This window comes from Equus caballus, chromosome 17 (assembly GCF_041296265.1).
Source record: "Equus caballus isolate H_3958 breed thoroughbred chromosome 17, TB-T2T, whole genome shotgun sequence".
NCBI classification, from domain to species: domain Eukaryota; kingdom Metazoa; phylum Chordata; class Mammalia; order Perissodactyla; family Equidae; genus Equus; species Equus caballus.
In genome coordinates, this window is record NC_091700.1 from 21,523,071 (window position 1) to 21,595,159 (window position 72,089).

At 40.2% G+C, this 72,089-nt stretch overlaps 1 long non-coding RNA gene across 2 annotated transcripts; it reads right to left on the minus strand.

Annotated features, from left to right (window-relative positions):
- Positions 1-19,136: 19,136 nt before the first annotated feature.
- LOC138918447 (uncharacterized) lies at positions 19,137-48,045 on the minus strand. Of its 2 annotated transcripts, none has more exons than XR_011427856.1 (3): positions 47,587-48,045; positions 26,632-26,717; positions 19,137-19,912 (listed from the first exon to the last, which is right to left on the minus strand). It is a non-coding gene; the product is annotated as an uncharacterized lncRNA (long non-coding RNA). The 2 variants fall into 2 exon arrangements; XR_011427857.1 differs by having other exon boundaries at positions 26,632-26,876; positions 47,587-48,038.
- Between the last annotated feature and the right edge of the window lie 24,044 nt (positions 48,046-72,089).

The following is a 72,089-nucleotide window of genomic DNA, read 5'->3' on the forward strand; positions in this document are numbered from 1 at the left end:
TCTGCAGTTTGGTGATGAGGATGGGATAAAATTTCACTGGCTGGCCACTGCTCACTCCTGGGCTGCTGCAGCTGAGTGATCCTGGACCCCTGACGAGAGCCGGCAAGAGGTAAGAATTCTTACCACATCAGTCCCAGATCTCTGCCTGTGGGGCCCAATGGAAGCAAGAGTGGTGCGTTATTTTGCTTTTCTAAATTTAGATTAGCAGGAGAAAATTTTGGTGAGGCTAGCTTCTTGGACTCAGCGACTCTAGGATTTGAGGAGAGTACTTACTGGTTGTAGATCCTTTCTCTCCCAAAGATAGTATTTTTCCTTGCCTCTGTCATTTTTCGTCATTTGTCATAAGACACAGGCATCTTTATAAGCCTGTTGTCTGGGAATATGCACATGAGTTTGAAGTTGTTGCAAAGGGCATCTTGGAAGCCAAAAAGGCTGCAACTTTGGTGGGCGCAGGTCAAGCAGTTAAGAGCCATTAGGGTGCTCGCCACCTTAAGAAGTCTCCTTTGGAAGGAGAAGTTGGTCACAGAGCGGGGTAGATGCCACAGGTCCCCTGCCAACTTCAAGAAAATGTCTCTGCAATGTTGACATACTCTGGAAATCACACACAACCCCCAACCCCATGGCACCTCCCTCCTAGCTATTATTCTGGCTCTCAGAGACCCAAGGCTTAGCTAAAGCTGTTAATGTGCATGTTAGATGAGGTTTTTCTTTCGTCTTGTTCTATGTCTTGAGAGCTTGGCTGTGTGACCTTTCTGGTCTCCACCATCTGGAGGATGCATGTACCAGCATGCATCTTGGCAGCCAGTTGAGTAGACTGGGGTTCCAGGATGCACTCTCTTTGTCCGGCTGTGTCAGCTCTCAGGGGAGTTTGTCATAAGGGGTCCCAATTCATGAGGGGCCTTTGTCGTCTCAACCATGATTGCTTGGTGTGCAATGAAGGCATTTACTTTCTTAGACTATTTTTGCCAGTGAACTTTCTGGATCTCTCTTGGGGATGCCTCTTGCATCCATGGTTAAGTTTATTGGTATGAGTCGCTATTAAGATCCTACTCATCAATATGGCCAGACGATGGATCATTTAAATTGGGAAAACTCTTAAATTTGGGGAAAAGTTTGTGAGTTCTCTCCTCATAATTTTTACTGGTACCTATGAAAAGGCCAAATTAAAAGGAAACACAAGAAAAAAAATGACTAGCCTTAAGACCCTGACTCAGGTTACAATTGAATCAAGAAAATATGAAAGTGTAAGTATTAATAAGATTACAAAGGTTGGAATGCTTGAGCTAGTTTTCTGTAAGGAGGGTATATCAACTTTGCCTGAGTATGTTTTAAAATGTTTGGCTGGGAATACTTCCCCTATCCAATATTTTAAGACCAAGACCTATTGATAAAGTCCTAATGAAAGCTGTGATTAGAGGTATAAGAGTTGATGGAATTCAGGTGAAATTTGTAGAAAATTGATATATTTCTAGGTTTTTTGTAAAGTGACTGTCTCTCTCTTTGTCTGATTGTATTATGGACTGTATTGTGCGGATAGACATTGTCTCACTGGGGAGCATTTCCCCCGCCTGATTGTAAGACTTTTAAACGTGTGATACATTGTCCTGAAAGTTTTAGAACGTACAAATCTTTGATTCACCTCCTAAGTTAAAAATTTCCCTGATATAAAGAAGCAATTGGAAGGGAGTAGCTGGAGGAGTAAGTCAGGCTCTTTTTTTGTCATTCAGGCTGTAATCCAGTTCTTTGGGGGAATTGGAAGCAACCATCTTTGTCTTGCAAATCTCTGCAAGGCTGGACGTGTGGCTCTAGAAGGCAGTTCAAAATTCAGCTGTCTTTTGCCAACCCCAGGGCCTCACCTGTTCCTTCAAAAATGCTCCTAGATATTGAGAAAAAGATTGAGACATTAGAAACATATAAGGCAAATATGTCCCTGAAACTCTATCTTAAAGAAAACTTGGCTGCTTTCTCGGTGTCTTTCTGATGTAAATTTTCTGCTCCCATCCTCTCTAGGACCTGAAAGCCATTCTCTGAAATGCAGATATTTCTCAGAAACTAGTGCATTTTGTATTGCACCTGATTCATAACAAAAATTTAACGTCTCTGTGTCTACCTGTGTGTTTAAGAGTGTCTATATGTATGTTGTATATGTGATATTCTACCCCTGGATGGTATGACCAAAATCAAGAGCTCTGTTTACTTAACTTAAAGTAAGCGCTCACATGTCTTTCAAGTTAACATATGAAATAATCTTTGGTAAATGAAAGCTTGTCTAAGTTTGTTGATTTGATTAAAATGGACATGTCCTCCAAGTTACCATTGTTGGATATGATGGAAACATGTAGCCTGGCTTTACCAGTTAAAAAAAAAGGCTCATGTTATCCCTGTTACAAATTTGTCAGCATCCTAACTTAGAATGATAGCTAATTTTGTCTAATGTCTCATGAAGGTCTTGTGGATAATATAAACATAATCTTGGGGAACGAATGATTTATATATAAATGATATAAGAGTTTATAGATAAACTTTTAGCAATAATTATAGTTTATCACATATGTATCTAAAATAACTTCCAAAATGTCTGTAGTAACTTGAAATTTGAAGTTTTGCTAGGTTAATTTAAATGATAAAATTCCTTGAGGATCTAGACCATTTCCAAATAAGATAAGATATTAGACATTAATTACTAAATGTAAGTTTATCTACTTTTGGCTTCTTATTGCAGGGAGGCTAAAAGCGTTTGGGTCTCTTAGAAAGCATGCATTGTGTTTTATTACTGTGAAGTGGCATGTTTCTAGAAATTATGAAGAATGTTTAGAATGCTGAGATAAAAGAGTTTACAATTGCTTACCTTTTTAGTTTTTACTAGGGTCTGTAAGGACTAAAATTCTAATTAACATATGTAATTAAAGCTACTAGAAATTAATAAGGAAAACTGCTCTGTATTCAAGGAAAGTAAAATGTATGTTTTCGGTAAAGAAGATATAAAGAATGGGAGTATTTTTGTTTGTTGGGTTAAGAAAGATAAATTTGTCCTAAAGTACTAGAAAGGAGGAAAACAAGCATGGGACAAATTCAGAATGTAAAAAGAAAGTTCTAGAAGGTTTGTGAAAGAGAAGATCTGAGAGAGTTTTATGCTGGTCAAGTTGACTAAGATTAAAGCAAACCCAATTAACTGAATGAATTTTAATGTTAAAAATAAGCTGGTGCAGAAATTAAAATTTGGTTTTCTCTCAAAGGATAATTTTCTTGAACTTTTGGCCTGCTCTAAGTCTACCTAAAAGACAGAAAATCTATGTTTTGCTAAAAGAATTTACTATATTCAGAAAGAAAGAGGTCTCTCAAGAGTTTTTCACTGTTTTAACTGCTCTTGACTGTTTCTGTTGTCAATTTGAATAGATACTTGAGCACTGTTTCACAGTGAGCATTGTTTCCTATCTGAAGAAGTGCTTTGAAAACTTTTGATATTTTTGACAAGCTCCCCCCAAAAATATCCAAGTCCTGAACAAAGGCTTGTTTTTTTACCTGAATGATGGAAGAGGATTTCTTTGAGGATTTTCAGAGGGCCCCCTAAGACTTCTCAAAGGAATTTGATCTCTCTTCCTATAAGGAGGAGAATACTAAACTAAGTAGGCTTATTTGGTATGTTAAATTACATAGGAAGCATTGTCAGATAAGCAATGATAAATGTTCTTAGGTGGTATTATGTGGGTGAATGCTATTGATATAGGTGTTTTAAAAATTATATAACATTCCTAAAATTCTGATCTGTCCTGGTTATCAGTCATAATTCTGCTTATTATTTTAAGGTGTTGTATGTCAAAAAAATAACCAAATTTCTTTGTCACTTTCCATTTTTGAGTCTTTTGTTGTTTACAGACAGTTACTGTTTTACTCTAATGCTTTTTGCTTTTGCAAATATGTTTTATCTTCAGAGAAATTCATGAAAAGGACTCTGGTGCTTACTTTACAGGTTTCTGATAAACTTTCAGATTATAGAACTGAACTGGGTGAGAAATTACAGAACTCTAACAGAGAAACTGATGACCTCGTAAATCTGCTAACAGAAGATCAAGATCAAGAATCGATTATACAGGACTGTATGAACTGATGAGGATGATTATAATTTTTTATGACTTTTGTTTGAAATAGCGTTGACTTTTTGATGTTTTGTTTTCTCAGATTTAAGGAAATCTTTTCTTCTTTCCTCTTATTCTAGCTATGACTTAGAGCAATTTGGTGAAATTATACCTTTGTGAGCAGAACTGAAACATTATCTTTTTCTCCCTACCTGATCCCTCCAGAATTTGGAAACTTAGTGAGTGAGTATTGTTGTTTTCATGGCAATATAGTTATTTGCATAAATTCAATAATAATCTGTTCTCCTTATAACAGGACACAATTGGAAACACTGGTTATCTTACCAAAGCTTTGACTGGAATGTCATATTTGAGAAAAACAGGCATAGACTCAGATATGACCAGATAGCTTTTGAGACTGGACTTTATGGAATGAAGCCACTTAGGAATATGGGCCTGGTACCTTGTTTACAGAGATTCCAGCAATCTTACCTAGTAAGGAAGGAAGCTTACTTATCTGGCAGGTGCAAGGAACCTTGAAATATTTTGGGGTACCTCGAAAAGAGAGGAATCCACCCAAATACAGGCAAAATCTCACGGCAAGTCCTTGGCTTGGCTTTCCTGGCCTTGAGAGGCCTTTAAAGTTCAATATGAGATTCCTTATAAAAAGTTCCAGCAAAGCAGATTTTAAAAAACCTTTATGATTAATGGCTATTCTTGCTGTACTTATGTAAATAATTGGGCCAAGTTTGTTGAAACTAAACTTATTTTTCCAGCCAATTAGTCTTAATTTGGCTGTCTTTGGTAAAAATGAGATTTATTCTAGAGAGAAAAATTATGTTTCAGTAAAAAACTATAATGCATTTGTGAATATTAGATCCTAGTTCTGTGAATTGTTTTGGGGGTTTTTTCTACCTGTGAACTGGACTGGATCCTGAATTCTTCTCCTGAAATATCTGGCTACAAATCTCCAAGCTAACATTTTCGATTTTTTCCCTCATTTTCATTTGGAATCATTGAGAATTGAACCTTTCCTTTTTCCTGAAGCCTTGCAAGCTGAAGCTGAACAATTTAATGTATACTTAAGAGAGATTCCTGTCTGTTGCTGTGTAAGCTGTAAGCCACTTAGCAAGCCACCTGAGTGCCCGATGACGTCATCAGAGACATTTCAAGCTGCAAAAGATGCTTTGACTCTGACATCTAGAAGTCTTCTTGGCTGGCTGCCTCCTGGACTCAGGAACTAGTTTATAATTTGCTCCAACCATTAACTTGTTCTTCTTTTTATTTCCAGAGAAATGCTTATTAAATAACTGATTGCTTGCTTCTACATATAGGACTAACTTTGGGAGTGCACCTGTATCACCACATTTTAAAATGAATTTAACTGGACTGACCTATTATCAGGACTAAGAAGTGTGTTCAGTGAGATGAAACAATCTACCCCTCAGCTTCTGGACTATGAAACTTCTTAAAGTTTCAAAGGACTGTGAAACTTAAGTTTCAATGGCAGGACTGTGGGGGACTGGATTGGCTACCCCCAGATACGTCTCTTGGGCAGGAGGATTATTTTGGGCTGGTTACTTTTAAAAACTGCAGACATGAGAGAAACTCTGAAAAGTAGAATTTACTTACCTGTTGTTAAGAGATATTTACATTTGTAAAGGAAATTTCCATCTGTAAAGGTGTCTCCCTTTCTGTACCAGGAAGAAGGAGGGATGACCTTATCTCTAGAAACTCTTATCAATGAGGAAGGCAAGGATGTAAATCTGTATAATAACCTTACTCTTGTTTACTGTGATTTTCTGGTAACCTCCCATAACTGACTCCCCCTACCCCCAACATCCTCCTTTGTCTTTAGCTGAGGAGGGTATTTAAGGGGAGAGCTTCCACCATTCTGGGGAGTTGCTCAGTTTGCCTGAGCCTCTCCCATGTATACCTGTTATAAAGCTTTGTTTAATTTTCCCCTGTTATTCTGTCTCGTGTGAATTTAATTCACCATCCAGCCAGAAGGACCCAGAGTATGTAGAGGAAATGTCTTCCTCTCCTGCAACAGTAAACACAAAAAATGTGAGCATGTAATATAATTTCTTTTCTTTTTTAAGATTTTATTTTTCCTTTTTCTCCCAAAGCCCCCGGTACATAGTTGTGTATTTTCAGTTGTGGGTCCTTCTAGTTGTGGCATGTGGGATGCCACCTCAGCATGGCTTGATGAGCGGTGCCATGTCCACGCCCAGGATTCGAACTGGCAAAACCCTGGGTCGCCGAAGCAGAGTGCACGAGCTTAACCACTCGGCCACAGGGCCGGCCCCCATAATTTCTATAATTGAGTATAAAACATGGCTCTGAGCTTCCTGGAGGCCAAGACAAAAGTGGAAACAAGATAAACATGTAATGTCATTAGCCGACAGAAGAAAAAGTATGGATTCTTCAAGACATTTTTCCCTAGAAACCAAACCTAAACACAACTGCTGTATGTAAGGATTCATATGCATGGCTTTAAGTGAAGAAATGATGGACAATGTCCTCCATAAGAGTTCTTGCACAAATTGAAGGGGATAAGAATTAATATTAAAGCATAACTCAGTAAAGTTACTCCTTTGAGCGGCTAGGCTGACATAAACAAACTTCTGCAGAAAAGCTTCGCACTCCAGCAAATAGAGGCATGGAATGAAGGAAGCCTATTCTAGCTGCACTATTGTGCCTGGGGCTCGGCAGCAAATGTTGAACACTGCTTGTTCCCATATAAACTCAAATGAGATTGTTCAAAACAGCAGTCTGCACGAATTCAGCAGCTCTGATTTGAAATTATGAATGATTTTCATCAGCCGTGTCTTTGGTCCCTTGGCAGGCATCCTGGGCATGGACACCAGGCTGTGTGGGCATGTCCTCGGGCAGGCTCAAGGCATGGACAGAGGAGCCCAAATTGCACATGTGCAGCACAGCCTTATTCCATCATTTCATTTCTGGATTGAATTTTGAGCAGATGTGCGTCCTCTTTTTTTAAGGTAAAAAGCAATGAAAAATGTTGTGGTTTTAAAATTAAGCGAGCACTTGAAAACTATCAGCTCTGTTTGGCTTCAGGTTTTGTTTTTTCCTATACTCTAAGGTTCTCTTCTTGGCAGCAAAATATTCAATTGAAAACTCAGCACGCCCACTGCCTCCCCACTCCTTCAAAAAACATCTGTGGAAAGTCTCCATGAACAGAAGGAGAGCTCTTCACAGTTTGGTTTTATTTTTAAATGATAGCCATTTACTTTATCGTTTGAGCATTGGTAATAAATTAACACCTGTGTATCAGTTCCTAATGAGCATAATACTGTGGTGGGCTATAAAAAATTATAATCTATTTCTTCTGTTCTCAAGAATATCCAGTCTCATTGGAGAGGAGAAACTAAAACACGCGGTACAGTGAGAGGACTAGTAAGTACTAGTACGTATCATATTCCCAAGTGCAAACTGAAGGAGGGGCTGTCGTGGGAAGGAGCAATCCGGGAACCATCCGTGGTCTTTACCTGACACAATCATTCTTCATGCCTAAGAGAATAAGCGAGAAGCCAAGTATCTTACTACTCTTGGCTCTTCTCCAGACTGAATAGTTATTCAGATCCATATTGTCTCCCCAAGTTTCACTGTGGCTCCTTCTTTCTTGTTAGGTCTTTTTTTTTTTAATCTTTGCTTAAAATGTTGAAGGCTGAATGAAGAGCAAGAAAATCTTGCGTGTGAATAAGACACTGGGAACTGCATAGACCATGTCAGCTCGCAAGCTCATCATCTCACGCACGGATTGCTGAGCACATTCTTGCATTCTTGCTTTTAATCCTCCCTTGGCGACCTTCCACTCACACATCATCTTTTGTGCAGAGAACCAGGCACGTTTCTCATCAACATTAATCCTGTTCTCAGCCAGGTGTGTAGCCACAGAGCACACAGCAATAGGAGGAGATGAGTACCCCAGGACGTGAATCTGTGCAGAGGAATTCCAGTCCAGGCTTCTTCCGCAGCTGGGACATTGGCCGTGTCACAGATGTACAACTTAATTATCTATGAGACTGTCTGCGAATTGTGGGTGTGTGTCTAAGTGCAGAAGCACATGTAAACTTTAACCCGTATGCACACACTGTTCACATACACAATGCATGATACTGGCTCAACACAAGGTTGACATAAGGGAAGCCATATTGTAGAAAAGAAACCATATTGTAACTTTAAATGACCTCTGACTCACTAGCCCAGACATGCTCCGTAGATTTTGTGGTCCCTCCCAGCTGCTTTAAGATGATAACTTTGTTCTTTCGAGTTCCTTAGGAATGTGATGACCCCCAGGCAGAGAGCCTATGCTGAAAGCCATCATGAGTGACAAACTGAAAGATCAGGGTGTAGTGCGGCTGCTCCATTCTCTGATGTATATCCAGTAAAACAAAGGACTATCAGGAACTGGGACCAGATGTCTGCCCCACCCAGAGACCAGCCCCATGTATAACTGGCCTGTAGTCTTTGTTCTGGGAGATGGTTCTTTTGGACATGAGTTGACCATCTTCCCTCTTGCTAGCAAGCTGTAATAAAGTCCTTTCTCTCCTACTACCTTACCTCTTGACTATTGGCACGTTTTGTGGTGAGCAGACGACCTCCCCTTGGGGTGTAACAGAATTATCCAAACAATTAGTTAATGGCACTGTGGCTGCCAGCTTCATCAGCCTCCCTGTTCCACTGAGAGCCGTTGACGATCAAGGAGGCAGAGACTGGGCAGCAGCAAAGATTGAATTTAATAGGTGAGACCTTGGGTTCAACAGACAGCTCTGCTCCAGTCCCTGATATCAGCTGATGAGGATTTTTAGGCTGCTTAATTTTAAAATGGCTTATGATGAGGATTTTTAGGCTGGTTAGTTTTAAAACTACAGATGAGATTCAGGCTCCAAGGAGTGGAATTTGTTTGCCTCTTTGTTGGGAAACATTTACATTTCTAAGGGAAACCTCTATCTGTGAAGATGCCTCCCTCTCTGTGCCAGGAAGAAGGGGGAATGGTCTTATCTCTAGAAGCTCTTAATGGGGAAGGCAAGAACTTAAGTTGGTTGCTGTCTGGCAATCTCACGTAACTGGTTTAGGGTGGTGGCGTCTAACCTTTCTAACCTTTACTTAATCCGATTTGATTCTTGTCTAAAAGTCATGGGATCACCCAATGACCAGACCCCACCCGCACTGATACCATTTTAACTTTTTTTCATGTTCTTTCCTTTGTCTTGTAAAGAGATGAATCATATACCTATGCCTTATAAAATTAGCCCTAACCCTCAACTGGGGGCAGCAGAAGCTCTGACTGCCCATGGGTCCTGTCCCCATGCTATTCCACACTATTCTCTAAATAAAAGAGCACTACTGCCAGATCTTGAGAGTCTAAGAAATCTTTCTTTCGACTCCTCGGCTCACCGACCCCGCATCATCAGCCACTGTCAGAAATTATAATGTCTTTGATTTTCTATGCTTCACATATTTCAAATACAAGAGGTCAAGACTGACAATGGTTAGCTTTCATTCGTTTGACAAACCTTTATTAAACACCACCAGCAGCCTTGTTCTAGGTGGTGTGGAGAGGATGAGTGGCCAATGGCCACTGACCTTTGGGCATCACTGTTTTATAGGGGAACTGGAGAGGCAGGCGGGAAGGGAGTGGCCTTTGAACCGAATCAGTCTTTAAGAATAAATTGGTCAACGGAGTTGGAGTGGGGGGGGAAAGAGGGTTTGGAAGATGGGCAGAAAAGCAAATAACTTGAGCAAAGGCCTGGGCACAAAAAAGCCGGAGGATTTGGAGAACTGTGAAAGATTTTGCATGACTAAGTGCAAGGAGCAGGAGAGGGCCTTTTGAGAAATACAGCTGGAGAGGTAATGAGCAGCCAGATCTTGTGTCACACAAAGGACCTCTTATGCCACACAAAGGAATTTCGATTTTTTTTCTTTTAGGCATAAGGAAGCCATTGAAGGGTTTTAAACAGACAGCAATGTAATCAGATTTACTCTTTAGAAATAAGACCTCCTGATTAGTTAATGAGCTCGTATTTCTTTTCTTGTATGTTAACCATTGTTTTATTGTTTGGTCTTTAGACTCTATTATTGATTGAAATAACAAAATGATAGGAGTTAAGAGGCGGTGCCACTTAACCTTCCAAAGGCTCCGTTTCATCTGCTTTTAAAATGGTGATTATGTTATCTGCTTTACCTTCCTCGTTGGGGTCAGATTAAAGTGAGCTGGAAGCTGAGAAGCTGCTTGTGCTACTGTTGGTGCGCCTGTGGACGCCCTCGGTGAGCTGGGAGCAGAGCATGAGGGTTACAGTGAGTCAGCATTGACAATTGGACCAAATATGGACAAAATCAGAAAACACCAGATCTAGCACAAACTTTATAAACCATTGAGTCTTTCATTTTATTTTGCATTTAAAAATGCTGATCTGTGGGTCCCAATGCAGAGATTCTGATTTCATTTATCAAGGATGTAGCCTGAGATTGAGGATTTTTAGAAACTCCAGGTAATTCGAATATGCAGTTGGGTTTGAAAACCACTATTCTAGTCTTATAAGGCTTTGCAGGTAGTTTTCTTTAAATTCTCCAGTAATGCATAATTCACACTCTACTCAGACACACAGAACAAATGAAGGGAGCTATTGAGTTCATTTTATGAAGCAAGAACTATCCTGATAACGAAAGATAAAAACCTAAAAAAATGTATCCGAAGACATTAAGCTGTAAATTAATCTTTTAGAAATCATAAATAAAAATATAGGTATAGAAATCATAAGCAAAATATTCTTTAAAATATTTAAACTGTCTATTAAAGGAACAGTCCAACTAGAATCTACTTCAGGAATTGAAGGGTGCTTTAATCTTTGGAAATTTGTTATTGTAATGTGTTACCATTTTAAGAATATTTATTGAGCATTATAAAGTATCAAGTACTGTGTGAGGCAATGGATATATAAGACAGGCATTGTCTCCACTCCACAGAATGTATCATCTAGTGAGAAAGATAAATATTGAATTAATTGTATACACCAAAATGCAAAATAAGAAAAAATTTAATAAATACCAAATAATACTGGATAAATTTAAGCACCAAAACATGTTTAGAACTAGGAATAGAAATATATATTTTTAGCATGATATTAAAATGAAATATATTTCCTGCTAGCAACCAACATCCTGTGAAAATCAGGAACAAAAAGATGCCTGCTGTTGTCATTATGATTTAACATTGTTCTGAAATTTCCAGCCAACAAGGAAAAAAAAAGGATACTAAGTAATAACTATTTAAAGAAACCCTGATTTTTTTGCACAGAAAAACAAGATGAATCATTTGAAAATTGATAAAATTAACTTTTAAGGCTTAGTAAAAAAGCTGAATAAATGATAAATATATAAATTCAATAACTCTCATATATGTATTTTAGGAATTAAGATTATTTCTTTCACTAACCTCTTCCTTTTTACTCCCACAACTGATTCTCACAAAACAGGGCATGCCCCTGTGACTCCTCCCTCACTCGACTGGACAGCTGGCCACATGACCCTGCCACCCCACACCCTAAAGTGACACATGATCCCTTTTAGTCTTCACAACTACATAGTGAAGTGGGTTACCCTGACACCCCTTTATACGTGAGAAATGGTGCAAGGTCACACAACCAGCAAGTGGAAGTGACAGGACTGAAGCCAGATCTGACTTAAAGCTCCAGTTTTGTGAGTTAGGTTACATAAATCCAATGGTAAACTTTTCAATCAACAAAAAGAAGAAAGATATAAGCTTTAAAAGAAAAGAGGAAAAAGATAAGCTTAAAAGCTATACAAGAAATCACAAAGTAAAACATCCATGCATTTGCTTACATAAACATTTTAAACATACACTTACTCTAAAATGGTATCAATTCTTCCAATTGATGAATGGCATCTACAAAAAGCCTACAGCTGACACCTCAGTTAATGGAGAAAGACTGACTGCTTTCCCCTGAGAATGGGAATAAGCTAATGCGTGTCTGCTCTCACCACTTTTACTTAGTCTTGTACTGAAGGCCCAGCTGGTGCAATAAGGCAAGAAAAAGGAAGTTAAGGGCATACGGATTGGAAATGAAGGAGTAAAACTGTGTCATACTTGCAGACAACATGATCTTCTACTTAGAAAATCCTAAGGAATCTCCAAAAAGCCTACTAGACCTAATAAGAAAGTTTAACAAGTTCATACAATCAATACTCAAAAATAAATTTATTTCTGTCCATATAGCAGCAAATGATATAAAATAAAATTGAGAAAAACAATTCTTTTCAACATACCATCAAAGAGAATAAAATATTTAGGAACCAATTTAAGGAAAGCGCAAGACCTGTACACTGAAAATTACAAAGTGAGAGACATTAAAGAAGACCTAGGGGCCGGCCCCATGGCCGAGTGGTTAAGTTCACATGCTCCGCTGCAGTGGCCTGGGGTTTTGCCAGTTTGGATTCTGGGCGCAGACATGGCACCACTCATCAGGCCGTGCTGAGGCAGCGTCCCATAAAGCAGGACTAGAAGGACCCACAACTAAAAATATACAACTATGTACTGGGGGGCTTTGGGGAGAAGACAAAGAAAACAAAAGAAAAGATTGGCAACAGATGTTAGTTCAGGTGCCAATCTTTAATGAAAAAAAAAAAAGAAGACCTAAATAAATACAGAAATATATCATAGTCATAACTTGGAAGACTCAGTATTTTCTTTCCCTATTTTATTTTTTATTGAGGTTATGATAGTTTACTACCTTGTGAAATTTCAGTTGTATGTTATTATTTGTCAGTCATATTGTAGGTGCCCCACTTCACCCTTGTGGCCACCCCTCAATGCCCCTTTCCCCTGGTAACCACTAATCTGTTCACTTTGTCCACATATTTAACTTCCATATATGAGTGGAGTCATATAGAGATTGTCTTTCTCTATCTGGCTTATTTCACCTAACATAATACCCTCAAGGTCCATCCCTGTTGTTGTGAATGGGACGATTTTATCCTTTTTTATGGCCAAGTAGTATTCCATTGTATAAATATACCACATCTTCTTTATCCAATCATTGGTCAATGGGCACTTGGGTTGCTTCCACATCTTGGCTATTGTGAATAATGCTGCAATTAACATAGGGGTGCATGGGTCTCTTTGCATTGCTGATTTCAAGTTCTTTGGATAGATACCCACTAGTGGGATGGCTGGGTCATATGGTATTTCTATTTTTAATGTTTTGAGAAATCTCCACAGTTTTCCACAGTGGCTGCACCAGTTTGCATTCCTACCAGCAGTGCATGAGGGTTCCTTTTTCTCCACAACCTCTTCAACATTTGTTATTTTTTGTTTTCATTATTTTAGCCATTCTAACAGGTGTAAGGTGGTATCTTAGTGTAGTTTTGATGTGCATTTCCCTGATGGTCACAGATGATGAGCATCTTTTCATGTGCCTTTTGGCCATCTGTATATCTTCTTTGGGGAAATGGGAAGACTCAGTATTTTTAAGATCATGGTTCTCCCCAAATTGATCTATAGATTCAATGTAATTTCTGTCTAAATCTCTGCTGACTATTTTATAGAAATTGACAAACTGATCCCAAAATCTATATGGGTAGGCAAAAGAAATAGAATAGCCAGGGGCTGGCCCAGTGGTGCAGCGGTTAAGTTCGCACGTTCCGCTTCGGTGGCCCACAGTTTGCCAGTTTGGATCCAGGTGCAGACATGGCACCACTCATCAAGCCATGCTGTGGCAGGTGTCCCACATATAAAGTAGAGGAAGATGGGCACGAATGTTAGCTCAGGGACAATCTTCCTCAGCAAAAAGAGAAGGATTGGCAGCAGATGTTAGCTCAGGACTGATCTTCCTCAAAATAAATAAATAAATTAGTTAATTAATTAATTAAAAATAGAATAGCCAAATAATTGTGAAAAAGAAGAACAAAGTTGGAGAACTTACACTATCTGATTTCAAAACTTACTAAATAGCTACAATAATCAAGACAATGTGGTGTTGGCATAAAAATGAATAGATAAATCAATGGAACAGAATAGAAAGATCGTAAAGAAACCCATAAATCTGTGGTCAATGGATGTTAACAGAGTGTCATAGTAGTTCAATGGGGAAAGGATAGTCTTTTTGTCACTGACTCGCTGCCCCAAGGAACTCAAAGGTGGGTTTGGAAGCACTTCAGTTTTTCCAAATTGTATTTTTTTCCCTTTTGTTATGTTAAGGAGATGCACTCACCAACCATCCTGAACTGGACCAGGCCTCACCACAAGAGCTACACCTGTGACTTTTGCTTATTTTTAATGCTAAGATCTCTCCAGGAGGAGCTTAGGCCTGATTACTGTAACCTGCAATGTATGTGGACGCATGGTTTCCAACTGAGCCTGTGCAAGAGGATGCCCACCTCTCCCTTTTGAATATTCATTCCCCATCTGAAATAAAAGGTCCCTGCTTCCCTTTGTTTGGGAACATCATGACTTTGAAATGATTCCACATGGTCTCCTACTTCCTGCAAATATACTTTACTTTGTGAGACAACTTACTTCCGGTGGAGAGTCTGATTTAACTCGCCAGGAGGGAACCCACTTTGGTTTCGGTAATATTTTCATTAACAAATGATGCTAGAACAATTGGATATTCACATGCAAAATATGTATGTGAAGTTACACCCTTACCCCACAAATACACAAATGTTAACTTAAAATTGATCAGAGGGGCTGGCCCACGGCTGAGTAGTTGAGTTCACGCCCTCCACTTCGGTGGCTCCGGGTTTCACTGGTTCCGTCTGATCCTGGGTGCGGACATGGCACTGCTCATCAGGCCATGCTGGGGCGGCGTCCCACATGCCACAACTAGAAGGAACCACAACTAAAAATATATAACTATGTACTGGGGGGCTTTGGGGAGAAAAAGGAAAAAAAAATCTTTAAAAAAAAAGGCAATGGCTAAAAAAAAATTGATCATAGACGTAAATGTTAAGTGCTAAATCTATGAAACTGTGAAAAGAAAACATAGGAGAAAATCATTGTGGCCTTGGATTAGGCAAAGATATCTTAGATATGACACCAAAACAAAATTAACAAAAGAGAAATTATAGGTTGAGTTTCATTAGCATTGAAAGTTCTTGCTCTTCAAAACACACCATTTAAAAACATGCAAGACAATCTCAGGCTAAGAAAAATATTTGCAAATTAGGTATGTGATAAAAGATTTGTATCTTGAACGAAGAACTCCATAACTCCACAGAGAACGTTATAGTTCTATAAAAAGAAGACAAACAATCCAATAAAAAATAGGCCAGAAATTTGGACAGTTTACCATAGAATATCTCATGGATGAAAAGCAAGCACACGAAAGCGGCTCAGTATTATTAGTGCTTAGAGAAATGCAAATTAAAACCACAATGCAATACCACCACACACCCTAGAGTGTCTATAATCAAAAAGACTGACAATCAAATGGTGGTGAAGATAGGGAGAGATGAATCTTCCTACATGGCTGGTGAGAATATAAAAATGACACAATCACTTTGGGAAACAATTTGGCAGTTTTTCAGTAGGTTAAACACATCCACTCCTAAATATCTACTCAAGAGAAATGAAAACTTATGCCCAAAGATGTGTGTGTAAACATACACATAGTTTATAATAATGCATACTATTTATAATAGCAGCGTTATTTATAATAGCCAAAAACTGGAAACAATCTAAATGTGCATAACTGGTAAATGGATAAACAGTATGTGGTATAGCAATACAGTGAAACACAGTGATAAAAGAGAATGTATTACTGATGTATGCAAGACCATGGATGAACTTCAAGAACATTATGCATGGGGCCAGCCTAGTGGCACAGTGGTTAAGTTCACACGTTCCACTTTGGCGGCCCAGGATTGTCCGTTCGGATCCTGGGTGCGGACATGACACCTCTTGGCACGCCATGCTGTGGCAGGCGTCCCACATATAAAGCAGAGGAAGATGGGCACGGATGTGAGCTCAGGGCCAGTCTTCCTCTGCAAAAAGAGGAGGATTGGCAGCAGTTAGCTCAGGGCTAATCTTCCTCAAAAAAAAGAAGAAGAAGAAAAAAAGAATATTATGCTAAGTGGAAGAAGCCTGACACAAAGGGCTCCATGCTGTATGATTCTATTTATACACATTTTTTTTGTTTTTTGAGGAAGATTAGCCCTGAGCTAACATCTGCTGCCAATCCTCCTTTTTTTGCTGAGGAAGACTGGCCCTGAGCTAACATCCGTGCCCATCTTCCTCTACTGTATATGTGGGACGTCTACCACAGCGTGGTTTGACAAGTGGTGCCATGTCCACACCTGGGATCCAAACCGGCAAACCCCAGGCCACTGAGAAGCAGAACATGTGCCACTGAGAAGTGGAACGTGCGCACTTAACCGCTGCACCACCGGGCCAGACCCCTGTTTGTACATTTTTAAGAAAGACAAAACTATGGGCCAGCCCAGTGGCACAGCAGTTAAGTGCACATGTTCCACTTCAGCGGCCCAGGGTTCGCCGGTTTAGATCCCAGGTGGGGACCTATGCACTGCTTGGCAATCCATGCTGTGGCAGGCATCCCACATATAAAATAGAAGAAGATGGGCACAGATATTAGCTCAGGACCAGTCTTCCTCAGCAAAAAGAGGAGGGTTGGTGGCAGATGTTAGCTCAGGACTAATCTTTCTCCAAAAAAAAAAAAAAAGAACCCAGAAAGGTGAAACTGTAGGCACAGAAAAGAAATCAATGTTTTCCCAGGGCTGAGGCTGGGAGCTGGGGAACTGTCTGGAGGAACAGAAGAGTTCTAAAACTGGACTATGCTGGTGGTTGCACAACTTTATAAATTTATGAAAACCCATAGAACCATACAGTTACAATGGGTAAATTTTATTCTATGTAGGATATATCTCAATAAAGTTGCAAAGTAAAACTATATGAGAAAAGGCAAACAAGCAGAAGAAATAATGACAACGAATATAATGCAAGAATCATTCATTTTAAAATTGTTATTTTATAAAGTGCTCAAAATATCAGTAAGGACAGTATTATAACTTTTAAAAATTATTATAAGGGGCCAGCCCTGTGGCCAAGTGGTTAGAACGCCACTCATACCACTTTGGTGGAATTGGGTTTGTGGATTTGGATCCAGGCACAGACCTACTCCACTCATCAGCCATGCTGTGGAGGCGTCCCACATAAAAAATAGAGGAAGATTGGCACAGATGTCAGCTCAGGGCGAATCTTCCTCACCAAAAAATAATACTAATAAATAATACATAAATTATTATAAAATACTTCAAGCACACAGAAGAGCAGAGAATAATGGAACAAAGATCAGTATATTCACCAGACAGTTTTGTTAAAATTCAATATTTTGCAATATTTCCTCTAGATATTTTTTAAAGAAAAAGAATGTAGAGAAATTATATTCTCAAACATTACTACTGCAGCATTTCTGTAGGAAATCTTATAATATCTGTTAAAGTTAAAATATATACACACATTTGACCAAGCAATTCCACTCTTGGGAATATAGTATCGCTTAGATGTGAAAGCGCCAGTATGTAAGGATGGGGGTGTAAGGGCATTTATTATTGCAGCTTTGTCCATGGATGCACAAATGGAGAATCAAAGCGATTGCTCATCAATAGAGGGATGATTGAATAAACTGTGGCGCATCCGTAAAATAAACAAACTCCCACTTTGTCAGTTGACTCAGAGATTCTCAAACACTTTTACTGAATGAAAAAATCAAGATTCAGAGAAAGATGAATTAAAATCCAAATTTTGTAAAGAAGTAAATGACCAAAACACTCTATAAGTGTGTGTTCGCATATGCATTTGTATTAAACCTAAGCAGAAGCAATCAGTGGAAAAATAATGTTAAATTTTGTTAGTCCAAAAACATACAAATTGTAACAATGACAATACTATATGCTATTTTCACCTATAAAATTAAAAAACATTCAAAAATGGAAATACCTGCTTCAGGAAATGCTTGGACTTTGGAAGGATGTATTCATGTAACCCTTTTGAAGTACAGTTTGGAAATGTGGGTCTAAGAGCCTTAATGATGTTATTATACAACAATTTCAATAATGGACTCAATCTTTTAAAAATAAGTCAAATAGGGCTGGCCCCATGGCTTAGTGGTTAAGTTTGGGATGCTCCACTTCAGTGGCCTAGGTTCAGTTATCAGGCATGGACATACACCACTTGTTGGCAACCATGCTGTGGTGGCAACCCATGTACAAAATAGAGGCAGATTGGCACAGATGTTAGCTCAGGGCCAATCTTCCTCAGCAAAAAGTTTTAAAAAATAAAATAATAAGTCAAATAAATACACAAAGATGTTAATTACAGAAGTAACTGTAATCATTGAAACCAGAAACAAAAAGGTCTTAATAGAAGACTGGCTAAATAAATTTAAAATGTGTACATCATCGTGCAGTAATTAAAACAGATGATGATAAAGAATTTGCAAAAACTTCAAAAGCTGCTTATGTAATAATGTTAATTATAAAAAATACATATATAGAATATAATATAAACTAGGCAAATACTTTTTTTCAAGACAATAAGTAATACCCTACAAAGGTCACAGAGATTGTTTCTGAACAATGAGATTGCAAGTGACACTGTAATATAGAAATCATTGGCCTGTAATATTTCCGTGAATGGGTAAACCCTTTTCCTGACTCTTTATATAATGGTGCCAGCCTCCTCCACCAGTCACTTAATATCATTCTGTTTTATGTTCTTCACAGTACTTTTTCCGGCCTGCGAAATCTTAGGTTCCATGACTCACTTATTTGTAGTCTCTCCCCTCCTACTAACTGAAAGCTCATGAGAGCAATGAGCTTTGTCTTCTTCATGGCTGTATCCTCAGCACCTAAGACAGTGCCTGTACGTAAGGCACTCAGCCATATTTGCTGAATGAATGAAATGTATATGAAGACAACGGTTGTTTCAGATGAGGAAAAGAACAATGGTGTTGTCTCCATTAGTGAAGTGACTCTCAAATGAACTAATCCAGATAATTTACATCAAGGTAAAATTTTAATCTAAAATATTATACATTTGAGGTAAAACTGGTAAATTTCTTCCTAAATTTTCCGGATAATATCTCAGTTCAAACACTAAGAGATGTTACACTGCGCTGTTTTATGTTGTAGCTGTTGAAGGAATTTGTGACTGCTTTGAAGAGCCAAACTACAGGCTAATCTAATTCAGCATTGTACTGAACTCGTGTATCGAGCTCCCACCCCTCCTGAGAGCCTGGTGAAATGACAGCTTAGAAACTCAGAGAGGAATAAACTCATACAGCGAAGAAGGCGAGGAACAGGGATATCAGGAGACAAGAAAGTTCAACAAATTTCCAGAGGACAAAACGTAGATGGATAAGGCGGCAAAGGAAGCTGGAGCTCAGATTAGAATTGTTGGGGACACTGTAAAATGGAGCCAGCGTCCTCTGTGGAGTCCTCGAGAGTCTTGGCCTCAGAAATGGCGGGGAGAGTGGGCAGAAGCGAAAGAGAAGGCAGAAAAGCAGAGGGAATGATGGAATGTGACAGCCTGCCAGTCCTTTCCCCTCCCCACCCCCTCTGGAGTGTGCGGAAGGCCAACATTGCCACTATTGAAACATAAAGGAAGTTTTCTCTAAAGAAACTGGACATCCCTGCTGTACCATGTAGCCAGCTGATCTGGGAAGTTGGACGTCCTCTGTCGTCGACTCTTCATTCCAGAGTGCTCCTCCTGGTGTCCTGGAGCCCGGATCCACTCCAACCCAGTTGTGCCACGCCAGGCCTTCTCAAGCCACCTGTGGTGAAGAACTAGTTCCTTTTGTAAAAAATTTTTAATCCACTGCAGGCTGTTATTTTTTTAAAAATACAATAGAAATGAATTGCTGGAAAAATAAAACTTTAAAAGCAAAGACATACAAAGCACAAGCCCAATGTTTTGTTATTAAATCCAAGAGACGTAAGATTGCATTTCAATCACTGTAATCAAAACAAACTTAAAACAAGAGAAAAAATTACAAAAATGCATACATTCAATGAAAGTGTGCATACAGGTAATTAAAATAGAGCATCATTATATTAGTAAGTTTTTGTCATTCTGCAATTATAATTAAAAAGAGATTATAAAGGAAATAGGGACTACTCATACAAAAAATCTATAAGCTTTGCATGGATACCATGTGTAAAAATATTGAAAGTTTTATTGTAAAAAATGAGCCTGATTCTTGCTTTTTAATTTACTTAATCCATGTTGAATTATCAACAATGCTATTCACAAAGGATAATACATATTTACACTGTTTCCATGTACTTTTTCTTTATTTTTTGAGCTATAATTCACATATCAAAAAATTTGCCATTTTGTAACCAAAACAAAAAGTAACAAATATTGGAAAGGCTGTGGAGAAAAAGGAACCCTCATACACTGCTGGTGGGAATGCAAACTGATGCAGCCACTATGGAAAACAGTATGGAGATTTCTCAAAACATTAAAAATAGAAATACCATATGACCCAGCCATCCCACTACTGGATATCTATCCAAAGAACTTGAAATCAGCAATTCAAAGAGAGTCATGCACCCCTATGTTAATTGCAGCATTATTCACAATAGCCACAATGTGGAAGGAACCCAAGTGCCCAACGACTGATGATTGGATAAAGAAGGTGTGGTGTATATATATATATATATATGTATGTATATACACAATGGAATACTACTCAGCCAGAAAAAGGATGAAATCATCCCATTCACAACAACATGGATGGACCTTGAGGGAATTATGTTAAGTGAAATAAGCCAGATAGAGAAAGACAATCTCTGTATGACTCCACTCATAGGTGGAAGTTAAACACGTGGACAAAGTGAACAGATTAGTGGCTACCAGGGGAAAGGCGGGATGGGGGTGGGCACAAAGGGAGAAGTGGTGCACCTATAACACGACTGACAAACAATAATGCACAACTGAAATTTCACAAGGTTGTAAACTATCATAATGTCAATACAAAGTTTTAAAAAATTGGCATTTTAAAGGGTGCAAATCAGTGGTTTTTAGTATATTCACAAAGTTGTGCACCATCAGCGCTAATTCCAGAACATTTTCATCCCTCCAAATGGAAACCTCACACTTGTTAGCAGTCATTCTCCAATCTCCCCTCCCACCAACCCCTGGGAACTACTAACCTACTTCCTGTCTTTATGGATTTACCTATTCTGGACATTTCATATAAATGAGGTAATACAACATGTGGCCTTTTGGGGCTAACTTCTTTCCCTTCGCATGTTTTTAATGTTAACCTGTGTTGTAACATGTATCAGTACTTCATTCCAATTTATGGCTGAATAATATTCTATTGTACAGATATACCACATTCGTTTATTTGTTCATCTGTTAATGGATAATTAAATTGTTTCCATTTTTTGGCTATTATGAACAATGCTGCTATAAACATTACATTAATATAAAAATTTTTGTGGCAACATACATTTTATTTTTTTTATTTTTTTGAGGAAGATTAGCCCTGAGCTAACTACTGCTAAACCTCCTCTTTTTGCTGAGGAAGACTGGCCCTGAGCTAACATCCTTGCCCATCTTCCTCTACATTTTTTTTTTTTTATATGTGGGACGCCTACCACAGCATGGTGTGCCAAGCGTTGCCATGTCCACACCCAGGATCCGAACCGGCAAACCCCCAGCTGCCAAGAAGCAGAACATGTGAACTTAACTGCTGTGCCACCGGGCCAGCCCCAACATACATTTTCAACTCTCTTGGGTATATCCCTAGGAATGGAATTGCTGGGTTATATAGTAACTGCCTGCTTAACTCTTTCAGAAACTACCAGCTGCTTTCCGCAATGGTTGCACCATTTTACATTCCCACCAGCAATATATGAGGGTTCCAATTTCTCCACATTCTTGCCAACACTTCTTATTTTACTTTTTAAATTATTATTATTATAGCCATCCTAGTGTGTGTAAAATGGTATCTTGTTGTGGCTTTGATTTCCTTTTCCCTAATGACTAATGATATTGAACATCTTTTCATGTGTTTAGTGGTCATTTGTATGTCTTCTTTGGAAAAATGTCTATTCAAGTCACTTGCCCATTTTTTTAAATTGAATTATTTGTCTTCTTAGTGTTGAGTTGTAAGAGATCTTTACATATTCTGGCTACTAGACCCTTATCAGACACATAATTTGCAAATATTTCCTCCCATTCTGTGGGTTCTTTTCACTTTCTTGATAGTTTCCTTTCATGCACGAAAGTTTCTGACGTTGGAAGTTCAATTTGTCTGTTTTTGTCTTTGGTTACCTGTGCATTTGAGATCCTATCTAAGAAACCACTGCCTAACCCAAGGTCATGAAGACTTACATATATGTATTCTTCTAAAAGTTTTATAGTTTTAGCTCTTAAGCTTAGGTATTTTACCCACTTTGAATGTAGTGTGAGGTAGGGGTCCAAATTCATTATTTTGCATGTTATATCCAGTTTTCCTGGCATCATTTATTGAAAAGATGATTCTTTTCTCCATTGAATGGTCTTGGCGCCCTTTGTCAAAAATCAATTTACCATAGATGCGTGGACTTTTATTTCTGGTTTATTTTCTAGACTCTCAATTCCATTCTATCGTTCTATATGTCTATCCTTATTTCAGTACCATGCTGTCTTGATTACTGTAGTTTTGCAGTAAGCTTTGAAATTGAGAAGTGTGAGTCAACTAATTTTATTCTTTTTCAAAATTGTTGTGGCTCTTCTATGTCCCCAGCATTTCTGTGAGAATGTTAGGATCAGCCTGTCAATTTCTACAAAAGCAGCAGCAGAGGTTTCGTCAGTGATTGCAGCAAAACTGTAGATCATTTTGGCTAGTTTTCCCATCTTAGCAATATTAAGCCTCTCAATCCACAAATATCAGATATCTTGACATTTATTTAGGTCTTCTTCAATTTCTTCCAACACTGCTTTATAGTTTTCAATGTACAAGTCTTGCACTTTTGTTAAATTTATTCCTAAGTATTTTATTCTATTTTAAACGGAATTGTTTTCTTAATTTCATCTGTGGGGTGTTTATTGCTAGTGTATAATACAACTGATTTTTGTTTATTGGTCTTTCATCCTACATATTTAGCCAGCCCTGATGGTCTAGTGGTTGAGATTTGGCACTCTCACCACTGTGGCCCAGGTTCATTTCCCCATCAGGGAACCACACCACCTGTCTGTAGGTCGTCATACTGTGGCAGCTACATGCTACTGTGATGCTGAAAGCTGTGCCACCAGGATTTCAAATACCAGCAAGGTCACCCATGGTGAAAGAGGATTCAGCGGAGCTTCCAGACTAAGATAGACTAGGAAGAAGAAGCTGACCATCCATTTCCAAAAAGTCGGCCACAAAAACCCCATGAATAGCAGCAGAGCATTGTCTTAAACAGCACTGGATGGTGACAGGATGGCACAAAAAGACCAGGAAGGGTCCCACTCTGCTGTACACAGTCTCTAGGAGTCAGAATCAAATGGATGGCACTAATAGCAACAATCCAGTGTACTTGCTGAGCTCATTTATTAGTTCTAATAGATTTTTTGTGGATTCTTTAGGGTTTTTTATATAGAAGATCCGTCATCTGAAAATAGAAGTAGTTTTACTTCTTCCTTGTCAATCTGGATGCCTTTTATTTCATTTTCTTGCCTAATTGCCCTGGGTAGAACTTCCAGCATAGTGTCTTGCTTCTGAGCTCACAGGGAAAGATTTCAGTTTCTCACCATGAAGTATGATGTCAGTTGTGGACTTTTCATAGATGCCCTTTATCAGTTTGAGGAAATTCCCTTCAATTCCTAGTTTGTTAGGTGTTTTTAATCATGAAAGGGTGTAATTTTGTCAACTGCTTTTCCTGAATCAATTGAGATGATCATGTGGGGTTTTTCTTTCATTCTATTAATGTGGTATACTACATTGATTGATTTTGTATGTTGATCCATCCTGGGCAGAGGTGAGCACCTGAGTTAAACACCTGAGTTAAACACCCGAAACTCACAAACCTCTAAGGCTTTGCCAGGGAGTTCTATGTGCATGTTGAGTCAAGCCTTTAACACGCAGCCAGGCAATTTACTACCCTGTCTTAGCCTTCCATCCCTGTTATGCAGGGCCTCAAGGTCAACTAGAGGTGAGAGCTAGGCCTCTCAGGGCTTTCTTAAGCATGCCGAAGACCTGCACAAGCCCCTGCCATTTTAGATCCCTAGAAATATGTCAAAGCTTTCAAAACCCCTATGGACGTCTTACTCCTCAATTTTTCCTTTTAGGCTTTTTGGTTAGTTTATTGTTTGCCCCAACTGTTATCCACCTCAAGCAACCTCATAGTTAAAATATTTGCCTGAAATTGTTTTCAACAAATGCCTCTCCACCACTGGGAGAGGCTTTTAGAGCTTGGCGAGCTTCAAGCGAGTTCAAATAAAGGGGAACCTTTTGAGTGGAGTCTTCCAGGGAACTACCAGACAGATCAGATCATGTCAATTCTTCGGCAATGAGACTCCCAAAGAACTCTAGCTCTGTTCTTACCTCTTGGCACCTGGAATTTGGCTGTTATTTTTCAAGACTACTGTGGAGCTAGAGAGTGGGAGACGGGACCAAGGTAAGTTAAAATGCCACAAAGATTACTGTTCTTACTAAGAATCAGACATTTTCCTCAAATAAATGCTCCCTGGCTTGCTGCAAGTGTTTGATTAACTTGCAGAGATCCGGAAAAGATACTGATAATTTTTGCCAGTTTTTTCATTGCTTTTATGAAGCAGCAAATTTTCAGATGTTCTTACTCTAACATTTTCACTGATATCACCTGTTGCTATGTTTTGTTTTAATAATTTACACACTATAAAACTGGCCTCTTAGAATTATGTTGATGGAAGGGGAAGAAGAGATTTTAAAGAAATTTCAGTAAGCTCAAAATATTTATTTTAAATTTTTATTCAAAGTGAAGTAAGTGATGCTGTATTTTCAAAATTCATCTTCCACCATTCATTAGTAACCAGTCAATAATTTATTCTTAAGTTTTAATTAAATTTAAATTATCTTTTGATGGAAGAAGTGGATTCTAGATCCATGAATTTGCTATGTGTAGTCTTCCTTTGGTAGAAAACAAAATTCACAATCTTTTAACAAATTTTAAGGTGTTTTGATGATAAATGTTAACAGATCTGCAATACCAACATCGTTGCCAACTTCATTCTGAATAAACTGTGGACATGTCACAAGAATCCATACAAACTCTGTACTTCCAAGCATCTGGCCAGGCACTGTGTGCGTGTGTGTGTGTGTGTGTGTGTGTGTGCATGCACACACGCTATGTGTGCCCTAGGCTCTCCAATGACCCCGTCCAGGAATTTGTTTATAAAGGCTGGCCTCTTTTGCTGCACCTTAAGCGGATGCCTCTTCTCAAAGCCCCATTGCAGTTCCAGGATTGGCCAAGGGTGAGGGCAGGCATGAGGACCAACATGGAGCCTAGAGGCACTTGCTCTGCTTGTGGTGGTGTTGGGGGTGGTGGTGGCAAGGAGCTGCCCCCTCAGTCCTCCCAGGGGAGGACTCTCTGGGCTTCTGCATAAGGCTCCTGACCACACTATGTAAGGCTCTTCCCTCCCAGGCCCCTGGACCCATTGATGCTGTGAATTGAGGCAGCCCCAACTGGTTATATGATCAGGTACATGCTCATCCTGACATGTTGGTCCTGTGTCCTTCCAACCTGGCCCCCTCCATGGAGGCCCCTCCCAGTGACACTTCCTGGGGCTCAGTCCTGGGCCCCCCACTTCATAGTTGCTCTGGGAACTGCTGCTGCTTACAGAACTTTTTTTTCTTTTGAATAGTTTTAAGGAGTTGTAACCTTTTGGGTCTCGTCACGTAAGAAGATAAATATTCTAAGTAGGAAAAAAAGTTTCATTTGGCTTTTAATCTTATGTGGCAGTGAAAAGCGTATTACTTTCCTTCCTTGCATAGAAGTCTGGTGATCATTTTTAAATTATCAGAGATACTGAAAAAATTAGCAAGACTGATTGCAAATTTATATCTTTAAAAAATTGAGACCATAATTTTTTTCAATCTTGCAGAAAGACTGAGTTCATTTTTCAGTGCAAATATTTCTAACAGAACATTCCCCTTATAACCATAATACCTAAGCAAGCATTAACAGTTGTTTATAATTAACTTCCATATTATCACTAATAAAAGGAACATAACTCAGAGCTAACACATTAGCTTTGATGTATTTTTACTAGGTTTTAAAGCACGATTTAGTTGGGCTGTTGTTTTTCTTTTAAGAAAGTCTTTCCCCATGAAATAAGTAGTGCACAGATCTACATTATGTCACAATTCTCCTCAATGTGGAGATATTTTCCTGTCACTGTAGCTAAGTCATCAAGATATACTCCTTTACAAAATATAAATGCAAAACCACATGAAGCATGCTGATTGGGTTTCTCAGTAATGTGTTAAAATGCTACAAAAGTATGTATACGAGCATTCTAAATTTCCATACTTACCTCATGGTGGACCAGCAACAAGCGATTTGCAGACCTGGTACCAGTCAACCGAGCACACTTGGAGTAGCACCTCCTGCAGCAAAGTCCTGTGACAACACGAGACCTAGTCAAGCTTCTTGTTCCAGGCAGAGTTCTGCAAGGAAAAGGGCCCATTCCAACAGCAGCCAGGCAGGTCCACGTTCTTCACTGACTCATCCACACATGCGTTCAACGAATGAGAATCACCACACGAGGAAAATTACAGCCTAAAATAGACAAAGAGACCAAACAGAGCAAGTGACTCTGAAGTGAAAGAAAGAAGATTCAGGGAACACAAGAGAACTTTAAAAAAAGTTTAATTGAATCATTAAAGATTCAACAAGAGATACTAAAGCATTTCTCTGATTCGAGTAATTTTTCTTCAAAACATAAAAGCCAGAACATAATGTCTTTAAAAAGGAAGAAAACAAAAAAAGCATTTAGAAATGAAAAATATGATTGACAAAAAACATTTTTCAAAAGGAAGAGTTTCAAAGTTGATAAAAATATGTTATACAAAGGGGAAAAAGGTAAAGAGTGAATGAGATGGGAAAAGAACTAAGAAACTAAGAAACTAAGAAAAAGGCAATCCAGGAGATCTAATACCTGACTAGCAGGAGTTCTAGAAAGTTCTAACAGAAGATGAAGAGAGGGAAACTATTTTCTTAAAGTGTGAGGAGAAGGGTGACATCAGCATCATGGTGGATGAGTTGCTCCCTTTGTCTCTCCCCTGAGTTACAACCAAGAGGACATCCCCAGACCAACACAGGACTCTGCATAGCACACCCAAGAGGTCCACACATCTATACACCTGAAGGCCAGCGGACTGGCCCTCGTGGAGGTGGTGGAACCAGGCAAGCAGTGGCTGCAGCTCCCGAGACCGGAGGCTTCAGGAATTGCAATAATGCCCCCAAACAGAGACCCCAAGAACCCAGGTAGCCCATGCTTCCTGAGGCCAGGAACTGCTGCCATGGCTGCGACCAGAGGCTCTGGGAACCATGATGATACCTGTGACCCAGCCCCCACCCCCTTCCCTAGCTTTCAACCCAGGCCCTCCCAGCAGTGGAGGTTGCATCCAAGACCCCTATACCACTGGCAGCAGTGGTGGTGCCCATGACCTGAGGTTCCAGGAATCATGCTGATGCCCACAACCAGAGGCTGCAGGAACCTCAGCAGCATTTAAGACTCAGCCTCTCCTCATCCCCCAGCAGAGGTGTGTGTTGCTTGTGACCTGAGGCTTCAGGAACAACAGTGGTGCCTATGAACCATCCCCCGCCCCCTCTCCTAGTGGCAGCCTTTCCCACACTCGCCCTTCCAGCAGCAGGAACTGCATACAAGCCCCCGAGCCCCTGGCAGTGGTGGTGGTGCCCATGACCTAAGGTGCCAGGAACTGCACCAGTGCCCCAGACCAGAAGCTTCAGGAACCCCAGTGGCACTTGAAACCCAGGTACCCCTCCCTCATGACAGTGGCAGTTTCACCCACGACCCCAACCCAGCCGGCAGTGGTGGTGACACCTGGGAACCCGGCACCCCCAACAGTGGTGGTGCCAGCACCTCCAGAAAACCCAGGAGCAGCTGTGCAGGCAACACACACAGCAGCAGCACCCAAGGCTGTGGAGAGCCAGGTAAGAGTGACACCCGAGCCCATGACCCTGATCCCCTCCTAGCTGAGTAGTGCTCACAACTCTGGCCCCACAGCCACAGCAGCAGCATCTGCAGACCTAACAATTTGGACATGGCAGAAATTTCTGTGACCCTAGCTCCTACCCAACTCTTCCTTTGCCCCCAGCACAGTGGGGAAACCTACGACCCAGGAGACCCCAGAAGCAGCAGAGGTGCTTGCAGCCCAGTGACCTTGGTGGTGACATCTGCGACTGCAGCTACATCATAAGCAGCAAGGCACCAGCAACCTTGGAGGCACAAGCAGCACAACCAGGGCACTGATAACACCTGTGGCAGAGGCAGTGAGGCTGGGAAATACAGCTCTCACGTACAACCAGAAGGAGCTCAGAATCAAAGTAAAGAAAGCCTTATCCAAATAAGAAAGATGTTTGCTACCACAAATGCACTGTCAGAGGAACAACTCATCAAGCACCATGAAAAATTACAGTAACATGATATCACAAAAGGAAAATGACAATTCTCCAGAAACCAAACTTGTAGTCATGGAAGATTGCAATCTAACTGTCAGAGAATTCAAAATAGCTGTCATGAAGAAACTCAACAAGTTACAAGAAAACTCAGAAAGACAGTTCAATGAACTCAGGAATGAAATTAATGAAAGAAAGAGTCCTTCACCAAGGGGATTGAAACTATAAAAGAACTAGACAGAAATTCTGGAGCTGAAGAACACAATAAATGAGATGAAGAATAAAGTAGAAAACACTGGAGATAGAATAGATCACACGGAAGAGAGAATTAGCAAGCTCAAAGATAGAAATCTAGAAATGATTCAGGTGGAAGAGGAGAAAGAATAAAAAAATTTTTTAAATGGAGAATTCTGAGAAATATCCAACTCACTAGGAAAAGCAACATTAAGATAATGGACATCCCAGAAGAGAAGATAGGGAGATGGGAGTAGAGAGCCTATTTAAAGAAATAATGGCTGAGAACTTCCCAAACCTGGGTAAGGAACTTGATATACAAGTACATGAAGCTAATAGAACACCTAATTATCTCAATGCAAAAAGACCTTCTCCAAGGCATATTATACTAAAACTGTCAAAAGTCAACAAAATATTGGCAAATTGAATGCAACAATACATTGAAAGGATCATACACCACAATCAAGTGAGATTTATTCCAGGGATGCAGGGATGCAGGGATGGTTCAACATCTGCAAATCAGTCATATGATACACTACACTGACAAAATGAACAATAAAAATCACTTGATCCACCTCAATAGATGCAGAGAAAGCATTTTACAAGATTCAACATCCATTTATGATAAAAGCTTTCAGTAAAATGGATATAGAAGGAAAGTACCTCAACATAATAAAGGCCATATATAATAAACCCACAGCCAACATCATACTCAATGGTGAAAAACTGAGAGCTATCCCTTTAAGAACAGGAACAAGACAAGGATACTCACTCTTACCACTCTTATTCAACGTAGTATTGGAAGTCTAGCCAGAGCAATTAGGAAAGAAAAAGAAATAAAAGGGATCCAAATTGGTAAGGAAAAAGTAAAACCATCACTATTTGTGGATGACATGATTTTACATTTAGAAAACCCAAAAAAATCTACCAAAAACTATTAGAAATAATTAATGAGTACAGTAAAGTTGCAGGGTACAAAATCAACATACAAAAATCAGTGGTGTTTCTATATATTAACAATGAAATAGCAGAAAGAGAAAACAAGAATACAATCCTATTTACAACTGCAACAAAAAGAATAAAGTACCTAGAAATAAGTTTAATCAAGGAGGTGAAAGACCTGTACAGTGAAAACTATAAGACACTGTTGAAAGAAACCGAAGAAGACATAAGGAAAAGAAAGATATTGCATCCTCGTGGACTGGAATAATTAGCATAGATAAAATGTCAATATGACCCAAGGCAATCTACAGATTTGGTGCAATCCCAATCAGAATCCCAATGACATTCTTCAAGGAAATAGAACAAAGAATCCTAAAATGTATATGGAACAACAAAAGACCCCAAATAGCCAAAGCAATTCTGAGAAAAAAGAACAAAGCTGGAGGTATGACACTCCCTGATTTGAAAATATGCTACAAAACTATAGTAACCAAAACAGCCTGGTACTGGCAGAAAAACAGACACACAGATCAATGGAACAGAACTGAGAGCCCAGAAATAAACCCACACATCTCTGGACAGCTAATTTTCAACAAGGAGCTAAGAACATACAATGGAGAAAGGAGAGTCTCTTCATAAATGATGTTGGGAAAATTCAACAGCCACATGCAAAAGAATGAAAATAGACCATTTCTTATACCATGCACAAAAATTAACTTAAAATAGATTAAAGCTTGAATGTAAGATCTGAAACCATAAAACTCCTAGAAGAAAACATAGGCAGTACACTCTTGGACATTGGTATTAGCAGAATCTCTTTGAATATGTCTACTCAGGCAAGGGAAACAAGAGAAAAACTAAACAAATGGGACTACATCAGACTAAAAAGCTTCTCCACAGCAAAGGAAACCAGGAACAAGATGAAGAGACAACCAACCAATTGGGAGAAGATATTTGCAAATCATATATCCAATAAGGGGTTAATTTCCAAAATATATAAAGAACTCATACAATTCAACAATTAAAAAAACCAACAACCCAATCAAAAAATGAGCAAAGGATCTGAACAGACATTTTTTCAAAGAAGATATACAGATGGCCAACAAGCACATGAAAAGATGCTCAACATCACCAATTATTAGGGAAATGCAAATCAAAGCTGCAATGAAATATCACCTCAGTCCCACCAGAATGGCGATTATTAAAAAGACAAGAAATAACAAGTGTCAAAGAGTATGCAGAGATAAGGGAACACTCATACACTGCTGGTGGGGATGTGAACTGATGCAGCCACTATGGAAAACAGTATGAAGAGTCCTCAAAAAATTAAAAATAGAAATACCATATGATCCAACTGCTCCACTTCTGGGTATTTAACCAAAGAACATGAAAACACACTGACATGCACCCCTATGTTCATTGCAGCATTATTCACAATAGTCAAGACTTGGAAGCAACCTAAGTGCCCGTTAATGGATGAGTGGATAAAGAAGACACGGTACAATGGAACACTACTCAGCCATAAAAAGATGAAATTTTGCTTTGTGACAACATGGACAGACTTTGAGGGTATTATGCAAAGCAAAATAAGTCAGATGGAGAAAGACAACTACCATACAATTTCACTCATAAGGGGAAGATAAACAAACACACAGGGACACAGAGAATAGATTAGCGGTTACCAGAGGGGAAAAGGGCAAGCAGAGGGCTAAAGGGGTAAGTGGCACATGTGCACGGTGACAGATGGCAACTAGACTTTTGGTGGTGAACATGATGCAGTGTATAGAAGTTGAAATATAATAACGTACAACTGAAATTTCTATAATGTTATACACCAACGGGACCTCAATAAAAAAATAGAGAGATTGAAAAGAAGGTGTGTGAGGAGGACAAAACTTTTCTCAGAACTGAAAATGTTATGTCTTCAGATTGAATAGGACCATAGAATTCCAAGCAGGATAAAAGAAATTAAAAGACCTGAGATCCGTCTTTGTGAAATTCCAGAACAGTAACAATAAATCAAAGACTAAAAATATTTCAAAGAGGAAAAACAGACTATCAACTAAGGAGTAAGAATTCAGCTGGCATCAGATTTTTCTCATCAGCAGCACGATACATTAGAAAACATTGAAATTCAAATTCAGAGGAAAAATGATTTTGAAAGTTCTATAATTGGCCTAGACAAACAAAAAACTATGAAAGAGAAATAAGTACATTTTAAGTGACACTGGAAGTTCACCTTCCCAACATCTTTCTTCCCCCAAGAATTTACTGGAGAATATATTCTAGTCAACTGAAGGAGAAAATCATGAAGAGTTCATTATGGAGGTGAACTTAGGGGCCAGAAACACAATGAACAGCAGACCCCAGATGACGGCTCGTGCGTTTGGCCAAAGAAAATCTACTTAAAATTAGAACAGTTAAGGACTCGGGGAAAAGGAGGACTTCATGCCGCTAGTGGGATAGAGAAACAGATAACTTTTAGGATACGGTGAAGGTGTATTATTCCTTTTCCAACAAGAAAGATAAAAAATAGTTTAAAACTTTAGGGAAAAAATGAAAAGATATAAAGGGTGGCTCAAGTATGACACAAACAGTGGGGAGATTTTGAGCATTTAATGCAGGACACAGAAAGGGGACCCATTGACTCTGACAGGAGCAACATTGTCCGTGGAGCACCACCGCGGTTCTGCATTGGACCTAAGAGAAGGAATTATCATCCGGACATACCACCCAGATCTGCAGTGAGCAAGGTTCACAGATTCACAAAGGCTGCTCTTCACTTTCTTCTTTGAGAATCAAAGACGTAACTATGGTAGACTTCAAAGACTTAACTATAGTTGCAGAATAGAAGATAAAATACCATCAGCCTTAATAACAGAAAATAAAGGTGTAACTGTCAGAAGTGAACAGTGAACAACGGTAAGGAAAAAGAGTGGAAAGCATAAGGCGTTTGATACGGGGGCAAGGGAGGCAAAAGACATTGACAAAAGTTGAAAGAAAAAAATGAGAGTATGTTGCTTAAAGTAACAAAAATAAGCAACATAAGAATTTTAAAAATAATATACAGTTGTCGAGAAATGGGATTGGGGAAAGGTACTTCTGTAAGGGAGGTAAATCTTTATCTTTTGTATCAGAAAGTCAATAAATGTTGTCTTAAACTGATTGGCCTCTTCCGTTTTTATGAAATATCCCGAAGAGGCAAATCTACGGGGACAGAAAGTAGAACAGGGCTTCCACGCGCTGGGGCTGAAACTGTGGAGTGACTGCAAATGGCCAGCCGGGATTTTTTTGGAGTGATAGAAACATTCTAAAATTGGATTGTGGCGATGCTAACATAACTCTGTAAATTTACTAAAATTCATTTCATTGTACACTTTATATAAGTGAATTGTATGATACATCATTATATATCAATAAAGCTGTTTTAAAATAGAACTGATAAAAAAGTTGATGGGTCAAAGAACAGATGCAAAACCATATTATTTAGAGTTATGTAGGTAACCTAAGGAGTAAAAACAGAAACGTTTTCAAGAAATATCCAGGAGCAGTGGGCCAGGGTGAGGTAGAGTGAAATGGAGGCTGTTGTTTATCATTTACGGTTTTCTCTGCTATCTTGATTTTTTTTATCAGTCAATGATGGATTACTGCAATACATTATTAAAGTTTTTTTTTTAAAAGATTTTATTTTTTCCTTTTTCTCCCCAAAGCCCCCCAGGACATAGTTGTATATTCTTCCTTGTTGGCCCTTCTAGTTGTGGCATGTGGGACGCTGCCTCAGCGTGGCCTGATGAGCCGTGCCATGTCCGCGCCCAGAATTCGAACCAACGAAACACTGGGCCGCCTGCAGCAGAGGGCGGGAACTTAACCACTCGGCCACGGGGCCAGCCCCATTATTAAAGCTTTTTTAAAAAAAATTTAGATTCTTCCATGAAGAAAAAATATTCCTATTTTTAATCTTTTAGAATTTAAATATGAGGAATGATGCCATCTGGATAAATGAGCAGAATTTCTTTTTTTCTCCTAAAGACCAAGGCCGAGTGGCAGATTCTGTTACAAGCCACCCTGCATAACTTCATGAGGCGAGGGCTCAGCTAGGCATAGTCACAAGTCCATCCCACTCCCAAAATAGAACGGCATAAAGGAGCAGAAGCAACTGATCATCCGGGAACCACATTTGGTACATCTGTGTTAAGTGGTTGCCATGGATTAATAGATCAAACATAAATAATTTTCGGAGAAGCAAGTGCCCTAGAAAAACGAGATGACAAGTGAAGTCGCTAATGTGATCAGCTGTCTTCATCTGTTTGTGTAAGAACACTGCCAAAGTAACCATCCGTGAGCTTGGGTTTTAAGCCTCATGAAACAGCCTTCAAAACCTGAGCTGAAACCAATGGGGGCCGATGAGAGACCGCTGACTGTGAAAAACAAATACGAAGACGTTTTTGAGATATGAGGTCATGTGGTGGATCACGAGGCTTAGAAGTAAAAGCTGATGGCCCTGCAGTTGGTTCAGTGACCAACATACTCAGCACCGAGGTTGCTACAAAGTGTGTGGGGGTTATTTCAGTATAATTTTGTTGGGTAACCAGAAACTTCAGACATGTGTTCTCTTTAAAATAAAGTGCCACGTGAACGGTGGTAACACAAATAAACCAATCAGAATGATCTCATGCAAGCGAACAAGCACGTGGCTTACATAGTTGGGCTAAACATGAGAAAACAAGAAGTGGGAACATGCCTGCTTTTCCGCCAGCTCCACCCAACCAATATTTGTAAATATCTGTAATATTTGTAAGAGTGAAACCAGACTTTCGTGGGCCTGCCTGCTGCCTGAGTGCCCTGGACTTACAACCTCAGGATTTGGCTGACTACCTGTATGTGCCAACAGGGAGCCTGGCAAGAGGTGTGCTGGGAGACAAGACAATGCCCCAGTGCCTTCCTTCTAAGTCCCACGCACGCATCTGTGAAACCAACACAGTGAAGGTGGCAAGAGAAGCCAGATGTACAGGTCAGCGGAGAAGGCCACCATTCCCCCAAGAGTGGAAGCCATTTCCTAACTAAGATTCTGACACCAGTTCCAATGCGTCCTCCTCTTTTTTCCACACCACCAAGCAATCAACTCAATTCTGACACTCTACCTAGAGATAGCATCAGACCCCACAGGTCAAGGATTCAGTCCTACAAGACCAACCTCTCTCCTCCAACTTCAGGTGCCAATCACAAGTCCAGGTTGTCACCTGTGCTTCTGATCAACCAGCTATAGATTGGAGGTTCCCAGAACCTCCTCTTTTGGTTTGATTAACTCGCTAGGCTCAGAGAACTCAGAGAAACACTTTACTTACTAGATTACTGGTTTAAGACAGAACTCAGGAACAGCCAGGTGGAAGAGATGAATAGGGCAAGGCACGTGGGAAGGGGTGCCCTCTCCCCGAGTCTCCATATGTTTACCAAGCTGTAACCTCTCAGAACCCCATCCTTTTAGCTTTTAGGTTTTTACGAAGGCTACATTACCTAGGCGTGATTGATTAAATCATTGGCCATTGGTGATCGCAGGTGAGGGTGGGGGAGTGGTAGGAACTGAAATTTCCAACCCTCCAATCACGTGGTTTGTTCCCCTGGCAACCAACCCCCAACCATTAGGTACTTTCCAAAAGTCACCTCATTAACATAAACTCAGGTATGGTTGAAAGGGGTTTATTATGAATATCAAGACATTTTCATCACTCTTATCACTTAGGAAATTCCAAGGGTTTTGGAGTTCTGTGCCAGAAACTGGACAAAGATCAAATAATATATTTCCTATTATAAATCACAATATCACAATAATCCTCAGTTACTATTTATATGATGCTAAAATAAATCAAAACAGAAAACAAAAATAGTCAAGGGCCTTTTCACTAAACCGGTACTATTGCTTAGCGAGATTATTTAAATGCATTATTCAGTCAATGGGAAAGAGCTACAGTAAGAAAAACATTACAAGATAAAGAGCAAAATATAAATATAGAATATATTTGCAAGTCTGTATATTGCTGTCGGTAGTTGCTGACCGGTAGAAACCAACCAGATGGGAGTGAGGTTTTAAGTGCTGCTTCCTATTTTGGTGGCTAAAGAATCCTACGAGAAAGATTGTTTTACCGATAATTAAGTTCTAATTCCTAAACATTTCTCATTGTGTCAAAATATACAATTTGCTTTTTATAAATAAAAATGTGAGATGGCTTTCATATCTGATATCATCAGACATTTCTGACAAACAGATACCTCATGGCGATCAGATTAGACCAGCATTCCCTATGGCCTTATTGCAGACAGCAGGCCACCTAAATCTGCATAGTGTTGCCTGGGGCTGAGTGCCCACACTCTGGTCTCAGCTATAGTCAGGGTTATTTACTAGACTTGCCGCTTACTAGCTCTGGGATCTTAGCTCTCACACCTTACAGGGCTGTCCTAAGCTTAAACTCGAGTGCATGTGGAAAGCCTGGAGCACAGTGCTTGACACATCTAACAGTGGGTTCCTTTATTATTATTCCCATTTTACAGCTGAGGGAACTGAGGATCTGAGGCCCAGAGGCGTTAGGTGGCTCAAGGTCACAAAGCTAGGATCTGAAGACTAGCTGTTGGCAATAAAGCTGTTGGACACACTAAATGAGTTCATTGAGAAAAATCCTGTTTATGAGAAAGCGCTGGATTAGCTCTTTTATTAAGACTCCATTTGCTTTCACACTTTAAGCCCTTCCCTCTCTTACTGCAAGAATGACAACCTTGTACATGTGTTCCCCAGGTCCATAAGACTGACTACATTGTGAACTTATTACATGGCTATGACCCAGGCTTTTGAGAAAGCTGTATTTTCTGGACGGTCTGAAATAGAGATGGCATATAGTAGTAACAGAGATATAAAAATAACTTTTCCAAGTGGATAAAAAGTCATTAGTGAAGGAATAGATCTAAATCCTTACAAGCCTGTTGGACATTCTAGTTGCTTACCAAATGTTTTTTAGGAAACAATGATGATTATCAAATTTCTGAGCCATCCCATCCTTTTAGGATTGTAAAATCACCCAATTTATGTATCTCGTAATAAAAGAGAAATGATGTATGAAAATTTAAAAAAAAAAAGAATGAGAGCCTAGTTTACAATTTGAACATTGCTCTCAAGGTTTACAGAAATGCTGACAGGAAAGTACGTTGTAGAATTGGGTGTGAGAAGAGCAGAGAATTCTTTTCCTCTCTCGCCACAGCAAAGGCACAGCTGACGCCATTCTCTGCCATCTTTTGAGAAGCTCGAAGGAGCAAGTCTGCAATAAGTCAGTGGGAAAGTACAATGGGGCAGTTCTGCCTGTTTGAGCCCGGATGCAGGAGATACTAAGCTTTGGGACTTTGGGCAAGTTTCCTCATCTGTGATAGGGGGATAACGATAGTGCGAACCTCCTAAATTTGTGTGAGGATTAAATGAGATAATGGGAGATAACACTTTAAAAAGCGGGTGGTACAGGGATGGCATACTACCTATTGACTCTGTCTACTAGTGTCCTCTTAAAGCACCCTAACAATAGCTATTACATTTGAAAAGAGGTGACAGTGATGAGACAAACTTGAAAGAAACCATGGGGACATCAAATAATTCCAATGGTGGGAGGCAGCCTCTGTGCTCAGATTCTAACTCTGCCAGGCGCCCTCGATGTATCAGCTTACAAGAGCTGGCTGTGGAATAGAAGCGAATTCCAGCTCCATTATCTCCATTGCCTTTGAACTAAAATTTGGAACTCAACGCTATAAACTTTCTAAAACCAAGCATTTCACATTAAAATGGTAATTATTTTCTGCAGCTACTTTTGAAAATGCTTATTTTCTTAGAAAAAGACCATTTTAATGTGGTTCAGATGAAATACTAGAAATTTGTTTAAGAAACTATTAGAATAAAAGAATCTATTCAATTATGGTACACCATGTTGCCTAATAACAGTCTTTGCTAACTTTTTCAGAATCCTATTTCTGTTTAAAATTGTCCTTCAACCAGTTTGAAACTGAATTATAAGAGAAAGCCAGCTAGGGGCCGGAGAAGCTGGAGCCTGGTGCTCGCCTAGGTCTGGTCTGTTCCTGAGCACTGGGGTGCCCGCGTGCTTTCTCAGTCTTTTCAGGGCAGGGGCTCTGTGCACAGTGACGCTCTTGGCTTCAGAATCAGCCCTGGAACGCAGGCATCTAGCATCTGCTGCTGTCACTGGCAATCCCCGTTGACCTTCCATCTCACCCCAACCACTCCTTCAACTGCCTGGGTCACTTTTTATCCTTATTTAACTTTCCAAAGGGAATTCTTTACATAAGCAGTCTCTCATTGTTTACTGAAGTCACAAACTGACTAACTTGTGAAAGTCTAGTAGAAAATGCCGGGGGAGGGAACCTAAGAGAAAAGGATGGTGAATTGCATGGGAAAATCTATCAACTCACCCCCTATGTTAAGATCTCCTTAACAATATTGACGCAGCTAGAAAGCACTTTTTCACTTATCTTTGCTTCCCAGGTTATGCTCCTTAGGACTGACCACTGAGAAACAGTTGACACACACACTGGGCATGACTAGCCCCTTTTGGCTTTCTCTCAGATATAAGGAGAAAGTAGACGACATCATCACCAGTTACAAATGTTTACGGGCACGTAAGTGGAATGCACTAGGCAAGATGCAGAGAATTTCATGGGGCATAAAACAATGACTTTGCTCTCAATAGCTTAGTTATACAGGGTACATTAATAAAATGATAAGCAACAAGATGGACCCGCATATTAAGTGTCAGATGATAAGTGTGTGTGTGCTGTGTACATTCTGTAGATATATGTGGATGTTGAGTTTTGTTCAGTCTCACTTTGATGTTGCTTATGTGAGCCCATCAGTGTGTGTATAAGTGTGTATGTGTGTGCCCAAGAGGATGCTGATGATATTGGACATCTTAAGCATTGAATTAGGAAAATATAAGTAAAAGCAAATGATTAATATTGCTCTCTCCTCACTCATTTATCCGCCTTTTTCCAACCCTATCTGCTGAATATGTCTCTTCATGTTGAACCCCAGGTGAAGGTGATTATTGAACTTAAAGATTTAACAAACTCATCACAGGTAATACCAAAAGGGCTGTACTCCCTGACAATTCACCTAATCCAGCACCACCCACCTTCCCCATGGGGACACATATTCTCCAGCTCTAAAGCCCCAAATGGAGTTGGAGATGGTCTTCTGTCCTTGCATCTTCACTCCCCTCTGCCTTCAACAGAAAGCTACAGAAAGACACTCAAAATCTCCCTTCACCTTTATTCCAGCCCAATCACTTTATTCTTCAAAAAAGGTAAAGAATTGGAAGAATTATCATGATTTTCCCCAGACTCTATTTTCTTATGTTGACTTCCACTGGGCACTCGTCTTCTGTCCTATCATCTCTTTTGCTTGGGATATCTAAACAGCCAGAGTAAAAGAAGGCATCCAATACATTTTTTCTTTTTATTTTCCTTAAAATTTAAAAGTTGGAGTTCCATAAAACCACAACAGAGAAAACTGGGAAAGGGGATTTATCAAAGAAATAATGCAAGGTTTCTGAGAACCAAGAGTCACCAGTTTCTGTATCAAAAAGGCCAACCACGTAGCCAAGCAATTAAGAAGCATAATCATATCAGAGCACATTTTCAGATTCCAGGACAAAGGGAAGATCCTGAAAACTTCTAAAGATGAAAAAAAGAAAATAGCATATAACTTTAGACATCTTAACAGCAGTAATGCAAGCCGGAAGGCAATGAAGCAATGCCTTTGAAATTCTAAAGGAAAATGTCTTCATCCTAGTATTATATACCAAACCCAACTATTCATCAAGTGTGACGACATAATAAAGGTATTTTAAAATGTACAACTTCTCAAAAAAATTTTTTTATCCCTTATAGCAAAAAGCTATAAGCTTTTGGGAACTTTTTCACACAAAAAGCTACCAAAAGATGAGTTCCATCAATAAAGACGAAGATAGGGAATAAAGGAAATAAGAAAGAGGAAGATGCAAAGTAGTATGAAAAGAGATCCCAAGATGACAGCTGTGTACCAGACACAGAGGACACGCGGTCTAGAAGGAGGAAATTGGAAGATTGCAGAGGAGACTTCTCCAGAAAGACGACATTGGTAGGACGCCCGATGTGTCTGGAAGCCCGAGGGAAGACTTGGACAATCTGTGAAGAATTTGTGGTTGAATCAGCAAAAGGACAGAAAATCAAGGGGGAAAAAAGGATTATTAACTCCAGGAAAAACAAAACTTTGCACAGAAAGGAAAAAGCAATCATGATTTACTACATGGCTCAGCTACAAATAACATTAACGTGGTCGTAATGATGTAAATACTGAATACTGAGCTAATTGCTGTACAACATAACTATTTGGGGAGTTGGGAGAATAGAAAGAAGCATAGTCAATAGGAGGAAACATAGTTAATTAATCATCTTTTATGGTAGGACGGTAACCCACAACTGAAAAATTGAGAACTAGAAATATAAGCATACCATTAAGAGAAATGGAGGAAAAACAAAAATTATTAGCTGAAAGAGGTGAAAGTGGGTGTCTCGAGGAGTAGGAAATGAGGGAAGAAGGGGATGGAGCCTGTTATTTTTCATAACGAGCTTGTTGGCTTAAACTATGGGCGTGTATAACTTTGATAACAATTAAAGCTAAGACAAATATATACAAAAATAATCCAATTAACAAAAGGGGTTGACACCAAGAAGATTTGCTTCTGATACCATACAATGACAGAAACCTGGAGCTTCCGCTGACCAGATAATTATCCAAACTGGCTTCAATAAGGGGAAAAAAAAGATGTTAGGAATATATACTTAAAGTCATTGTAGTTAGAAATTACTGGAATTTTCTGGAATTACAAACTTCTAGAACTAATAAGAAATAAGAAAGATATTAGGAGTGAAAAATACAGAGGCTCACATTATGAAACACTGAGTTGGCTTTAGAGAGCTCAGATCATGTTACGAAAATACGCATCGTAATTTGAGGTTTATGGCCTCAGTGTCTAACCGCAAGTGTTTTCTCATAAGGCAAACCATGCTGTAGGCTACTTCTATCCATGGTAAACAATGATCTTCGCCCACATAATAAGGGGTTATGCTGGAACTTTGACTGCATTTGATCATTCTCCAATTTACTTCTAATAAGTGATTGGAGATGATCTAAACTCTGGGAGTATCCAGGAGTTCTTGACCTCAGTTTTTAAGAAAAAGATTCAGTGACAAAACAATCGAGAGGAAGTCATAGAACACAGAGAAGCGTCAAGAAGAAATCATCTGGGAAATTCAGTCACCTGGTGGCTAAGAAGAAAATGTCAGTACCACTAAAACAGTGGAACTCAGAATAAAAGATTAGATTTGCACTGTCTTCTTATAAGGCAGTAGAAACAAGTGACAGAAACAAAGCTGGCCTTACAGTGACTGACAGAGCATTCTGCGCCCATCTGTTTGGGTTTACTGAACTGTACTTTGCCAGCAAAGTTGGGGAAATGCATAAAAATAATTCCAGCCCATCTCAGGCAGGCAGTATAATCAGAAAGGGAATATAATAAACCAATTCATGGAAATTGTGGGGGTGTATCCTGTAAAAATTCATAGCCAACGCATCTGAGCCAGGGTTGACTTTTTCAATAAAATATTGCTGAGTTTCCCAAGACAGCATGTCTCCTTTTTTTTTTTCCCCCCAGAAGCATCTCAACCCAAAAAGCCTCTGGAAATAGTGTCTGGGCCAATTTCCTAATCCCAAAAACTCTACAGCAGATTATCCTAAAATAATGTCATTAGAAACACTAGACTAGATTGTTGGTTGATTTAAATATAAGTTTGATATGAAGTCAACTGCAGCTATAAAATTGGGCAATAAATCCTAATCCTGCCCCTCAAACACCAAAAAAAAGGAGGCTGGGGGCGGGGGATCCTTCAGTAAAGCATGGACTTAGTTTTTCACAAATCATAACACTTGGGCTCCTTAATTAAAATAGGAAGACTCTCTTTCCTTCCTTTGACCCCACAAGCCACGCAGGCCTTCACAGCTGAAAGAAGCAACCCCAACCCCTTATGTGTCAGCCAGAGTCCCAGCAAGAAACAGGCGTCCACAAAGAGGGCCCACAGTGCCCAATCTCAATGCAGGGATGTCAAACAGAGCTGCGGGCTGCCGGGAGGCTGAGGCACCCAGAGGTTAGCAATGTTAGGAAGGCATCCCGGCCCCTGTGCTTGACCAAGCAAGGAGAGGGAAGAGGGTAACCAGAGCCCAGCAGCTACACTCGTGGAGGGACTGTGATTGCCTGCACCGTGGGGCTGAGCCAGGGAGGACGAGGCGGGAAAGATCCGCCCCTCTCTCCTCCTGGCCTCCATCCTCTTGCCCCGCCTCAAAGCTGGCTGACAAGAAGGTGAAAAACAAAGCTCCTGGGAGCAGTCTCCCGGGACTCGGACTGAAGAGTGAAGGAGGGACGAGGAGGGGGGAGGGGAGGAGAAAAGGGGGAATACCCAGCATACCTGGAATTTGAACCAAAATGGTTGGCTTAGAACACACCTGAGATTGATTATTCGAAGGTTTGAAAAGAATGTATGCTTATGGCTGCATATATGTGTATGTAAGATAGAAAGAAACTAGTAGATATGCCATACACACACACTAATAATCTTTGTATCCCTGAAGTGATCTTTTTTTTTTATTTTTGAGGAAGATTAGCCCTGAGCTAACTATTGCCAATCCTCCACTTTTTGCTGAGGAAGAGTGGCCCTGAGCTAACATCCATGGCCATCTTCCTCTACTTTATACATGGGACGCCTACCACAGCATGGCTTTTGCCAAGTGGTGCCATGTCCACACCCTGGATCTGAATCAGCAAACCCCGGGCCGCCAAGAAGCAAAACATGCGCACTTAACCACTGTGCCACCAGGCCGGCCCTCATGAAGTGATCTTAGTTTGCATACAGTCATAAAGACACAAAGCACTTTAGATGATAAAATCATGGTGTCACAGCATCCTCCCTGCCCCCACAATTCCCATTCGGTCTGGAATGAGGGCCCAGGTATTTGTATTTTCAACAGCACAATGATTGAGTCATTGCACATAAAATTCTGAGAACCATCCATTTCAATAGACTGATTTCAGTCATTCACCTCTAAAGAAAAATTCATTTAAGCAGATTATTTTCCTTCTGATGACTAGGATGGACCCTCACTAACTAGAAAGAGAAGAGCAGTAAAGGGGGAAAGGTATTAAGGAAGGGATAGAAGGAAAAGAGAGGAGTTTAAGAGAGCAAAAGCAGTTTCTGAAAGAAACAGAGGGAAAAAGAAGGGAGAACATGTGCGAGAAATAGTAAGAAATAGGAATTAGAAACATGTATGTGCGGCAGACATTGTATTAGAAGCCTTAGGTAGGGTCAATTTTAAACCTTTAAAAATTCTAAGCACTGAAAAGATTAGGACTACCTGCCGAGAAGCTCCAAAGACCATGCGCCCTGTGTCAGAGAGCGCCTCGGACACAGACCCTGGTTTGTAGATCTCACTCTGCTACAAGAGAAACCAGGGTTCCTTGGAGAAATAGCTGATTCCAGAGCTGGGGGAAGGAATACGCAAGATGTACGTGGAGCACCTTGTAGTGTCAGTAAGAAATTGCTCGAAAAACAAAAGAATCGGGGCACGTTAAAGAGACGCAGGACCCAACCTGAGAGAGCTCGCAATGGCCAACGCGGGAGGAATTAGAGCAACAGAATAAATAGCATAGTATTGGATTATGTTCCAAAGTGGAAAATAAATATACATGAGTCCATAAGTATATAAATAATACTGAATAAATAAATGAGAGAGAAGAGACAAGTCTTTTAATAGAAGAATTCCAATAATTTATGTAGATATACTCTCCTAGGAGAGGGGGTTTGATTGCTCTCCTTTGATGATGCGAATGCATCGGCTTAGTGACTTGCTTCCAGAGAATAAAGAAATGGAAAGAGAAAATAATGACTTTACAATGGAGAAATGTGACAAACACCGCCTGAACCAGGTGCTAAAGTTTAGTGTGGGGGACTGGAACTGGCCATCCCAAGATATATCTCTTTGGCATGAGAATTATTTTGGGCTGGTTACTTTAAAAACTGCAGACAGGAAAGAAACTCTGAAAAGCAGAATTTGCTTACCCTTTGTTAAGAGACGTTTACATTTGTAAAGGAGATCTCCATCTGTAAAGGTGTCTCCCTCTCTGTACCAGGAAGAAGGGGGATGACCTTATCTCTAGAAACTCTTATCAATGAGGAAGGCAAGGACTTAAATCTGCATAATAACCTTACCCTTGTTTACTGTGCTTTTCTGGTAACCTCCCATAACTGACTCCCCCCACCCCCAATATCCCCCTTTGTCTTTAGCTGAGGAGGATATTTAAGGGGAAAGTTTCCACCATTTTGGCAAGTTTCTCAGGTTGCCTGAGCCTCTCCCATGTATACATGTTATAAAGCTTTGTTTAATTTTCTCCTGTTATTCTGTCTCATGTGAATTTAATTCATTTCCTGGCCAGAAGGACCCAGAGTGGGTAGATGAAATGTCTTCCTCCCCTACATTAGCATCACCAGCAATGTCATGTGGATATCACGTACCCAGGATGTGACGTATGAAAAGGACACTTCTCCTCTGTGATACTCTTTTTTCTTTTTTTAAAGATTGGCACCTGAGCCAACAACCATTACCAATTTTCCTTTTTTTTTTTCTGCTTTTTCTCCCCAAATTCCCCCAGTACATAGTTGTATATTTTAGTTGTGGGTCCTTCTAGTTGTGGCATGTGGGACATTGCCTCAATGTGGCCCAATGAGCAGTGCTATGTCCACGCCCAGGATCTGAACTGGCAAAACCCTGGGCCCTCAAAGTGGAGCGTGTGAACTTAACCACTCAGCCACGGGGCTGGCCCCATGTGCTATTCTGTCTAGAGACTCATAGTCCTAGTCCAAGTATGAGAAGGACATCAGACAAACCAAAATTAAGGAACGATCCACAAAATACCTCATCAGTACTCCCCAAAACTGTCAAGGTTGTGAAAAATAAGGAAAGACTGAGAAATTGTCAGAGACCAGAGGAACCAAGGAGATGTGACAATGAAAGCAATGCTCACGGTATTCAGGATGGGATCACAGAACAGAAAAAGGATATTATGGGAAAACATTGAAATTTGAATAAAGTCTGGAGTTTAGTGAATAGTAATGTAGCAATGCTAAATTTGAGGAATTTTAAAATTATAATACCTTAAATAAAAGATTAAATATTGGTCCTGGCCCAGTAGCATAACAGCTAAGTTTATGAACTCCGCTTTGGCAGCGCAGAGTTCGCCAGTTCAGATCCCGGGCACAGACCCACACACCACTTATCAAGCCATGCTGTGGCAGGCATCCCACATATTAAAAAGAATAGAGGAAGGTGGGCATAGATGTTAGCTCAGGGCCAATCTTCCTCAGCAAAAAGGGGAGGATTGGTGGTGGATGTTAGCTCAAGGTTAATCTTCCTCAAAAAAAAAAAATCAAATATCTATTAGAGCTATTGAAACTTTCTATAATATCTAAAGCAGTTTTTAAGACATTGGCTTGAGTCCTAACTTAATTGAATTACAAAACATTTTTGGAAAACTAATACTGTAAAACAAACTGTGTAAACCTTCCTGCTTCATTTTATGCACAGTGAACATCTGGATGTTTCCATTTGCTTTACTGAATTAAAACCAGCTCATCCTGCAGGAAGCAAAAAGTAACTGCCATATGAGTTCACTGGCCAAAAGTTGCACAAATCAAAGCTCATGCAAAATTTCTGAAATTTTCTTTGAACCAAAAATAAGCAAAATGAGTTATTGACAATTAGATCACTGATAAATTCACCCCGGGAGACATTCCAGAAGCTCTGTAGATAATCATCTGCTTCCGCAATAAATTTCATACAGTTGTCCCTTGGGAAATTTCACTCTCTGAAGTGATAAAATGTTTTGATTAATGCAAAAAATTCCCGTTAAAAGTTCAAATAGGAAGCAATTATTTGGATAATTTGTGGTACTATGAAAAAATTAGGTCTTAAAATGGATAAAAAGTTCATATGTTGGTGATTATGCTCAAACACATTTATAGTGTCTTTTTATTGATGGGTCTCAAAGTCCTTAATACATAGTGGTGACAACAAGTTGTACACGTCTTTAGACACCTCCCTCTGGAGACAATTGACTGATTCAGAATAGTTCTAGCTTGGGGCCAGCCCCATGGCTGAGCGGTTAAGTTCTCGCGCCCTGCTTGGGTGGCCCGGAGTTCGCAGGTTGGGATCCTGGGCATGGACCTGCACACCGCTGGTCAAGCCATGATATGGGGGCATCCCACACAGAAGAACCAAGAAGGGCTTACAACTACGGACTGGAGCTTTGAGGAGGAAAAAAAAAGGAAGATTGACAACAGATGTTAGCTCAGGGCCAATCTTCTTTATCCGAAAAAAAACATGCACACACACAAAAAAAGAATAGTTCTAGCGAAAGATAATTTATCTAGGGATAAATATTCAGTTATAAGTCTTTTTCTTGCCAGAATACTGAATCCTAATGATTCTTTTTTTTTTTAAAGATTTTAATTTTTTTTCCTTTTTCTCCCCAAAGCCCCCAGGGACATAGTTGTATAACCTTTGTTGTGGGTCCTTCTAGTTGTGGCATGTGGGATGCTGCCTCAGCGTGGTTTGATGAGCAGTGCCATGTCCGTGCCCAGGATTCGAACCAACGAAACACTGGGCCACCTGCAGCAGAGCACGCGAACTTAACCACTCGGCCACGGGGCCAGCCCCTCTAATGATTCTTTATAGTGCTAATTTAAAGGAAATTTTCCAAGCAAGATATTTTCTGAATATTTCTCATGGGTTGGAAAATGGTTTGTGGGGAGGAAGGACCCTTCTACTTCCCTGGGCACCAAGTCTCACAGAGGGACCAATAAGCTCTGATCATAGCGGCCGTTTCTCTATCCAAGGCCTTTAGAAGTGTGAAAGCACAGGGGCCGGCCCCGTGGCCGAGTGGTTAAGTTCTCGCGCTCCACTGCGGTGGCCCAGGGCTTCACCAGTTCCGATCCTGGGCACGGACATGGCACCGCTCAGCAGGCCACAATGAGGTGGCATCCCACATGCCACAACTAGAAGGACCCACAACTAAAATATACAACCAAGTACTTGGGGGATTTGGGGAGAAAAAGGAAAAATAAAAGGTTTGAAAAAAAAAAAAAGAAGCGTGAAAGGACAGAGAGGGGAGAGAGGGAGGGAGAGAGAGCTGGACCTGATGTTCCCAAATTACTAATTCACCATTAAGAAGTGAAAATGTTTCCGCTACTGTGATGGGGCATCCTGTGGCATCTTAGTTTTAGTTCATTCTTACAAAATATAGATTTTTAAATTTTATCCTAACCAAAATATTGACTTGACTTTGTTCTGTTTGAAACATCTTTCTCCAACATGAACTGCTGACTCCTGTGAGCACAAGAATGATACTCAGAAGTGCTGTCTTCCCGTCTCGCATCCATAACATAATTTACGTGGAAACATTCACAGCCAATTCATCCTGTCAGACAAGTTGGAGTACAGAAGAAGACCCTCCCCCAGGGGACCGCTAGGTGCTGTTTTACCTACAGAAATGACTGGTGACATGGACAGGAAAAGTTTCTAGATGAAGACCATCTTGGCCATGCGCCATGGCAGGAATTCCACAGCCTCAGATGAATCGTTGCCGGGATATCTGGATGCGTTCAAAGCTGAATTTTGGGGAAATCCAAGCTGTGCCTGCAGCTGCCCTTAGTGTCCCACCTGAGCTGAGGTCACGTGGACTTCCGTTCCAGCAAGAACCCTGTCCAGATTTCTCAACATCTGTAACAGGAGTTTACTCTTACTCGTTTGGGAATCAAAACATATCGATTCCCTTAACGACTTGATTGAAGGTTCCTAAGGAGCAGGAACTACGTCTTTTTAACCCAAATCTAGCATAGGCCTAGGCTGATGAACAATAAATGTTCATCAAATGAATGAATGAACAACACTATTTTATCACCCAAAGTCCCTTGTGTAATCTCTAACGTGATCCCCTCAGAATCTGCCACCAAGGAAACGTCTGTTGTAAGGAATTCGTAAGCATTCCACATTAGAATCATTTAACCCACTAAGCTTAGCCTTTGCACTGGCCGCCAAAGCAGAACCAAACGCCATGTTCAATCTCAGTAACTAGACCAGCCCTCATGGCCCGAGTATTTTCTTTTCTGATTCTGGTTTATTAAACTTATTATTTAATGATACTTTATTCTAAGCTGCCTCAAATTTGGAAAGAAAGTAATCATTAAATAAGTAAAGAACAGAGACATAGGTTTCACTAACTGATCCATGATTCAAGAAGTCCTCCACGGACTTAGAAACTCCGTTTCTTCATCTCCCTGAGAAGCCATGGAATGTTGTTCATGATCTGGGCACACGAGGGTTTTCCGTTTCTCCCCCAAGGCAGCAGGTTTTGCTTTCACTCCTCCAGAAGGGTCTTGCCTGGGCCCTGGGTAGAGGGTTTGCTCCTCAACCTTGACTGCCTAAGGCCTTTGCCCGGTAAGAGGAAAGGTCCGTGGCGGGCTTTGTGCCGTCACTAGGGACAGCTGCTCACGTCTGCCAGCCCAGCCTGAGGGCGCGCCCCACAGTCTTCACACTGCCCAGTCTCCCGCCAGCAGCTTGTGAGTGAGGGAGAACTCCCTTTACGTCTGGGCTCCCAGCTATTCCAGACAGACATGCTGCCCACACTTGGCCTTAAGGAATTTGTTAACGTTCTGATTTCTTCTTAGGGTATTCTTCCCTTACGCGCGGTTTCACTTTCTGCTGTTTCAGTTACCCACAGTCAACTTCGGGTCAAAAATATTGAATGGAAAATTCCAGAAATAAACAATTCATAAGTTTTAGAGTGCAGGCCATTGTGAGTAACATAACAGAATCCCGGGTGTTCGCTCCATCCTGCCAGGGTGTGAATCACGTGTGTCCAGCGGATCCAGGCAAACACACTCCCTGCCGTCAGTCACCTAGTAGCCGTCTCAGTTATCAGATCGGGTGTAGGCATTGCAGTGCTTATGTTCAAGTCACCCTCATTTTACTGAATAATGTCCCCAAAGCGGAGGAGCAGTGATGCTGGCAATTCAGACGTACCAAAGAGAAGTCATAAGGTGCTTCCTTTAAGTGAAAAGGTGGAAGTTCTCGACTTAATAAGGAAAGAAAATAAAAATCATATGCTGAGGTTGGTAAGATCGATGGTAAGAATGAATCTTCTATCCATGAAATTGTGAAGAAGGAAAAAGAAATTTGTGCTAGTTTTGTTAGCCTACCTCATTATGTATGTATAGGAAAAAACATGGTGTATAATAGCACATATAGGGTTGGGTACTATCCATGGTTTCAGGCATTCACTGGGGGTCTTGGAACGTATCCCTCGTGAGTAAGGCGGGACCACTGTACATGCTTGCGCTTTCCCCTTGGGTGCTGCCAGAGGCGCAGCATTTCCTGGATCCCAGCTCTCCTGGAGGGGCTGGTCCCTCTTTGGAATTCCATTCACTTGGTGGTCTTGTATTCTCAGCTCTCCGAGAGGCTCCAAAAAATTACAATTTTGTAGATTAGCCGTCTTTCTGACATTGCTAATGTGGGAGTGATGTTCTTTTGCAGTTTTCTACATCATAAGTGGAAGCGGAACTCACCGAAGGTGACATTGTGAGCTACCATTAGGGTGTGCGCATTGGCTGTTTTGCTAGCACCCTTTCAGCTACACAGTCATGGTTCCCACTCCTTCCCTTGCCTTCCTTGCATCCAACAGCGTGCGTTGGAGGCAACCAGCCGGGCCAGGGCTCTGATCCTTTGCCAAGGTTCACGTGCTGATGAAACCCATGACCCGGGTTTTATTAGCACCATGCCCACAGCACCTGGGTAACCAGCCACCCTGATGTTCAATCTGATTACACCACAGGAGTGGGGAATCGGAGCCTCCCACACAGTTATCACTTCTCACATCAGGGTTGTATGTTGGCAAGATCTCATAAATCCTCACAACTGGATCTTTGAAAGGCAACATAAAGGCCTACACAGTACACAAAGGGGTAGAGATGAATCATTTTAATAATTAATATTTAGCAATTTGATCAACAAAGTCAACCCAAATAATTTAAGCCTCCATAATATTAGCTCTCTAAACTTACCATGATCTGGCTTGGGACGGATCAGTACTTAAGAGATTTGTACTGTTTTGGGGCTTTACCAACTCAGGAAAATATAAATGAAGTCTATATGGAAAATGACGACTTGGTACCTTCCTGAGAGTTATCTTATTTTTTCCGACTATGGAGGCCATTATAAAAATACTTTACTAACAATGAGCTTTCTTACTGCCTTTATTTTTCTACGTTAACTTGTCCTTGTATGGTTAACTTTCTGGCTGGTGTTGAATGGGGCCTGGAGAAAGCAAGCAACATCCACACTCGAGCTATCATGCCAGAGCAGCGAGGCAACACCGGCTTTCACTAAGTCGCTTGAAGATTGTACAAAAAATTATATTGCTTAAAGTTTGAAGCTGGTAGACCGAAGTTTAAATAGTGGCAGAGGACTGTTTTTTTCTGAATGAAAAAGTTATAAATAGAGTTACCCTGTTATAGAGGCCACACGATGTAATTTTTTCTGAAGCCATTTTTTATAGGTTAAATTACAAATACCAGAAGTCAAACGTTCACAATCAAAGCCTTAAATTCTGCTATCATGAATCCCAGGCTGCTGAGCAGGGAGCACATGCCTTTCAACGGAGTCCCCCTGCCAGAGGCGCCGCGGAGCTGCAGGCTGGCACGGTGGTGACCGTCGCGGCAGGTGGCGGCTCCTTCAGGCAGGACTCCCCCAGGGGACCTGCCAAGGGGGTGGACCCGGGCCCAACTCAAGGTGAGGGGTTGTTCTGAAAGAGCAACAGGGGAGAGACCACCTCTCATGTAAGAGCACCAGCTTCCGCGCTTCCAACTCTGTTAGCGCCAGAGCAAGTCTGTGTGACTTTCTCACATGCTCAGCTTTACAAGTTTCTGTCTGCAATTAAGAATGACGGGGCAAGAATGTGTTTCTGGAAGACAACTAGTCCAAACCTTTCTCCAGAGAAGAGATGAACCGGAATTCTATACCTAAAATGAAAATATCAGCCAATCATTTGTTAGATAAGAAACCCATTTAGAAGAAAAAGAAATGCCAGATGGATAAGTATTTACCCAAACCAAACTGTACATCAAATTATATAACATTTAGACAAGAATGTTAGCTTTCTCTTAGCATTTGCAACAAATCACCCAATTTCACAATCTCATTTCTTATGCTAACTAATCCTTATCAATTAGCGGACTGTATATTTATTCTTTAATGATAAGAGTTATTTGGAATGTAAATATTTTGAAAAAATTAAAATCTTCTTGTATGCCTTCCCTCAAACAATTTTTTCATTTAAAATCACTTAAGATTTTATTTGGTCAGAGAATTTCTTTTCTTTTTTTGAGGAAGATTAGCCCTGAGCTAACATCTGCTGCCAATCCTCCTCTTTTTGCTGAGGAAGACTGGCCCTGAGCTAACATCCATGCCCATCTTCCTCTGCTTTATATGTGGGATGCCTGCCACAGCATGGCTTGCCAAGCAGTGCATAGGGCCACACCCAGGATCCAAACTGGCGAACGCAGGCTGCCGAAGCAGAACTTTCAAACTTAACTGCTGCGCCACCAAGAAAAGAGAATTTCTGATTGACTAGAAATATAAAATACACTTTGCAACAAAATATTCCTTGCAATTATTTAACTTCTATGTCAGAAAACTATTGAAATTTTCTATCACCTTGCTTTGTTCCGATTTGTATAAGCTATTTCAGAATACTATCACCTTTCATAGTAGTTCCTTTGTTTTAGAAGGCACTAAGTATGACTTCGTTTACTTATGACGGAATTACAGTTGATCTAAACAAGATCCAAAACTACGAATCAAGGCATCATTTCTAAAGGAAGCCACTTGTGCTTTTAACATGGCTAGTTCACTTCATGTTGGCATCTCTTCAAGATCCTTTAGTCACATCTGTTTCATGGATTTATTTGGAAAACAAAAGGGTTATAAGAGCCTGGAAGACATTGATGTTACCACCAAACATGAATTCAATTCCTCAGGCTTTGAAATAGCCTCCTACGACACGTTCTATGCATTTGGTTCCATGTGGAACAGCTTAGGCAGTTCAAGAGGATTTCAATACTAGATCAAAAGTATTTTTCCAGATGCCACTTTAAAATAACAAACAGAGCGTTATACTTTACTTCCCACTGGAGGAACATTTGGAATAATGCTTATCATTAACAGATCCAGCTTCTGCTGATTAAAAACATTAATCTGTGCTTTTCAAAATATTTCAGACCTATCAAAAGAGAGTTTAACGAAGCCCATTAAAGTCCCGCCCTCCTCTGTCCCTCCACTAGGGCTCTGTGCCTGTATTTCAGGAGAAGGGAATTAGTGACATGAACAGATGAGAATTTGAGTCTGGAAAAAATACTTTCATTAGAAAAAAATAGAGATAAAATGAAGTCAGTTAGAAGAAAGAATGGGGCTTCAAGGTAAAGATTTCCTTTCAAATATTTCCACTTGGTTCTTTTTCTAGAGCTTTCTCTAATTCACTCAGTCAGAGTAATCTGCCTTTCCTCGGCATTTCCATAATACGTTATGTAAGTGTTCCTCTAAGGAGAATGATATCATTGTACTAAGGAGACTTGGGTACAAGTCATCTCTCCCAAAGTAAGCGCCAGCTTCTTTGAAGATATAACCACATCTTCACATATTCGTGTCTCCTCTAGTGCCTTCCGACTACAGATCCTTTACACGGTATCTATTTAACAAACGTTGAGATGAAGTGGAATAGAATGGATGGAATGGATGAAACAGAGATTAAAGAATGAAAATGGAAGGATGTCTGAGACATTTATTCAAAATCAAAACAAGCTCACAAAAAGGTATTCAGAGAATAAAGAGATGTGTTCTAATTATTCAGTGCAGCTGAATAGTGAATGTAATGATGTAATAGTGAATGTAATGGCTATTCTTTCAAGGAAAAGTATGTTAGTTCTATCACATCTACTCATAAACAACTTCTCTCAAATAGAATAAGATTTGTGAGGGGAGAAAGGAACGTTCCCGTTGTGAACTCCAGATGCATGGCTGCTCCTTGTGTATTCCTGCCTCCAGCCCAGACCCCTGGCTGTAGAGTATCATAGAGCAGTGGTGGAGATGAGTTGAATCTGAAATAGTTGTGAGTGGAGGCTTCAGTCTGTTTGACCGCCTGTTAATTTAGCTCAGACTTTGCGTACCTACAGGAAAAAACGAAAAGCCAAATTCCTTCCAAAGTGGCAAAAAGAGCACAATGAATATGTCTCAATATGCTCTCCAAAGTCTCACCCAGGAAAACCACTTCAAGCACTTAAGGTAGAGTGTAATACTCTTGGGTTGCTCAATCACAAACATCTACGTGGTTCCTTGGCGATAAACAAATACGTACATAAATAATGTTGCTTCAGCATTTTTAAATGGGGGTAGCCTGGAAATGCTGTCCAAAAAAGATTAGTCGTTGTTTTTAGACAGGTGTACTAGATAGACTGTCTTTCTCAATCACTGAAAATAATATTCCTTTTCCTTCTAACTTAATCCAGAATAATCTTTTCATATTATTATGACGCTTTCGGAAGGAAAACACCTGTGCGTATCACCTGGAACAACTTTAAACTTGTTAACAAGGTGATGACAAGGAATTGGATGCCATTTAGCAGTGGTGACTACATGTTTCCAATTAACAAAGTCAATTTTGATCTCCCCAGTGCCTTGCTCACCAGCAGTTTAAATATGTGCCTTTCTTTCAGTGAGAGGTAAGATCACTATTCTTTGCCAGCAGGTGGTGCAAAAACCATATTGTAGAAAAAGTTCACAGGAAAACAATAGGATATCTCAAGTTGAATACTCATGGTACACATGGACATTGGGTCTGGAAGAAGTGATGGTCAAGCTCCTTATTTAACATCAACATATGCTCCTTCCATGATGTGTCGTCCTTTCCCCACTCCAACCACCTCACTAATTCCACACATTTGGTTAGACATAGAGTGGATCCATTTGAGACATTATGACAAATTTTGTATTCATTAGCTCTTATCTCATTTCCTCTGCTTTCCCCAGCTCCTTGAAGTTGACTCCAGACTTGCACAAGACCATTAGCCATTCCCTAGAGAGGCAAGTTATTTGTGACGTGACTCCATGAGCTCCAACTCTTCTCGCTCCACCTGTAGGACTCAGGACTAAATCAGGGTCTCCAGACCTAATGTACCGTCCCTAATAAGCTTCTATATCCTTTTCTCCACCTCACTCTCATCTTCCAGTCAAAGATCCCGTACCATCAAGACTGGTCTAAAGAAATTTATTATTGTTATTATTTAGTGACAGAAATATTGAACCATGGGATGAGTCGTGGAGAACAAACAAAATCAGTTCAAAAGTGTAAAGCACTTTGTAAATTAAAATGATCATAGAAATTTCGAATAGTTCAAAATCTGCTTATTTCTTGCGTGATTTCCTTCAAATTATTTAACTCTTCTGTGCCTCAATTTATTTCTTTATTTACATATTTTTGCCACTTGACAAAAGAGGGCACAGGAAATTATAAGCAACAAAGAGAAAAGAATAAACTCGACCCAAATTTAAGTCTTATTCCCTGTGCCAGGCACTGTGCTGAGGACTTCCACGAACTTCGGTAAAATGGCTACTAAGGAGTAGTTTCAGGATTCAAATCCTAGTCTTGGATCTCCTGGCGTGTTTCACTTCACGTATTGACCCATAAATGCTAACTCAATCCTAGATGATAGGCTCCAGAGTCAGGAGCCCAAAGGTCAAAAGTGACACTCAACACTGTGGCCCTCCTCAGCTGCTGAGCACACCACTGCTACAGGGATGCTGATCAGAGAAGGTCCCTCTCCCAGACACACGCGTACACACACACACACACACACACACACAGAGTTCGCTTTAAAATGCACTTCAATTTTACAAATGATAGAACAATCCTAGAAAGCCTGGACATTCTGCCCTATGTCACAGAGACATCTGGCTGCCCAAGAATCGATGGTCTGTTTCCTTTCCGCTTGTATCAACACAGAACTAAGTACTCAGACTCAAGTAGGAGAGTAGACAAATTTTCCCTCATTCCCCGCTTTTCTGTGATAGTCAGAGATATCCTTGGGTAGCCCAGATAGGCCTTAAATGATCTCACTGCCACCTGGACCACTTCCAAGCTCCGCCCCTTCAGCTTCAAAGCTCGGGCTTGCATGCCCCTGAGCTCACTTCTCTTATCTGCACCTGCATTCCAGTGTCCCGGCTGGCTGGCTCCTGGCAAACTCGCTCAACCTGCCCTCCTCCCTTCCTCTGTTGTCACCACCAAGCCTTACACGAGCCACTCTGGGGATCAGAAGAGTCTCCCTCCCACAGCCCCGAAGACTTCTAGGTTCTCAGAGGCACCTGTCTTTATTTCGTTACAGTTGTGCTTATGTGCACCTACCGTTCACAAAGGATTTAGGGCAGCACAGATTCATCCTCAAAAGTTATTTCCTCCAACCTAATTCTAACCAAACACGGAACTGTATATGCTCCATAAACATAGTTCCTGATTTCCCTGCAGTGTCAATATAGGTTTTCAATATAATCCTATAAACTTGTATTAGATAGCATATTTTACATTGATTCACATTACACCGCTGATAATGTATTTGTATTTGCAGATATCTTACCTTAAGATACATTTTGATCCTAATACGTTCTAATATCACACTTAAGAATGTAAATTTTTGCTATATATTTTATCCTTTTCATTGCTAATTCTACTTGTGCCTAACTTTTCTACTCAACTTTTGCATTAAGTTTGTCAAAAGAATGATCCAGATGATGGCAGAGCCCACATAGCATTTTTCAAATTACCCATATTATTCAGTAAATGTTTATTAAGTATAGACCAAATACAAGTATAGACCAAATATAAGAGCTTAGCCTCAGGCAAGAAAAAAGTGAAAAGGCGATGCTTTCAGCCCTCACGGAGTTTATCATCTCAAAAAGGGAAAGAGTGAGTGGACACACAGTCCCGCGAAAAAGCAGAATGAGGTAAGACTATCTCCGAGGCGCAAAAAAAGTGGTCTAGAAACACAGAAGAGGGAGAGATTTTTCTGGTAGAGTGCAGGATAGAGATCAGAAAATGAATCAGAAAGAGGGGAAAAGGAATCTGTGCCATTTGAGGGCAACAGCGTTCACATCAGCCAAAATGAACAGAAGGGACATTCCAGGCAGGTGGGCAGCACAGCAAAATTCAAAGAGAGGAGCCAGCATGTTAGGGAGCCGCCATGAACTCTTTACTGGAGCCTACAGTTGGTGAGGGAGAACAGACAGGTAATACCAACAGCGACTGAATTGAAATGAAGGGTGTGGATTCAAGAGACACTCAAAAAAGAATCCCCAGAATTCAACAAGTGGTTGGGCGTGAGAGCGAGAGTCAACGGGGCGCTTCCCAGGGATGAGGCACTGCTTTACATGTCACATGTGTTAACTCTCAGCCCTCAGGACATATTCTATGAGAAAGCTGAGGAACACAGAGGGGGAAGGAAAGAGCTGGCTGAGGGCCAAAAAAAAACTGAGATAGTATTCTGGAGGCAAAGGGAATTTGCGATGGTTTTTCAGCAAGGATATTCTCAGGTGATGCAGTGTGGTGAGTAAGTGGGTGGGCTCTGGGGTCAAATGGCAAGGTTTGAATCCCAGTTCTGTACCTACTGTCATCTTGGGCAAATTACTGGGTACATAAGAACAGTCCTGGGGGCCAGCCCAGTGGCACAGCGGTTAAGTTTGCATGTTCCACTTCTCGACGGCCCGAGGTTCACCGGTTCGGATCCCGGGTGCAAACGTGGCACAGCTTGGCAGGTCATGCTGTGGTAGGCATCCCTACCACATATAAAGTAGAGGAAGATGGGCATGGATGATAGCTCAGGACCAGTCTTCCTCAGCAAAAAGAGGAGGATTGGCAGTAGTTAGTTCAGGGCTAATCTTCCTCAAAAAAAATTTTAAAAAATAACAGTCCTACCTGGTTGGGTTGATGTGAGGATTAAGTAAGTTAATATGCGGAAAACATTTTGAACAGGGCCCTGGACGGGCTGTACTCAGAGCTACATTTTCAAAGCCAGGCTCTAGGCAGGCTGGACAGCAGGTGCCGAAGGGGAGAGTGTCAGGATGGGTGGAGCTCTCACAGGGCTACTGACATCATTGGTTGAGGTGATGTACTGATGACCTAAACTGGCAGGGTGCAGACTCAAGAGACATTTAAAAGAAGAACCTCAGAATTTGACATCATTGGGTATCAGAGAGAAAAGTCAAGGATGACATCTTTAAGGTTAGATTATCAAGAGACTTAGCAACTGGTACAAGGAAGTCCAAAGAAAGAACTGATGTTTGGAGGAGGAGGGTGTGTGCGGTAGATGTTTAGGAAGATAAGAGATTAGGGGCTGGCCTGGTGGCATAGTGATTAAGTTTGTGCACTCTGCTTTGGTGACCCAGGGTTCACCCGTTTTGATCCCAGGTGCAGACCTACACACCACTCATCAAGCCATGCTGTGGCGGCATCCCACATTCAAAATAGAGGAAGATTGGCACAGATGTTAGCTCAGGGACAATCTTCCTCACCAAAAAATAAAAGTTAAAAAAAAGAAGGTAAGAGATTAGATTTGCATGTGTTTAATTCAATCACTAGTGGAATATCCAAGTAGAAGTGTAGAGTAAGCAGTTCTCCTAAAACAGCAGGAGAAACAAAAATCTGTAAGATTTACCCCTTACCCTTACTCCGTGGTGAACCTCCACTCGGTCTTCAAGATGCAGCTCAAAGGCTGCCCTCTCTGTGGAGACTACTATATTGTACCACTATTGCAGAGTGTATCACAGTGTGCCATATTTGGACATCTATCTCACTGAGCTCCTTAAGAAAAGGAACACTGTCTTGTTTTCATCTTTGCACTTACATTCAACCATATTAGGTTGAATTGGTAAAGGGATATAAAAACTATCTGGAGAGTATTGTTAATTAATCCCGGAGATGAGGTTCCCAGAGAGAGTGAAGAGAGAGAGGAAAGAGAAGAGCAAGGATGGATCTCCTCGTTAGGGGACACCTATGTTCAAAAGAGAGAAGGTGGAGAAAGTAATTGAAGGAGGGCACAGAGAGAGAAGAGAGAGAGAGCTGAGAAGAGTGTGGAGAGCACTATATCACACAAGCCAAGAGAAACATTTCCAAAAGAGAGAGATCACTGGTGTCAAATGTTGAGAGAGGCAGGAATGGAAACCTCTGATAAAAGCCTATGGGCCCCAGGATGTTTGAAGGTGACTGGGTGAGATACAGCAGGGGTAGTAGGGACCACAACATTGTCTTAGGGGGCCAGCAGTCCTCAGCTCTGAGGGAACGTTGGCTCAGTAGGTCCAGATATTCTGAGTTTTCAAGGGAAGCCAGAATGCAGATCTACATGTAAATATTAAACCTTAGCAAATCAATCAAGTTTAAAAAATAAAAACATGATGGCCAACACTATGTGGGTCAAACAGATCCTCCCTGATCTGGAGGCAGCCAGTTTAAGACATCCAGGCAAGAGTGATGGGGGGGTGGGGAGTGGTAGAACAGACACTGGAAATGGTGTGAAGTGGTGAGTGATCCTCGAGACAAAACAGGAGAGAAGTCACATTTCAGGGGCTAAGCAGTGAGTTGAATGTTGTGGAAATGGAGGCACAACACACAGAAAGCCACAGCCTCTCGCGGGTCTCCTGACATCCTGAACCGTGCAGAATGCTCGTCCTGGGGAGAGCCTGCCTCGAAGGCACACAGCAGAACTCACTTGCTCGGAACAGCACAGGTAGCTCCATTGACTAGTTCATGGAAAGCTCAGTGCAGAGAGAAAATGGAAGTGATTGTCTCTCTAAAAGCCTTACCATAATACCTGCAGGGGCCAGGTCGCTGAGACTGGATGTAATCAGGTAAGGTCACATTCATTAGCATCCATTAATGTCCTTGCTATCTGTGGCATCTTTTGAAGTCTGGGCAGATTCTTTCAAATGTGAAGTGACTTCCTTTTGGCTGTTGCCAGCTGGGAAGCCAAGCTGAGAGCCCCAGGAGCCTGAGAATACGATGAAGAACTGGGTCTCTGCCATCACTTAGCAAATACTCATGTGAAGGGACTTTTAGCTGAATCTGTTCAGTGAAATTAGTCTTGCCTTTCAGAGGGCCTTTGCTGGGTCAGGACACCCGAGTGTTAGTTCTCCACTGGGAACTAACTGAGTAACTACGGCAAGTTGTATATCTCTTCTAGGGCCTTGGTTATCCCATCTGTAAAATGGAAATAATGATAAAAAGGCCAAGACCTCGTCCAGGAGGTTTCCTGCGTTTATCATAGTGCAACATGAAATTGAGCATGTAATAAATGTGTGTGGCCCCCCCTCCACACCCGCCATGGAGAGCTTCTATAACAAGTGAAAAATTTAAAAACAGATTTTTTTTTTCTCTTCTTTTAGTACATTATCTCCAATTCACAGTCTAGACTATCATAGACACACATCCAACGGGCTGTTTACAACCACATTCTTCATCTCGTAGGAGACATTCATAATTCAAAGACAGTGCTATTTAAAGGTCATGAAGTATCTTATTGGAAAGCCCTGGTAAACATATCTTATTTCACTGAGCATTTCTGCAAAGTTACTTCAGAATTGTTCACGATGGTGCACGGCAGTTCTGCCTCGCAAAAGAAGCAAAGGGTCATTTAGTGGCTGTGGGTTGGAACTAAATCTTGTTGCCAAAACAGTGTGAAGCCCTTCTGAGGACCTTACTTTAACCAACAGTGATAATGCTCGTTTTCATGAAAGCTAAGCACAACTTAGGGTTTCTGAAGTTCTCTCTTATTGTGCACTGGGTTCATTTAGTGTTTAATCTTTCCCACTGCTTTGATGTATGGATTTGTTTATTTTGTAATCGTTTTGTTTAAAGACACTCTATGATTATTTGACTGCTTAGCCTATTATTGCAATCCTTGGGATTTTAAAAACTACCTGTCACAGGCAATCACTAAGATCATCCTGCCATAAGAGAATAATGGGATTAAAATGCCACACACATGCAAGGAATATCTAGGAATATAGTTGAGTCAATTTAAACATATCCTAAATAGTGGATAATGCATTGGATAGAACACAAATGCAAGTTCACTCACATTCAAGGCTTGTACATTCAAAGCACCTCTTTCCTGCAGCTAGTGCTGCTGGTGGCAAAGAGCTGGCCTTGGGGGCCCTGAAGACACCTGTCTCCTTTTGGATAATTCTACCTCAGGGCAAGGAGGTGGGTGAGGGCCACAGGCAACAGTACACTGTTTTGGCATTCCTTGTATAAAGAAATTTCTAGCAGGCTTAAGAGAAAATTGACCTGACATGTTTGCTCAGGCAAAACTCTTCTTCCCTAAGGACACCATTTTTCACCTTCACATGCAGCAATTCATCTGTTTCAAAGCAAGGGAATGCCTTCACAGTGACAGAGCTCCAGCGAGGGGTGTTGGGTGACAAGGCATACAGAGAGGCTGGGGAAGTTGACTCCCGAACAGTGACCATCCTTGAGAATTTCACACATCTCTCATTTTGCTGCTTTCACATTAAAATGCTTGCTATAGATTGAATAGCTGTGTCCATCCCCTACCCCCAAATTCGGATGTTGAAAACCTAACCCCCAAGGTGATGGTATTAGGAAGTGGGGCTTTTGGGGGTGATTAGGTCATGAGAGTGGAGCTTTCATGAATGGGATTAGCGCCCTTATAAAAGAGGCTCCAGAGTGACCTCTCGGCCCTTCCACCATGTGAGACCATGGTGAAAAGACAGCCGTCTATGAACCAGGAAGCAGCTCTCACCAGACACCAAAGTGGCCTGCTGGTGCATTGACCTTGGACTTTCCAGCCTCCAGAACTGTGACAAATAAATGTTTGTTGTTTATAAACCACCCAATCTATAGTATTTTGTTATAGCAGCCCGAAATGACTAAGACAATGTTAAAAGTAAAGAGAAATCCATTCAGGCTTCTCACAATCATGATTTTTCATAATTAAAATTATGATATGACTCAACAGTGCTGAGTGTGTAGGTACTTTTCAGATAAAAGGAAAAGTGGCGAGTGATGCTGACATCACGGCAGAGTGAGCTGTTCCCTTTGTCTCTCCCCTCTAAGCTACAAGCAAAAGGACATTCAATAACCAGCAGAGGAGTCCCTACACAGCACAACAGGATGCCTGAGAGACCCACGCAGCCATACATCAGAACATGAGTGGACTGGATCCCCAGGAAACAGTGGAACTAGGTAAGCACCCACCCTCCTCCACCAGTGGCAGTGATCCAGGTCATGAGTCCTCACAGTGGCCTGTGTGACTGTAAGAAGAGGTGAGGGCAGCCTGGCCTGGATGTGAATGCTTTCTGAGTGGTAGCCCAGCCTGTGGGAGCACCCACTCTGCCACGGCAGCCCCACCTGTGGGAACACTCCCCACCAAGTGGAGGCAGCTTAGCCCCCCTTGAAGGAGCCCTGCCTACCAAAGGCAGCAGCTCAGTCAGTCCCCTGATGAGCACAGTGGCCCTTCCCACTAGTGGAGCATGCGTGTGCAACCCACCAAGAAGTGGCCAGCCCATGAAAACACAGAGCAGCCCTACCAGCACAACTGCCAGTAGACGGGATGGTATCAGAAAACAAATCTCCTGTCGACCTCCAGCAGTGGCAGGTGGAATCTGTGACCTGACACTATCACAAATGTGCCTACAAAGCATCAATTCATCAAACACCGTGAGAACTACAGTAACACTTCAGAACAGAAGGAAAATGACAAGTCTCCAGAATCCAAACCTGAATCACAGAAATTTACAATCTAAATGATAGAGAATTCAAAATAGTTGTCATAAAGAAACTCAGTGAGTTACAAGAAAACTCAGAAAGACAGTTCAATGAGCTCATGAATAAAACTAATGAGCAGAAGGAATACTTCACCAAAGAGACTGAAGCTCTAAAGAAACACTAAACAGAAATTCCAGATATGAAAAAAAATTATTGAGATAAAAAATAATCTAGAAACCATAAAAAAATGGAGCTGACACTATGGAGGACAGAAGTAGTGAATTAGAGGAAAAAATATAGAAATGCTTCAGGTGGAGGAGGAGAGAGGACTAAGACTTTTTAAAAATGAAGTAATTCTTCAAAAAATATCTGACTCTGTTAGGAAAAGCAATATAGGGATTAAAGTATTCCAGAGGGAGAAGAGGAGAAAGGAGCAGAGAGCTTGTTCAAAGAAATAATAGCCGAGAACTTCCCAAACCTGGGGAAAGAACTGGACTTACAACTACATGAAGACAATAAAACTCCTAATTACATCAATGCAAAAAGACCTTCTCCAAGTCATATAATAGTAAAACTGGCAAAAGTCAATGACAAAGAAAAAATATTAAGGGCAGCAAGGCAGAAGAAAATAACCTACAAAGGAACTCCTATCATGCTTTCAGCAGATTTCTCAGCAGAAACTTTACAAGCTAGAGAGAATGGAATGATATATTCAAAATACTGAAAGACAAAAACTTCCAGCCAAGAACACTCTATCCAGCAAAACTATCCTTCAGATGTGATGGAGAAATAAGTTTTCCCAGATAAACAAAAGCTGAGGCCACCACTAAGCCTGCCTTACAAGAAACGTTGAAAGGAGTCCTCCCACCTGAAACCAAAAAGCAAAGATTTACAAAACAGTGAGCAAGGAGATAAACAGACAGAGTCAGAAAATTGCAGCTTTATATCAGAATAGGTTAGTAGACACTTAATTATAACATAAAAGATAAAGGGAAGGAAAGCATCAAATATAACTATAAACACTTCAATCTAGTCACAAACTCACAACACAAAAAAGAATAATTTGTGACTACAATAACTAAGAAGAGGAAGAAGAAAGGAATGGAACCTACTTAGACTAATGGAGATAAGAGGCTATCAGAAAATGGACTACCTCATCTATGAGATCTTTTATGCAAACCTCATGATAACCACTAAACAAAAAATCAGAACAGAGTCGCAAATCATAAATAAAGAGAAAACTGAGAAAACCATCACAGAAAACCACCAAACTGAAATGGCAGTCAGAAATATAAGGGAAAAGAAACAATGGAAATATAGAACTAGAAAACAAGAGATAAAGTCGCAATATTAAGCCCTCATATATGAATAATCACTCTAAATATTAATAGATTGAATTCTCCATTCAAAAGACACAGAGCGGCTTGATGGATCAAAAAACAAGACTCAACAATATGCTGCCTCCAGGAAACACATCTCAGCTCTAAAGACAAACACAGGCTCAGAGTGAACGGATGGAAGACAATACTCCAAGCTAATGGCAAACAAAATAAAGCAGATGTTGTCATGCTTATATCAGACAAAGCAGACTTCAAGATAAAAAAAGACAATAAGAGACAAAGAGAGGCAGTATATAATGATAAAAGAGACATTCCACCAAGGGGACATAACACTTATGAATATATATGCACCTAACACAGGGGCACCAAAGTATATAAAGCAACTATTAACAGACATAAAGGGAGAAATTGACAGCAACACAATAATAGTAAGAGACCTCCACACCCACTTACATCAATGGATAGATCATCCCGACAGAAAGTCAACAAGGAAACAGTGGCCTTAAATAAAATACTAGACTAGATGGACTTACTAGATATTTAGAGAACATTCTATCCAAAAACAGCAGAAAACACATTCTTCTCAAGTGCACAGGGAACATTCTCAAAGATAGGCCATATGTTGGGAAACAAGGTAAGCCTCAATAAATTTAAGAAGAATGAAATCATATCATTCATCATTGCCAATCACAATGCTATGAAAATACAAATCAACAACAAGGAAAAACTTGGAAAAGTCAAAATATGTGGAGACTAAACAACACACTACTGAACAACCATTCGATCAAGGAGAAATTTAAAAATAGCCAGAGACAAGTAAAAATGAAAACAGAACATACCAACTCTTATGGGAAGCAGTAGGGCAGTACTAAGAGGGAAATTTATAGCAATACAGGGCTACTTCAACAAACAAGAAAAATCTCAAATAAGTAATCTTAAACTACACCCAACAGAACCAGAAAAAGAAGAATAAACAAAGCCCAAAGTCAGCAGAAGGAGGGAGAGAATAAAAATTAGAGCAGAGGGGCCGGCCCAGTGGTGCAGCAGTTAAGTGTGCACGTTCTGCTTCTTGGCAGCCTGAGGTTCACTGGTTCAGATCCTGGGTGCAGACATGGCACCGCTTGGCAAAAGCCATTCTGTGGTAGGCATCCCATGTATAAAATAGTGGAAGATGGGCATGGATGTTAGCTCAGGACCAGTGTTCCTCAGGAAAAAGAGGATGATTGGCAGTAGTTAGCTCAGGGCTAATCTTCCTCAAAAAAAAAATTAGAGCAGAAAGAAATGAAATTGAGACAAAAAAAAAAAGGAGAAAGGATCAGTGAAAGTAAGAGCTGGTTCTTTGAGAAGATAAACAAAATTGACAACCTTTAGCCAAACTCACGAAGAAAAAAAGAAAGATGTCTTAAACAAATAAAATTAAAAACCAAAGAGGAGAAATTACAATGGATACCACAGAAATATAAAGAGTAATAAGAGAATACTATGAAAAACTATATGCCAACAAATTGGATAACCTAGAAGAAATGCATAAATTCTTAGACTCATACAACATCCCCAAACTGAATCAAGAAGAAATAGAGAATTTAAATAGACCAATCACAAGTAAAGAGATTTAAACAGTAATCAAAAACCTCCTAAAAAACAAAAGTCCAAGACCAGATGGCTTCTTTGGAGAATTCTACCAAACATTCAAAGAAGAGTTAATATCTATCCTTCTCAAACTATTCCAAAAATTTGAACATGATGGAATGCTTCCCAACTCGTTCTACAGCCAACATTACCCTGATACCAAAACCAAACAAGGACAGCACAAAGAAGGAAAATTACAGGCCGATATTGCTGACAAACATCGATGCAAATATCCTGAACAAAATATTGGTAAATCGGATACAGCAATACATTAAAAGGATCATACATCATGATCAAGTGGGATTCATACCAGGGACACAGGCATGGTTCAACACCCACAAATCAATCAATGTGATACAACATATTACCAAAATGAGGAGTAAAGAAATCACATGATCATCTCAATAAATGCAAAGAAAGCAGTTGACAAGATCCAACATCCATTTATGATAAAAACTCTCAATAAAATGGGAATAGAGGGAGAGTACCTCAACATAATAAAGGCCATATGTGACAAACCCACAGGCAACATCATACTTAATGGGGAAAAACTAAAAGCCATCCCTCTGAGAACAGGAACAAGATAAGTATGCCCACTCTCATCACTCCTATTCAACATAGTATTGGAGGTTTTGACCAGAGCAATTAGACAAGAAAAAGAAATAAAAGGGATCCAAACTGGAAAGGAAGAAGTAAAACTCTCACTGTTTGCAGATAACATGAGTCTATATATAGAAAACCCTAAGGAGTCCACCAGAAAACTATCAGAAATAATCAACAAACACAGTAGAGTTGCAGGGTACAAAATCAACATGCAAAAATCAGTTGCATTTCTATACACTAATAATGAACTAGCAGAAAGAGAAGTCAAGAACACAATTCCATTTACAATTGCAACAAAAAGAATAAAATATCTAGGAATAAATTTAACCAAGGAGGTGAAAGACCTATACACTGAAAACTAAAAAGCATTGTTGAAAGAAATAGAAGGAGACATAAAGAAATGGAAAGATATTCCATGCTCATGGATTGGAAGAATAAACATAGTTAAAATGTCCATATTACCTAAAGCAATCTACAGATTCAACACAATCCCAGTCAGAACCCCAACGACATTCTTCAAGGAAACAGAACAAAGAATCCTAAAATTTATATGGAACAACAAAAGACCCCAAAAAGCCAAAGCAATCCTGAGAAAAAACAACAAAGCGGGAGGCATCACAATCCCTGACTTCAAAATATACTACAAAGCTATAGTAATCAAAGCAGCAAAGTACTAGAACAAAAACAGATGCACAGATCAATGGAACAGAATTGAAAGCTCAGACATAAAACCACATATCTACGGGCAGCTAATCTTCAACAAAGAAGCCAAGAAGATACAATGGAGAAAGGAAAGTCTCTTCAATAAATGGTGTTGGGATAACTAGACACCACATGTCATAGAATGAAAGTAGACCGTTATCTTTCTCCATACACAAAAATTAACTCAAAATGGATTGAAGACTTGAAGGTAAGACCTGAAACCAGAAAACTCCTAGAAGAAAATATAAGCAGTACACTCTTTGACATCAGTCTTAGCAGCATCTTTTTGAATACTCAGGCAAGGGAAACAAAATAAAAAATAAACAAATGAGACTACACCAGACTAAAAAGCTTCTGCAAGGCAAAGGAAACCAGGAACAAAATGAAAAGACAACTCACTAAGCAGGAGAAAATATTTCCAAATCATATATCTAACAAGGGGTTAATTTCCAAAATATATAAATAACTCGTACAACTCAACAACAAAAAAACACACAGGGGCCAGCCCGGTGGTGCAGCGGGTAAGTGCACACATTCTGCTTTGGCAGCCTGGGGTTCACCAGTTTGGATCCTGGGTGCAGACATGGCACCGCTTGACAAGCCATCCTGTGGCAGGCATCCCACATATAAAGTAGAGGAAGATGGGCACAGATGTTAGCTCAGGGCCAGCCTTCCTCAGCAAAAAGAGGAGGATTGGCAGCAGATGTGGGCTCAGGGCTAATCTTCCCCAAAAAAGAAAAAAAATACAACCTGACCAAATAATGGGGAGAAGATATGAACAGACGTTTTTCCAAAGAAGAGATACAGATGGCCAACAGGCACATGAAAAGATGCTCAACATCACTAAATATGAGGGAAATGCAAATCAAAACTACACTAAGATCTCACCCTACACCTGTCAGAATGGCTATAATTAACAAGACAAAAAATAACAAATGTTGGAGAGGTTTTGGAGAACAGGGAAACCTCATACACTGCTGGTGGGAAGGCAAACTGATGCAGCCACTATGGAAAACAGTGTGGAGATTTCTCAAAAAACTAAAAATAGAAATACCATATGATCCAGTTGTCCCACTACTGCATATTTATCTAAAGAACTTGAAATCAACAATACAAAGAGATTTATATACCTCTATGTTGATTGTAGCATTAGTCACAATAACCAAGACGTGGAAGCAACCCAAGTGCCCGTCAACTGACAAATGGATAATGATACAATGGAATACTACTCAGCCATAAAAAAAGACAATATCATCCCATTTGCTACAACATGGATGGTACTTGAGGGTATGATGTTATGCAAAATAAGGCAGACAGAGAAAGACAAACACCATCTGATCTGACTCATATGTGGAAGATAACCAAACACACAGACAAAGAGAACAGGTTAGTGGTTACCAGAGGAGATGGGGTAAGGGGGAGTGTGAAAGGGGTAAATGGGTACGTATGTAGACTACACTATTGGTGGCGAGCAGGATGCAGTCTATACAGAAACTGATATATAACAAGGTACATCTGAAATTGTGTAATGTTATAAAACAATATGACCTCAGTAAAATATTTTTTAACAAAGGAAAAGTGGGGGCTGGCCCAGTGACATAGTGGTTAAGTTTGCACGCTTTTCTTCAGTGGCCCAGGCACAGACCTATGCACCACTTATCAAGCCATGCTGTGGCAGGTATCCCACATATAAAGTAGAGGAAGAAGAGCACGGATGTTAGCTCAGGGCCAGTCTTCCTCAGCAAAAAGAGGAGGATTGGCAGTGGATGTTAGCTCAGGCCTAATCTTCCTCAAAAAAAAGAAAAGGAAAAGTGACCTCTATAATATCATGATGTTGTTTTTAGTATGAAATAGAGTTAGTATAGTTCTTAAGAGTATGCAAAGCACGTTCCTACAGTTTAACTCATTCAAGCCTAGAACTGAGGTAACAAAAATAGGTGTTACTATTACGCTTACCTCAGGTATGGATACTGAGGTTCAGAGCAGCTACACTTGTTAAGGGTCGGAGCCATTACTCTTCTGACTTTTTAAAGACCATTCTTTCCCCATTGTAGAATGACTCCTACTATGCAGTACTGGGGGCACGGTAAGTTTCTGCCCACTTAAAACAGTAACTGTAAAGCTAAATGAATTGTGCCGGAAGCCTGGATATAATAGAATCTTTTAAAATGTTAATAGCATTCAGTATATCTGAGTACCCAAAAGAACTTTCTGTAATATTGCTCTGCCACATGCAGACCCGCAAACACCAGCTCTGGGGACAGAGTTAACGAAATCATTGCCCTTTTCTCTGGCTACAGCAACTGAGCTCTGCAGACCATCCGCCCAGCACGCAGCACAGCTCCTGGCAGGAGCAGGTGTGCAGCCAGCTCTCCCGAACGCCTGTTGAAACATGTCATTTATCTCCTGCTAAACACTGATGAAGGCTTGAGTCATCTAAAATCGAACAATAGACATACGTCACTGAGCACACTAGTATGTCGCTCCTATGACTGAAAAATTGTCCAAAATGTAGTAGGTTTTCCCTCTTTTTATTGATGTGCCTTCCTCTACTGAACGGAAGTCCTCTCCAGGAAGCTGTGTGCGTCATTTTGAAGCTCTGGTGTGGCCCTGAAATCTTTCATCACTGTCTTTTTCCCTCTAATGTCTTTGCCTCACTTCAATGAGTCCACCATATTCCTGGTTAGATTCTTTATTAAGCTGCTCCTTGAAAGGCAAACTGCCCTGTTTACTCATAGGGAAACAAACACTCCTACAAGGCAGGGGAGAGCCCTCCCCACCCCCAACCCCCCACCCCCAACAAAGCACGTCAGCAGTGTGAGATTGACAAGCCTTGGTCAAGACTGTACCTAAAGGGACTTAAATGAGGTTGAAGGAATAGTTTCCTGACCACCACTTACCGGACTCTGACCCACACCGTGAGGGGAGTTTCCCCATCCTTTGAAACAGAGAAAACAGACAGGGATATGTTGAGGATCATTCCTGTTGTTTTATGACCAGCAGCTGTGCTGTGAAATAACTTCAAACTAGCAGAGGCGTCTTTACTTCCTGACAGCACACACACGAACCCCTTCACAGGCTGCTCTTCCCTTTGACAAGACCTGGGGAAAGCAGGCTTGTAAAGCGTTTTCTGAAGACCCATCTAACTTTAGACATTTTGATCTGGATAATTTCTTTCTCTTCATTTTCTGAACTGACTTGACTGTGGATTAACATTATCTTTACGCTGGTTTAAGGCCTTAAAATTGACTATAGCCAGTGAGAGCATATCATATATCATTTAGGTAAATAACCACAACCGTCATTGGATCTGAGATGTGTTCTGTGTACCCGCTATGCCTTAAATTGTAAACTCCATAATAACTAAATTTGACTTGGAATTGTTTTCTGTTGAGCTTATAATACACGTTTTGACCTGCTCGGCCCAGCAGAAAGCCAGAAGAGAAAACCGTAAATAGATTTTAAAAGCTTTTCAATTCAGTGCAAACAGTAATCCATATTTGGAGTTAAACCTTGAAATTCCAGAAAGATTTGAAGGTTTTATAAGGTTTACCCACCCATTATGTTCACTTCTACCTTTTTTACTATCTAAGTTAATTGCTTTGAAAGACGGTTATCACAATGACCGGTTGTGTTTTGTTACCAATATATGTAGCTTATTTCACTGACTCTCAAATTTTTGCAGCTTTTAGGGGATGACATCTTCAAAACGCCATTAGACGGCAATAAGTCTGCCAGGAGGCTGTCTTAGGAGGATATGATTTATCCAGTGGAACTAATATATAGGACACTGCATGATGTAGCATTTAAAATCCAGACACCAGAGTCAGGCTGCCTGGGTTCAAATCCAGCTTGACCACTTCATTTGGGGTGGGCATGGGGGGCGCAGCATTATTTGCGATCAGAATTATCTTAACCGACAGATACTCATTCAACTTCAATAACCCCTTTAACCCACCAACATCGTTTCATCTCTACCAAGTTGAGAATTTATTTCAACAGGGAAAATAATTACTGCATTTTTCTAGTTATGATTTTTTTTAGCAATTTAATGTTTACAAAATTGTGATGCATCTTACAACCAAGGCAGGTGTTTCATAGGAAAAGGTTTCTTTTTTCTGAAAATATATTATTGAATTGATGGTGCAGATCACAACAGTTGTGTCTTAGACACTAAGAAATGTGATAATAGGCTCAGCTTTATCCCAAATAAGAGGGAAAACAGAGAAAATGTCCAAAGGGCTTGGTAGCAATATGTTTAAATTGACGTCAAGGGTTTTAATCTAAACTTAGCAGCTGACAGGTCCTCAGTAATTCTTTAATTCAGTCCCTTTATATACACACACATACACACTCACATATGTGTATTCACATGGAGACATGTACAAGAAATAGAGTCAGGCACTATAATTCCAGAATTGCAGAGCTGGAAATGGCAAACAACGGCAAACATAAGACCCTCTATTTATGGAACAGAAGGTGGAGAAAAGTTAAATGAATTGATCCGAATTACACAGATCAGTGTAGAAAGACAACCAATCTTTTTGCTTTCATTTTTTGTAAAAAGATCTTTTCTAGTGATTTTTTATAAAACAGAATATCTTAGCACGTCTAAGTTAAATAATCACTAAGATGTGTTTTTATTAATATATTGCAGAGAAATCATTTATTTCAGGACATTTGCAATTCTGCCCTTTTGTGTAAGATTCCAGATAGTTGTGCTGCGGTGCCCTATATTTAGAACTCTACCAGAGGACACAGAATAAAGTCCCAAACTAGCAAGATAAAATTACGAACATCTATATTTCATTAACTTTGAAAATAAACACAAAACACAAGCTCATTCTAGAAAATGATTGTGATTGACTCAAAAATTTTATAAATCTCAGAAGAAAAAATCCTATAGTCATTAAAAAATTCAAATCAGTGGGGAAGAAACAAAAAAACAACCACCATAACAAAAGCACCAGGCCAGCCTCAGCTGGTTTTACGAGAAGTTTACTAAATTTTTCAGAAACAGATAACCCCTTTAATGAACTAACTGTATTTGAAACAGGAAAGAGTGGTGGGCACTTCAATTCATTTTGTGAAGCTGCTATAACCCTGAAAAAGAATCTGATAACAGTGTCAGAAATAAAAATTGTAAGTCAATACCATTAGCAAACTGAATCCAATAATGTAACATGTATTTCTCCATTGCTTGAGACCCTTGTTTTTCTTTTTAGACAGACTTTATGGAAGCATAAGTTACATAAAATCAAATTTATATATGTAAAATTTATATGTATAAATATAAATATGTACTGAATATTTTCTCCCAGTCTGTGATTATCTTTTCACTTTTTGTAATCTTTTGAAGAACAGAAGTTTTTCATATTGTTATTAATATTTTATTTATGCTTAGTGTTTTGGTGTCCTAACAAAGTTTTGCTCTCCCCATGTCACAAAAACTCTCTCTTATGTTTTCTTCTAGAAGTTTTATAGTTTAAAATTTATGTTTAGGTCTATGATCTACTTAGAGCTCATTTTTTGAGGTAAGGGTTGAGGTTCATTTTTTTTCGTTGGGAAATGGAATCCAATTGCTCCGTAATGGTTGAGGTTCATTTTTTTTCGTTGGGAAATGGAATCCAATTGCTCCAGTACCATTTGTTGAAAGGACAATCTTTTCCCCATTGAATTGTCCTTGTTGAAAATCAGTTGACCATATATGCATGGTTATGTTTCTGGACTCTGTATCTGTGATGGTTAATTTTGTGTGTCAACTTGACTGAGCTAAGGGATGCCCAGACCGCTGGTGAGATATTTCTGAATGTGTCTGTGAGGGCATTTCCAGAGGAGACTGGCATTCGCATTGGTGGGCCTTATCCAATCTATTGAGGGCCCCGATACAACAAAAA